General features: G+C 32.7%; 3 protein-coding genes across 3 annotated transcripts in view; 2 read left to right on the plus strand and 1 right to left on the minus strand.

The window, feature by feature from the left end:
- The window catches only part of LOC139526661 (high mobility group protein B3-like), an 11,419-nt gene extending 2,247 nt beyond the window's left edge, over nucleotides 1-9,172 (plus strand). The window contains exons 2-5 of the mRNA XM_071321826.1: nucleotides 4,378-4,502; nucleotides 4,860-5,109; nucleotides 6,153-6,259; nucleotides 8,247-9,172. Coding sequence (XP_071177927.1) covers nucleotides 4,378-4,502; nucleotides 4,860-5,109; nucleotides 6,153-6,259; nucleotides 8,247-8,381 — 617 coding nt within the window. The 3' untranslated portion in view covers nucleotides 8,382-9,172. The remainder of the gene's footprint in view (nucleotides 1-4,377; nucleotides 4,503-4,859; nucleotides 5,110-6,152; nucleotides 6,260-8,246) is intronic.
- Nucleotides 9,173-14,751: 5,579 nt separating this feature from the next.
- On the minus strand, nucleotides 14,752-17,832 carry LOC139522809 (uncharacterized). The gene is made up of 2 exons (XM_071316779.1): nucleotides 17,364-17,832; nucleotides 14,752-15,979 (listed from the first exon to the last, which is right to left on the minus strand). Exon 2 carries the CDS (start codon nucleotides 15,973-15,975, stop codon nucleotides 14,752-14,754), a length of 1,224 nt encoding a protein of 407 aa, XP_071172880.1. The 5' UTR covers nucleotides 15,976-15,979; nucleotides 17,364-17,832.
- A 14,380-nt stretch (nucleotides 17,833-32,212) lies between these two features.
- LOC139526669 (pleckstrin-2-like) lies at nucleotides 32,213-50,638 on the plus strand. Its single transcript, XM_071321834.1, has 10 exons — nucleotides 32,213-32,291; nucleotides 36,726-36,884; nucleotides 38,039-38,164; nucleotides 38,786-38,838; nucleotides 43,339-43,430; nucleotides 43,965-44,137; nucleotides 44,487-44,636; nucleotides 45,612-45,701; nucleotides 46,107-46,173; nucleotides 47,874-50,638. The coding sequence occupies exons 1-10, from the start codon at nucleotides 32,244-32,246 to the stop codon at nucleotides 48,044-48,046; spliced, it is 1,131 nt and encodes a 376-aa protein (XP_071177935.1). The 5' UTR covers nucleotides 32,213-32,243; the 3' UTR covers nucleotides 48,047-50,638.
- Nucleotides 50,639-69,027: the final 18,389 nt, after the last annotated feature.

Genomic DNA, 69,027 nt, shown 5'->3' on the forward strand with positions numbered 1-69,027 from the left:
TAATAGCCATGTGTGAATTAAAAAGGGCAGAATCAATTTGCAGTTTTGAAAAGGTATTAATTGCGCCACTCTTATTTTGATGGTATTAATTGCGCCACATTCATCTTTAAAAATTTGTTACCTTTAAATTGTTTTAAAAGTAATAGAATATTTTTTCACAAGTCAAAATGTCTGATATACCATTGATAGTGTTTCCTGCAGCTTTTAAAAAGGGCAGGGTAATTGTTAGCTCACAGGGCACATTAAGCGCGATGGACAACAATTTTAGGGCACTTACTTAACATAAACAGGCAATTTCTATAAAATGGATTCATTTAAAACATACTAGTTTAATACTATAAAAAGGACATATACATCTGTAATCAATCATTAAAACAAATTGTTAAACAAGAAAAAGTGTTTAAAACATACATATATGAAATATTTAAAACAATAAACACAATTAAAAACAAAATCAGTTCTTTAAAACTGTTTAAAAACAAGAAAGAACTATGTCATATACATGTATATAAAAATATTGCTTTGGTCATATCAATTGTCATTGACAAATCCTCCTTTTTTTTCCTAAAAACAGGTTGACACATTCCCTGATATCCAGGGTCATTTTTAGTAACCAAAATTTATTAAATTACAAAAAAAAATAACTTTACAAATTAACCCCTTCCCCTCTACACCCTTTTCCAAATTAAATTAATATAGATACACCAAGTTTTACTACTTTCATGGCACTACCATATCAGCTGTTTGTTTTAAATGTCTATAAATAGCCAGACATAGTTGTCTGTTACTTAGGTGTTTTCCCAAGTATTTTTCCCGCCTAAAATGATCATGTGACATGTTTGTAAACAAAAGAAAACATTTGATCAAGGAATTCATTTATTTTCTGGATTATTCTGCTTTTTATAATTTAGTTTGGATTTTTTTTCATTTCATTTAACCCTTTCGCCGATGAGTCGCGGTTTACCGGGATTCACGCTTCAGACAGCTGACGATGAGTCCCGTTTTACCGGGATCGGAATACCTCTTTTATGTTTCCCGCTTAAAACAGTGCAAACATGAGTTATCTTTCTTTGATGAATACCCGGATGAAAGTGTAAACACTGCGCTTCCGTTTGTTGAAAACCGTGTCAAAATCAGAGGAAATTTACGGAATTTACGAGAATTTGAAATGAGGGAACATTTTTTTTGAAAGAATATGGAAGAATTGAAGCCAAATCAGTATACTTTTTTGACATAAAATGTCGTTTTAAGTACAAAACACTTGGAATGGACATCGTTCAGTGTGAGGAATTTGTACAGCCTCTTAAAATTTTTCAAAATTTTGCCGTTTTGGGTTAAAAAATTACGATTTGGGGTCAAAGAGCAGAATTTTGAGAATTTCACCTAGAAAATGCCGAAAATTTTAAAATTTGAATATTTTAAGAAGAAAAAATTATTAAAACATGAATAAAACTGTGAACATGGTGTTAGTGAATGAAATAAATATACAAATAACTACAAACAAGATTTTATTGACATTTATTATGAAGATCTCCCACTTGAGTAATAGAAGCCAGGGAAGCCATCGTCTCAGAGTAGCTTCTGTCTGGGCAGCAATCGGTGAAAGGGTTAAGGTACAGTCAAGCATTTGTATTTAAAAAATAGTTTGCAAAGAATTTTTACTTTTCAATTTGACAAATGTCTGAGGGTTTGGATGGGGTTAAATGATTAAAGAATAATGCCCTTAAAAAATGAAGATTAGAGAATAATGGGCCAAAAAATAGAAGATTAGAGAAAAAAAGGGTTAATTTTTGGAAGATTAGAGAAAAAAGGGGTTAATTTTTTAAAGATTAGAGAAAAAAAGGGTGAAAATTAAATGTTTACAGAATAAGTTAACAGACCCCCTCATCCAGACCCTCATGTCTCATGATCGCCGTTCATTGGCTTGTTCAACCATGCAAACAATGTAAATAATGTAAATTAGAAATCTATCAGCTGTCAAAAAAATTTATCTAAGCATCACATCGATGTTTTATCATTAATCTTCTAGGCAAAACGATGTTTCTGGGACTTGGGGGATACAATCAGGACATGTGATTAGTATCTGTATTCACTATTCAATTGATTACGAAATCGATTACAAAATGGCGACCTAGTGAACTTTTGTTTACGTTTGAAGGGAAATAACTCGAGCGGTATTCATAAAATATGTCTTTCAGTACCGGGTTTTTATTACGACGATAAAGGCATGGCGCCGATGATGATGATCATGGCGTCAGGAATTTCGACAAAATTAGGGCAGGGCGCCAATTTTTTTCCCCAAAAAGATCAGGGCGTTGAGAAATCGCGGCAGGGCGCCATTACACGCCAAAACCACCTGTAGGAAACACTACATTGAAGAAAATAGTCTGATAGAGGGATACTGGTCATCATTGTTGAAGAACACAAATTCCGTCAATTGTTTTGAATGGAGAATTAGATCATATTCATGAAACAAATGTCCAGAAATTAGAACGACAAATTTTTGAAAACTGTGCAAAAGAAAAGCAACCGATATGTTAGAGCGACCTTCAAAAAAAATAAATTCAGAGCTCTTCAAAATTGAAGAACAAAATTTATGGTTTAACTGTATATATACAAGTAAACGTTTTAATTCAGCATACTTTTGTTATTAAAATGACTAACTCCGCCAATCGGTAAACTGCCGATCCCAAGACCAGATACAGGAGGAAGGAAGTCAATCATTTAGTTGTTATATATAAATAAAAATAAATAAAATTTGCGCAACTGATACCTTTAATTGTGAAAATTAGGTGGCTCAAAGAAGTAATCGAGCAGTTTAGTTGTGGCCCTAAAAGATATATCGCCCATTTAAAACATGGGTGATCATCAGCCAATAGCTCCCTGAGGCATTAATATATACTGAGCCAAAAAAGTTTAGCAACACTTTTATTTTTTTTTTTTTTTTGTTGTTTCTGGAAAAAAAATATTCAAACATCATTGATATAATCCTTAGTTTTACCTGTAATTTAAAACCGATGTACTTTTTTCCTGGTGATTGATTTCGCGCCATTTCAGCTTTGCACGTGTAATTGACGTTTTACCTTCTGTACCTGTACTTTTAAAACTTTATTTTTCACTGACGTTCAGAAACATGCCATTGATGGGAAAAACACATACACCTTTGAAAAAATTGCATTGTGGATCGATTTAATGTGCATACGGCAACAGTTTATAGACTAACAAACAGATATCGACAAATTGCAACTGCACAGGATAGGTCGATATTCCGTAGACCAAAAAAACTATCGCCAAAAGAGGAGCGCTACCTTCGCTTTTCATCAACACGTGACAAGTTTTTTCCGGCCACAAAAGTAGTGCATTGACTAAGGGCAGCTGCTGGTGTGCCTGCCAATCCTTCATTTGTGCACTAAGGGCATGGCTGAGCAATTGATTTTGAATAACAGTATATTCATTTCCGCATTTTGACCCTCCCACGCTCCATACAAAGAAAATCCTAATGAATGTGAGTGATAAACACCCATGTTTCTTCTGACATGTAATAATTCCAGTTTTTTATTATTAAAATTATATGTTGTTATGATTTTGTAATAAAATAAAATTTCATATTTTTGTTGCTAAACTTTTTTGGCTCAGTATAGTTATTAGGAGGGGGATTATAACACTTTACTGGAGTGGCAGTTTAATAACATAAAATCGATAACAAAAAAAAAATAACTTCAAAATGGCAATTTTGAAACTCGATCTCAACGAAATGACCGAAATTTTTTCTGTTAATAAATAAAATTTGACCTAAATCCCAATTACACGTTTTGGACATATAACTTTCAGTTTAGGACAAGACTGGCAAATATGACTGTTTCTTGACTCTTTCTTCTGCGTTATGACGTCGCAGTAAGCGTCAAAAGAAAATATTAAAATAGCGTTCAAGATATCATAATTATTTGGACTACATTTGACTGATGTTATTACATTCATATTGAATGGATGCAGATTTTTATAGTGGAAATGTCTTGTAAAATACAATTAAACTTCAATGAAAAGATATCCCTCCTATGCTTGCTATTTCTACCTCTATCATAATAAAATTTAAAAAAAAAAAGACTACAAAAAATGTAGCCTTTTATTTCCAGAAATAGGATTTATATAATTCAGATTCTGAACTAAAGTCTGTCAAATTTTACATATTTAGAAATCTGTATGCAAGAAAATTACAATACACACTTCTTGTCTTTGATCTGTGGTTCAAAAATATTTTTTCAATGTGCTGATGAAGGAAATGTACAAAATAAATAAACCTTTTCACTTGCTATTTGACTATTTGGAAAGGAGTATAAAGTTATTCTTGACTTGACATTTTACATGTATTGATTACAGGTCGAACAAAAGCAGGCAAAAGACCAAAGGATGAAAACAAACCTAAGAGATCAGTGTCTGCATACTTTTATTACCTTGCTCAATGTAGGGAAGATGCTAAAGCAAGTGGAAAAGCAATGACCAAGGTACTTATATATATACATACAGTTAAGATCGTCTTTCCTGCATTTTTTTTTAAAAAATCACCTGCCACTTTCAGGTTTATTCAGAAAAATCATTGATGGTGAATGTACTCATAATTTGGTTTCACTTTCTGAAAGGGGTAATTAAGGTTTTGTCTGACCAAACCAATTTTGGAGTCTGAGAAGAAAAAAATCAATTAAGCTTTTTCTATTGATGGTTTTTGTTTTTTAAATGTACTGTGCTGTTTTATGATGATATTCATTGTTTGTTCTTCTTGTGTTTGGGCGTTAAGTCTGTTAAATATTCATGGGTATACATATGTGTGGCCAAATTTTAAAAATGAACTTAATACATTACAGGTCGGTGAATTTACAAAAGAGGCATCAGTTAAATGGGGTGCTATGAATGATGTACAGAAAAAGAAGTTCAACGACTTAGCAGCTAAAGATAAAGCCAGATATAATGAAGAGATGCAAGCATTCACAGGCAAACCAATGAAAGATGAAAACAAACCAAAAAGACCACAGTCTGCATATTTCTTGTTTTTGGCTGACTACAGAATTAAAATGAAAGGTTCCGATATAAGCAATAAAGATCTGATATGTAGTGGTAAGTAAGATGAATTGTTAAATTGCTTCCCTTGGTAATCTGGGTTCTGCTCAACATTTAGTCCAGTTTTAATCTCCCATCAATGTTTGGTTACAAGAGGTTTTCTAATTTTTTCCCAATTTGGCAGACAAAATTTTCAAGAATTCCTCAATATACTGCAATTGTGATACACAAAAAATGGGGAAAATAGATTGGTTTTTTTTTTTCAATGATTTGAAATAACCAGAGTTCGCGAAAATGGTCGGTCCTATCGGTCAAAATGAGGCTCGGACCAGTATTTTGAAAGCTAGTGCCTGTCCTGATGACCGATGTAAAAACGGCCGTTGTAGTTCCTTTTTTTATCGGTAATTAGTTGTACCGCAACTAATTCCAATATGTGTTTACATCGGTCTTCAGATGTACCTGCTGCTAATTTCCTGTACTGGTTTCCTGTTATAAACAAACTGAAACCTATGGACACCAAAGTGCCGATCTACACGTGGCCTGCTAAATTTGTTCTTGGCAAACAATCTGCGATTGAAATCTTAGATGGAGATAGCAAATACTGAGAAAATGATTCAGTTGATGAAAAAGATAGAGAAATGACTTTAATTAAGAACAATCAGAAGATCAGAACTCGTACTTCATTATTAATTTGTCCGTGGCTGTGAAAAATAAAACTAATAATAATAAAAGATATTTTTGGATAAAATATGTTATTATTTTTATTTTAGGATCAAATTGACAGATTTTTTAGGAGTGGCTAAAATTATGTAGGACTGACTAATAATCTTGCCTTGTCGGTCCCATGACCGACTGGTCAAACGAAGTTTTCGCGAACTCTGAATAACAAATTAAACACAGCTTCATGCCATTTCATTAAGTGTTTAATAAGAAACATGGCCTGACTTTATTGTATTGATATTGTACATTAGTATCATACATGTATCTGTTTTTCAATTTAAAGATTTGAATGCATTTTTGTCATATCATAAAAAATTAGGAGCAGAAATCCCTTTACTTTTGATTTGTTTCACATATTGATTTTTTGTTTCAAATTGCAGCTGGAAAAGTTTGGGGTGACATGTCAAGTAAAGAAAAGAAACCTTATCAAGATAAAAATGCAGAAGAAGTAAAGAAATTTGAAAAATTGATGAAAGATTACAAGGAGGTAAGAACATCATGTCGGCTTGCTTTAACAATATTATATTACATAAATGAAAGTAAGGAGTACTTGTCTGTCTAACCAGGGTTCATCTGACCTTGACACTTTTTATGTGCCATTCATAAATGTATGTTTATGAAACTTGAAGAAACAAGACCTTAACATCAAAACCACAAAAAAATTTGAATTTTGGTTAGTCCCTTCAACCATTCTAGAGTTGTGCCCCTGTACAAATGGAAATATTACTGAATTTTTTTGTTTCTGCCCTTTGACTTTAGTTTGCTTAAACAAAATGTTGTGAAACTTGTACACAATATTTGTTACAACAAAAACAGATCAAGTTTTAATTATGGTACATGTAGAGTCGATTTTACTGTCTTTGAGTAATTAATGTCTCAACATATGGAAAAATTGCTGAATTTTTTGTTACCATTCTCTGACTTATTTTGCCTTAACAATATGTTATGAAACTTGTGCACAATGCTAATTTCACTTTTTATACGCCTGTCAAAATTTTTACGGGATGTATTATGGTATACAAATGTCCGGTGTCTGTCTGTCCGGCGTAAACATATCACACTGTAACTTGAGAACGACTTATCCAAATTTCATGAAACTTAACATAGTTGTTTCTTATGATGTTCAAATGATCTGTATACTTTTTGGTGAAAATAAGATTAAAACTTTTTGAGTTACGGCACTTTGTAACTAATACAGGGGTTTGTTTTTTTCACATGTCGCACCAAATTTCAAAAACGATTCTTGATTATGGCTTAAAACTTTAAACACTTCTTAGTTATATTAATCTTAATATCTGTATACTTTTTGGTGATGATTCAAAATTTCATTTTTGAGTTATTGAGTATTTTGTAAAAAAGGGGGAGGGTTTTTTTTACATGTTGTGCCGTATCTCAAAAACAATTTATGATTATTGCTTAAAACTTTACACACTTCGTTGTTATATTAATCTTAAGATCTGTATACTTTTTGTTGATGATTCAAGACTTTATTTTGGAGTTGTTGAGTATTTTGTTAAACAAGGGAGGTTTTTTTTTTACATGTCATGCCGTATCTCAAAAAGAATTTATTATTATTGCTTTAAACTTTACACACTTCTTTGTTATATTAATCTAAAGATCTGTATACTTTTTGGTTTTGATTCAAAATTTTATTTTAGTGATATTCAGTTTTTTGTATAAAAAAAAACAGGGTTGGGGGTTTCACATATCCCGCCATGTCTCAAAAACTTTATATGGTTATTGCTTAAAACTTTCTCAGAAACTATTTGATTATTGCATAAAACTTCCACACAAGACGTCGGGCGTATCATGCGCTCATGGCGCAGCTGTTTATTACCTTTCTTGAGTCATGCATGCCTCTTTTCAACAGTAAAAATAGCTGAAATTCGTTTCAGTTCTCTTAGCCTCTACTTTATTTGACTTGAGGGAGTTCGCTTCTCCTTTTCAAAGTAATTAACATTTCAAAACACTAGTTTATAGTTCAGGAATCCAAAGAGCAAAAAATATATATATATATAGGTCACCATGCTTGTTTTTGGCGGGGAAATATTCTCTCTTGACTTTTCATAACTTTATCATTGACAGGTTGAAGTTCTCAAAAACTGTTAAAAAGTAATTAAAATTTTATAAGACTTATACAGATGGCTTATTATTATTCATGTAAAAGATTTACAAAAAGAAAATGGGGGTCACTGGGCAATTTTTTTCAAGGCATTCAAATGGATAAAACCAGAAGATTCTGAAAATCTGAAAAAAAAAAATCCAAAACATGACAAAATGTCACATTTCTCAGTTCTTGGGTTATGTCCCTTTGAACCATTATATGCAAGCAGAAGCATCACATCTGTGGCCTTATCCCCCATTTATTTTATTATGTTTACATTTTTCCCTTGAAAAGAAACAACTCAGTAGTTGTGTAGATTTCAAGCCAAAAAAAATTTAAGGAGTTAATCATGTGAGCATTAAATTTTCAGAATGGAGGAGCAGCATCAGCAGCAAAAAAAGCCAAAGTAGTAGTAGAAGAGCCTAATGGTGCATCAGAGGAAGAAGATGAAGAAGAGGAGGATGAGGAAGAAGACGATGAGGAGGAGGAGGAGGATGACGAATGAAGAGATATATTTTATTATGGTGGCCAGTCCTAAACACCTGATGTTCAAAATGCCAGTCCAATAACATCTTTTATTAATTGAAAACAGTTATTTAAAAGCCAACATTGTTTATTTGTTGTAATTAAGTTATATTGTAACAGAAAGAGTTGTAATATCATATTTGTGGATATAAGGTTTTCTCTTTCAAAATTAGTATGTATGCTGACTAGAATGAAAAGAGCAGTTAAAGAAAACCAGTCCAAGTCTCTCATAAAATGGAAGGATAAAAATCAAGTAGATTATAAATTTCTTCTTTTGACAAATATTCTACAACCTTATGTAGTAATCTTTTCTTGCTATTTTCAGTTATAATATTACGAAATACATGACAATTTTTTCCATAGTTTTATGTAATACATATCATCTCAGGGGACACTTGCTTCTATGTTGATTTGGTGTCCACTTAATGTTTTCATTCATTTTACTCATCACAATCAGGAAAAGAAATTTATTAGGTTTCAACACTAACATTAGTTTACTTAATATAGTTCCTGGTTGAATTATTCATTGACATTTTCATGTAATAATGTATATAATCACTCATTCATGAAATTACATCTGATGGCATAGTAGTTTTATGATTTATGTTAGCATAAAATCAAAAGAATGGACACCCCAATCTGGTGCTCTATGGTTGTATTTATATATGTCTTTATTTTAACTAGATTTTTACAACATAACTCCATTTTATCATGTAGTTTTTACCATCATTGCTTGTACATGTCATATAGAATTAAAGAAAATAATGGTAATCATTCTTATTATTAACCAAATGTGGATTATGCAGACTTGCTTGATGGTCTCATGTTGGCTAACTTGACTGTGATTGCAGAAGGTTGTGGGTTCTATTTGTACCAAGGTCAAATCAGACTTGAAATGGTTGTTTGGTGCTTTTCAAATCACATGGGATTAAGTTGAAATTTTACTAACCTAAGAATGGATCTTTTGATTTGAGACTATGCATTCAAACAAGATAAATCAGTAAATTCACAAGTGAGGATAATTAATTGTAAATAATACATTGAACAATTGAAGCCCACTTTAAGGGCATATCCAACAGTTTCAGGGGAGGTAATAACAAACGTAACCGTCGTCTATTGTTCCCCGTAATTTCACGGTGTTTCAACGACGTCATAATGGCCGTCTGGAAAGGGCGGTTTCTTTCCTCAAAGGAAAGGGCACGGCGGGAATCGGCAAAAAACTCATACAGAATATTAACAGAACTAGAACTCAAAACTTAAAAGATATCTTTGTCCTTTTTGTCTATTATAAAAGAACTACAATTATCTTAATCATTACTAACTAGACCATACTCACTTAAGTTTCCGTTTTATGAAAATTATCTTCAATAAAGTAGAAAGGAAATGCATAATGATTTATTATTGCATTAGAATGCAACACAAATTGTAATTAGTTCTTTACCAAACTTTTCCGAGAGATTGTCATTCAGGATTAAAAAAAACTCAAAGTTTGGTTTTACTTGAGAAAGATGAAAAAAAATGGTTTCTTGAGAAAAATAAAATACGGCGTAAAACTAACATTTATCATGCATCTAGCTTTGCGTTGAAGTGCTAATATATTTACAGTAGCTCTTTAAATAAATACGACCTTTAACCGGAAAACAATGTAAAACAAAAGATGACACAGTAATAAAAAAAAACATTGAACTAGGAAAACATTGTAATATATACACTGACATACAAGTGGAAAATATCTGACGATGTTGGTGTTTACTTATGTATGAGGGAATAAATATAATTTAACAAACAAAAAACCAGTGTAGGTCTTGACTAATTAGACACGCCCTCTTAAGTAAGCGGGTCCATAACAGGATTGGAAAAAAAACCAGCCATCGAAATACCATAATTCGAAATTGGGGGGTGGGGGGCTAATAGTGTAAGTCAATATTTTGATCATTATTCAACTTTATCTAGTACGGCATACATTTTACCGCCAGTACACTCTTTATATCTTGATAATGTACATTTATCAATCATTTACTTCAGATCCATTCTCGCCTCGTCGTAAATATGCGTGAGATATTTGCCACTGGAGCACGGGAGCAATCAATTCATCAGTTTCATATAGTGATGCATAATCATTAGTTCTCAACTAATAAGTGTCTCAAACAGTACTCCAGTTTTGGTATTTTATTTTTATTTTATATCTTATTTCTAAACGAAAATTTTAGAATTTCTTTCCGCATCTTTCTCTTTGAATTCATTTGTTTGAATAATCAATGTCTACATCAGTGGTTACATTGTATGTAGCCAAACTATGTAGAGGGCAGTAGAACAGAAAACAATTTCCATTGTGTATATATGCAATAACTCATATATTGAAGCGTTATACCATGGCAGTCAGGCTCGTTTATGTGGAAAAATTACCGTGTCAATTTCATATACTTATATATTGTAAATTATGTCATAAAAGCAAAAACACACGAAAAAAATGGCCACAATTTATATTAATATTTAACATTTTTCGGCCGTTTCGTTTATTCTCCAAGTTAATGTCTTACTGAACTGTTTTGTTAATCAAAGTATTTTTTTCATCTACAACTGCAATAGGCGCAACAGATGCGACTTATTTGAAGATTCATATGACCTTTGTTGTTGTTTATAGATTTCATTCGAAGTTCGTATATCACTTCAACCATTTATTTAGATGGTATTTTAACGTATAGATAACTCTCCTTACTCTATGCGTCTGATATTACGACATTTTTTATTTCGACTAAACGAGGCTGCAAATTTATACATCTGAGATATGTATACACGTAACTGTTGGACGGGAGCAGTCCAGAGATGTAATCAGAATATTTCTATACCCAATCAATCCTTTTTTTATGAAAAAGATTTAAAGGTATACATTAATACGACAGCAACCCAACGACACATATAATTCAAAACACTAAGAGTCAACATATAGATTTTTTTTATAGCTAGAAGTCGGAGATATTTTAGACAAGTGTTTGGTTGCAAAATTTCACATGCTCTTTATTGATTTCGACATGTGAAATAATATAGACGGTGTAATATAAATCAGTGTAAGAAAAACACTTCATTGTAAAGTAACGGTAAAATAAATAATGATTATGGATGACGGACGTCAAGTGGCATATAAAATGAATAATCAGAACAAAAACATCATATGTAAATATAATATGAAAATTAACCCTGCTTTGTACTATAGACCGACACACAGAAACGGATTTCTAACGTGTAATTCGTTTGTTTTAAAAGGGGGGTGAAATACCGTATACCAGAGACGGGGACTATTTTAATAGGTTGTAATTCCTTGGTTTGCTAACCCGAATAATTCAGTCCCTCCCCGTAATCGATCTCTCCTACTTGTAATCTTAGATCAGCGGAATATAACGACTGAATTATTCGGATTAATTGTTTGCATGTTTCACAATTTTGACGAACACAATAGTAAAGCTAACTGAATTATTATCTCGTACAGATACTGGTCCATTATAAATAATAAGATGTGATATGAGTGCTATCGAGACAACTATCCAACAAAGTCACAGTCTGCAACAACGTCGCACTGCCTTTGAAAAATTAGCGGGGAAATATAACGTTTCGTCCCGAAACGTCTTAATTTTTGGCGCAATTTGTGAGGCTTACGGAAGGGATAGAGTAAACAATATTGTATTACTGGATTTTTCTCAAAAACGAGTATGGTGACAAATATTTTTCAAAACGTTATGACGTTCCATTTTTTTCAAGGAATAACATATCTTACTTTGGTCAAATCGACACCGTTAGAAATATTTAAAAAAATCTAAAATGTGCATTTCAAATGTACATTTCTTGCCGTTTTTGGGGATAACCATGACGTTTTTGGCTTTATTTGAGTAATAATTAATTCTTTAAATGGTAAAGTTAGATTTTTCTAACCATCTTGAACTATGTTGCTTCAATTTGAGCCCCATTATATAAGTATATGTTGATTAAAAAATCATATTTATTTTTTTTAAATAAAAAACGTTTGTTTCTTCAAAATTGCAAAAATGTCCAATTTTCAGCAGTATTTTTTGCAAAAACGAAATCGACAACAAATATTTTTTTGGCAAAATTTTATTCTCTGTCAATTGAAGAATGAAATATCTTTACGGGAAAAAATTCTCACCGTCAAAAATAAACTGTTGGATATGCCCTTAATGGATTGTAATGACGTCGCGCAAAATACTGGTGATAATAACGTAACGTCGGAAATATAGCAAAAAGCCGTCTTATTTTCTTGTTTTTTACGTAACGTTTTTCTAATGTGATTTCTAATGTGTAAGCATTGATTCATTCAGGTTTTTTTTCATGGGAATATTTTTTTTCAGTAAAGATATTCATGTATATTTTATTTAACGAAAAATGTATATATATATATATAAAAAATTATATACAACTCGTCTAAACATCAACCCAACAATGTTAGATCTGTAAATTTGCTTTCGCAAATTTTTGGTTCTTCCCTCGCCGGGATTCGAACCCATGCTACTGTGATATCGTGACACCAAATCGCCTGCACTGCAGCCGTCCCGCTAGACCACACGACCACCTGGGCTCTCAAAAAAAGAGCTTTCGGTGGGCATGTGTTACCTTTCCACGTCAGTTTTAATCTAGCGGCGTACTACAGTACATGATATATAAGGCATGAAGATGTTATATATATATATATATACAACTCGTCTAAACATTATGTTTAGACGAGTTGTATATACATTATGTACACAGCCATGTATCACCATCATTGATGGCGATCCGATGGATACATCTGTTTTAGGGTTGTCACTGACTCAGACGTACTTATATATATATATATATATTTTATATTTTTTAATTATAAGCAGAGCCACGTTGAATCATTTCATTTGAATCGGAAAGGTCTACTAAAATATTTTATGAGTGGCTAAACAACAGTGCATGATGTTTTATAATTTAATTCTTATTTCAATCCAAATTGTCCAATACAGAAAGAATGTCTAGATGGGTGTCCTCTGAAATAGTTATACGATAAGAGGCATCTACATCAGCAAGTATGTATAGCAGAGATTTCGTCGGTACCAAAGCAGTCTTTGTCTTTAAAAGTTTATATTTTAACGGATCATTGTCACTGATTTTGTCATAATAATGACCCCGGAAAACCTCGAATCCAGGGGGATATGTAGCACCCCAGCTGTCACTCTCTGCCGAATTCAATACGTGTGAACCTTTGGAAATTTTCATTAAATAATAGTCAAAGTTATCATCGTCGGTTTTGACAGCCACAACAGAGTTTATGGATACCAAATCTGATATGTCTTCTGAAAGAATGTCAGTGTCTTGTGCTACTTCTTCTTCGTTAGAAGTTTGTGTTATTTCGCGTGGCTTAATAGTTTTCTTTACCCCGGTATTTTCTACATTTAAACAGTTAAGATAATTCCCCAAAATGCATTGATCGCACGTGTAACAAGAGAGATCGGAAACAATAATTTCATTACATGTACTAGTAAAAACATGATGTATTTGTCTATTTTGCTGGATCGGCTTAAATATTTTGGAATTGTGTCTATCAATTGAGTCCACATATCGAAATACCCTTCTTTTAAATAATGCACTTCTTGGCTTTTTAAGGCTACTTTCGCAGAACGTAAATAAATCCTTCGCATTCTGAATCACTGTATTGCCACGTAGAACAGATATGTCCGCCTGTCTTTTTATAAATCCCCCCGCGGCATCTTGAGGCCCTTTTGCATGGCTTGTTTCAAAGAAATTTCTATGGAATGTTTTATATCCGAAATCAGGGATGGCAGTAGATAAACTTCCTAAACAGTGCCGCGATTTATATTGGCTAGAACAACCGTCTGTGAATTCATGCATATGATCAACTGTGTATGATATTGAATCTAAATATTCCTTAACTTTCTTTTGGACATATTTTGTAAAATCATTATCATGTTGCAGGTCCGGGGAAATTACGAAAAAATGTTCCGTAATTATTTCCGGAAATTCTTCTGTACTGTCTACACCATCGTATTCTAAAATGGCGTGTCGGTGCATGACGGTTACATGAATGCTGCATTCAGTTCTTTGGAAGTAATTGGATTGGATTTCTTCTTTCTCGACACAGCGATAATTTTCCGAATAATCGTGGATGCATATGCAATGATTGACTGGCAAGTTCTGAACAAGACTTTTAAGTTGATTGCTTTGCCAGTTTGATCGGTGCTGGTGAGCGGGGAAAGTTTCGAGAAGCTTTTTTAAATTGAGAAACATTTCGTTTACGCTAGTTTTCTTTTTTATCAGGGTCAGTCGGCGCCTTACATTTTTACCCTTCGATTTTTCAGTTATATATTCATATTTTTGCCATTCAACAGTTGAAGACGACTGTGATTCGTTGGGTGAAAGTTTGAAATTACCAACTCCGCAAAGGCTACATTTTCGGTCAAGACAATTTTTTTCTCAAATACGGGATAGTCACTTTCTTGCGAATCGGTTTCCCTGTCACACGATTTTCTGAACTTCATACATGCTTTGAAAACAAGGTTTGCTTCCACGTGATATCTACAACAGCATGTATTTCTATCTTTTTCAGATGCAGGTCTTACGAAAAACGATCGAAGTTTCTCAAATGCTCTTTGACCAATTTTAATTTCCGGATATTTGGCGACAAAATCTAAATACGCATCAGTTTGTGTTTTTTCCAGCACGTGTGTCATATGCGAAGTATATAAGTTTGGTCCCGATCGTTCTCTTTTGATATCGGATTTGTTGCCGGTCGGGTGTGATATGCCATCAGAGAGCCAAAAGTTATAAACTGTTTTCTTTGTTTCTTCTGAAATGGAATCTTTTCTTGTTTTCTGTTGCGTAAGAGCCCATGCAGACGATTCACTTTTAAGAATTCTAGACCTAATACGCTGGCCTCCAGCAACCCTTCTTGCTGGCAAACCTAAATTTTTACACAGTTTAATTTTACCTCTCGAGTTTGCTAAATTTTCCCCGCTGATTGATGCAGTAACAGAATTCATTACCGAACGTGCATTCTTAGATCGCTTTAATTTTGTAGATTTTATTATTTCTTGAATATCTGCAACGACGGCCATTTCAACTGGCGAAACTGAATGTTTCAGATTAGCTATTGTTGGCGATCGAGGGGATCTGCGGGCCAAATAAGTCGATATAACTGCGCATCGTTTAGATGGAGATTTTGGTAAACCTTCTTTAAATTTTCTTAGGGCTCTGGCCTTTTCCATTCTGTTTTTGAAAACATTTGAACCTTCTGGTACAACAAGTGACATTGATGAAAGTTCTACATTTTTTTTACCTCTGTGTTTACGGACATTCATTTTATTTTTCAGTTTTCTTTCATTTATTTTCTTAGATTTCTCCCTTTGTTCTCTCTTTTTTCTTGCATTAATCGTTTGACTATATGTTTTTGTCTCGCTCTCTTTATTCTTGTACAACTTTCCATAAGATTTTCTACTCGTTTCATTTTTCTGAAGCCTTTTTCGTTCTCTGTTCCTAATAAGTATTTCCTTAGCCGAAAGTTTACTTTTTTTTCTGTTATTCATATTTCTGAAAGCATATTTATATTTGAATGTACACAAAATTTTGGTCTGATTTTTTTAAGTCCGATTATTTTAATTGATTGTTGGTTTATAAATACATTCAATAATTAAATATGAGTCTTTTTTGTCTCGTGTTTTATTTTTTTGGAACTAATCATTCTCCTGAAACACCAGAGATCATTTCGGTTGTTTGAAGGGATTGGTGCCTCTTGTTTTGTCTATGAAAATTATCTAATATGGTAACTCTTCTTTTAGATTGTTCCAGAACTTCCTAAAGTCAAATCATTTTTTACGAATTTTAATATAGAATAATATTTTTATTTCATTAAGGGAGCAACCATTTGATTTTAATGGGGGGGGGGGGGGGGGGGGGGGGGGCGTGCTAGGATGAAAAATTTTGTCCGGCATTTTTTTTAGTTGTTATCTCGGTCCTGCCTTTTTATTTTCACTATATTTGGTCCTGCCTTTTTTTACAAGTTTATCCTGGGTTTGTTTGCCAACTGCTCATCCTGCCCTTTTAACCCCACCGCAGTTCGCGCCTGTCCTAAGTCAGGTACCTATAGCTTTTGTTAGTCTTTTATATTTTTTTACTTTTAGTTCATCTCTGTGTTTCGAAGTGAAGAGTGGCGTCCATTTTCTTGATCTAGTATACATTAGGATTTCGGGGCCTACTCAAGACCTCCTCTGGGTGCGGGATTTCTCGCATGTTGAAGACCCATTGGTGGCCTTGAGCTGTTTTCTACGTTTTGGTCGGGTTGTTATCTCTTTGACATATTCCCCGTTTCCATTCTTATTCATTATTTTTTTACTCGAAACTCCTGTCTGCCTTTTTTTTACACTCAAAACCCCTGTCCTCCCTCTTTTTCAAATTTCATTCTAGCCCCCCCCCCCCCCCCCTTAAAAATCAAATGGAAGCTCCCTAAGGCAAAAACATGCCCATATCGTTTCATGTTTGGAGATCGATTCTTTACAAGTTCTTCTTATAATTTCTTTTGCGTATTGACTCTGTGTGAAATATGACGTTTCATTATTTTTCGACGTTTTTTGTCTCATTGGACATTTTTTCTGATTTTTCTTTTCTTTATTTGCGAAAAGGATAAAATATAAAAACAGCCAGTATTTATATTATCATGTTCAGTATTTGTTGTAATTTTTGAAATCTGTATCAGTATTTTTCTTCTGATTTAATCGCGATACATCGTAGATCCCGAAATCGTCAAAATGGAATATTTGTTTGGATTTCAGATGATACGGGACATTTTTTCTGATTTTAAATTTTTTCAATAGTTTTTTTTTTAAAACAAGTAAACTCAAAAAGTTTGGTACCAATTTAAACAGAAATGTTTGTAATTTATAAATTATAAATATAAACGATATCCTTTTAAAATTACCTTCAGTATATGAATTTGATCTTCAAAGTTTGCAGTTGGAGTCTAGATTATTTGTCACCATTACAAGATCAAAAAGTTGCTATGACGTCATTTTTCTACATGTATGACGTCATATATGTAAGTAAAATTATGTAATTCAAAACTTTACATATGGTTCTTAATTCCTTCCAAATGAGAACTACCTTTGGCTACTCAATCCATATTTCATTCTCAAAAATGTTTGGAGATCTCAATGTTCAATGTTACGCATTACACGGCAAAATTGCCTATTTCATAAAATTAAGCGCTTCAAATCGAAACCTATTCGTGAAAAAAATATCATGAAAAACAGATATTTTGTTGCCATTAGATTGGGTAACGAAAATTATTTAGCGATTCTGCAAATTGTTGCGTCCTAAACGGACAGTTAGCCTTTTCGCCGATTTTTCTCGAATCACCTTCAAATTGTCACCAGTATCTTGCGCGACGTCATTATACACATGTTAATCATTGCCAAGATACTCTAAAGTCATCAAGCAAGATGTTGGGCATTTCTTTTTGTTTTTAATCTTTTCAGGAATCTTTTATTCTCTGAGCATGCTTAAAGTCCTCAAAAATGCCTTTCATAAATAAATTTTGCGTTATGATCATCAGTTTGTTTATAACACTTTCATTTTGAAGAAAAGTATCACATTTTCTAGGCAACAAAAAGTCCAAAAAAACTTGACTGATAATTTCCTATCATGACTCATTTTACAAGATTTTTAGTGTTAAAAACCAAATGACAATGTGTTAGACATATTTGAGAATTTCAGTTACATTTTCAACCTTTTTGAATAAGCATTTGCATACAACTTGTTACTTTAGAAGTTGTGTTCAAAGTTATTTGCTCTTGTCAAAAATACCCCTTTAATAACAGAAAGATGATTTAACAGCTTTAGTGCAATAAATCCATATTCAAGTGTTTAAAAAAGATAATTGAAAGAGATGAGGTATGATTGCCAATGATACAGCTATCCAGCAAAGTAAAATTGAAGTGGATGCAAGCAATTATAGGCAACCCTAGGGCCTTCAACAATAAGAAAAACCCATACTGTATAGTATGCTATACATGTCAACATGCAAAATATGAATCAATTCAATTGTCACAGGGTTAAACATTTTTGAAGGTGCTGACCTGGTACAGTGGTGTTAATGTACAACATAATACAAATAAAAATAAATAAAATAAAATAAAAAACTACAAATCGGTCTGGTCAATACAAACGAGGATATTATGGATGGGAACACGGAAAGGAATTCAAACATCCTTAGCAATCAGAAAGACAAGTACAGACCTGAGAGTACTAGCTAGTTCAAAGCAAATTACAACATGACTAAAAAACCAAAAGGCACATTTAATGTTAAAAAAAATAATTATAAAGGGACACTTTCTTGTGCAATCGAACATTCAGTTTCATGGTGAAATATAAAAATAGATAATAAATTAATACCAAATACCAAATCGAAATAAAATAATAAAAGGCTTTAATATTAAAAGAATGCAGAATTGAAGGACAGACCCTCACATATGCGAGTTGGAAGCTCAATATACGTTGGTAAGGAGTCAAATATAGGTCAGATTGATCTTCTTGTGTGTTCTATTACTCTATATAAACAAATCTAGCACACAAGCATAACCCAAACTGTTATTCTCTGTATAGTAAGGCCGTGTACAGTAAACATGTTTACATTTGGTTTAATGTAATGTACACTAGTTTCACATTAAATTTGTTCATATCTGTACGCCTTGTTTAGCTACCTGTACATCAGATTTGTTCACACTTGTAAACTATGTCATTTAAATTTTCATTACATAAAACCGAATTCAAATTTTCAAACAACTTTTCTAGCAGTTAGGGAACGACCATTTGACTTAAAAAAGGGGGGATGGATTTTTCCACAACTTGATTAAAAAAAAATTGGGTCATTCAGATGATTTGAAGGAACAAAAATTCTGAACAACTTTTCTAGCAGTTGGGGAACAACCATTTGAATTAAAAAAGGGGGGATGGATTTTTCCACAACTTGATTAAATAAAAAAAAAATTGGGTCATTCAGATGATTAGAAGGAACAAAAATTCTGAATCCAAAGTTTCCCCATCCATTATAAGGTTAAATATTGAATTGGTAGTATCCAAGCACTCTAAGGAGTATTTGGCAAAGGGAGCCTCAGGGGGTAATGTTTTTTTTAATTTCTTATTGTATTTTACGGATCTGAGATACTACACAAACAAACAATTAACCTCACCCTTTTTAGCTCACCTGACCTGAAAGGTCAAGTGAGCTTTTATCATCACTTGGCGTCCGTAAACTTTTACAAAAATCTTCTCTGAAACAGGTCGCGACCACTACCTTATATGGAAATGCATAAATTAGAATACTTATGTTCTCGCACATGTAATTGTTTATTTACATGTGACGCAATTTATTTTACCTAGGTTTATGACCAATCCACTAAATCACTGGGGTAAAGCTGATGACCGTAACTGCATTCACGGTCATCCAAAGATGTCGGATGAAAAATTAGGTCAGTTTCTGTATTGTCTGTTTAAGTGTTTCTATATCTTTTTCTTTACAAATCATACATTGAAACGATGTAAATTTATAAAAGAATCACTCGAAAATCACTAATTACTTCCGAGAAATGTGCATGAAACGGGAAATTCGATTTGAAAAAATCGTTAAGATGACCGTAAATCATAGTCAAAATATTTTCAAGATGACCGTAACATAAAACAAGGATGACCGTGATTGGTAAAAAGATGACCATAACTTCTAAAGGATGACCGTAATTAGTAAAGACTGACTGTAATTTATATAGGACGACCGTAACTTTTATAGGATGACCATCCTAAGAAATATCCGTATTGTATTCAAAGCTTTTTTGTTGAGTTTGTCGATCTCAATAGGGGCTCGGTTAGCGGATATAAATATGTTTCATAAATTTCTTTTTTTAAACTTTAATATAATTGGCCATATTTAGGATTTATAACAATGATAGTAAATTGCATATTTCTCGTAAACAATGAAATATTTATTGATATCGACGTTAAAATTTTAACACAAATTGACAGCGATACGACGAAAATTTGAAGAAACATGAATGTGTCCCTAGTACACGGATGCCTCATCTACACTATCATTTTCTATGTTTAGTGGACTATGAAAATGGGATAAAACTGTAATTTGGCATTAGAATTAAAAAGATCATACTATAGGGAAAATGTGTACTAAGCTTCAACTTTATTTAACTTGAAGCTGGACAAACAAACAGACGAACGGACGAACGTACGCACAGACCAGAAAAACATAATGCCAATAAATGGAGTATTAAAAACATTAATAATACATACGAATATTTGGTAATCGAGCCCATGTGTATGGTTCCAGAGGAAGCAGATTTAAATCTTAATTTGTCTTGATATATGCAGGCGGAAACACTTTTGAAATAGAACAAAAGAATCGAAGCTCTGTGTGTATCGAGAAAGCGATAAATGTTAACTGTAATGTTTGATATAGTAACAAAATTTTAAAAAGTTAATAGAAACAAATAAAACGACAATTTTCTTATTTTAAAAACATCATTTGCATAAGTTTTCAATGTATCTATTGCATAGTAATGCAAAACAATAAGATATCAAGTCGACGACATGGTTCTTATCGGGGCCTTTTATAGCTGACTATGCGGTATGGGCTTTGCTCATTGTTGAAGGCCTTACGGTAACCTATAATTGTTAATGTTTGTGTCATTTTGGTCTTTTCTGGATAGTTGTCTCATTGGCAATAATACCACATCTTCTTTTGTATATATAGTATCTATAAGTTGGATGTAGAAAATGCATAACCTCCGATTTTGTTTATCACGGACGGAGAACATATCAATCTTTTAGTTCAGAAATTTTCGTGTCTGCCCTTCAATTATGTGAATCAAGAAAAAATTCCCCAAAACAGGTAACGATTGTATCGAAAAGAGAAAAATCGAGTGCACCTTTTTATGTTAGGGCATGTTTGGGTGTATATTTTGTCTTTAAAACGTACAAAGCAAGAGTATTTTATATAGCATCTCGCTTCAGATTCTATCATTATTGTCGAGCCTTCGACTTTAGTCGAAAAAGCGAGACTAAGCGATCCTACATTCCGTCGTCGTCGGCGTCGTCGGCGGCGTCAACAAATATTCACTCTGTGGTTAAAGTTTTTGAAATTTTAATAACTTTCTTAAACTATACTGGATTTCTACCAAACTTTGACAGAAGCTTGTTTATGATCATAAGATAGTATCCAGAAGTAAATTTTGTAAAAATAAAATTCCATTTTTTCCGTATTTTACTATAAATGGACTTAGTTTTTTCTGCGGGGAAACAAAACATTCACTCTGTGGTTAAAGTTTTTAGAATTTTAATAACTTTCTCAAACTATCCTGGGTTTGTACCAAACTTGGACAGAAGCTTGTTTATGATCATAAGATAATATCCAGAAGTAAATTTTGTAAAAATAAAATTCCATTTTTTCCGTATTTTACTTATAAATGGACTTAGTTTTTTCTGCGGGGAAACATTACATTCACTCTGTGGTTAAAGTTTTTAGAATTTTAATAACTTTCTTTAACTATCCTGGGTTTGTACCAAACTTGGACAGAAGCTTGTTTATGATCATAAGATAGTATCCAGAAGAAAATTTTGTAAAAATAAAATTCAATTTTTTCCGTATTTTACTTATAAATGGACTTAGTTTTTTCTGCAGGGAACCATTACATTCACTCTGTGGTTAAAGTTTTTAAAATTTAAATAACTTTCTTAAACTATCCTGGGTTTGTACCAAACTTGGAAATAACCTTATTTATGATCATAAGATTGTATCCAGAAGTAAAGTTTGTAAAAAGATTACTCTGTTTTTTTCTGTAATTTACTTTCAAATGGACTTAAATTTTCTTACAATCATAAAATAGTAACAAGAGGAATATTTTTATTGATTTTTTTCCTCATTGTTGTTGAGCCTGTGATTTACAGCAAAAATAGGCGAGACACTGGGTTCCGCGGAACCCTTACAAATTTTTATATATCAAAGCTACAGGTTGACTTTATAACGTAAAAAAAATGACAGTACGAAAAGATGAAATATATGGGTCAAGTGAGATACCTATCTTATGAATCACAAAAACAGAGTAGGTGTGTTCGAATAGCTATTTTTTCTAAAAGTACTTGACGACAGTCTTTTAATTTGGATAATGAAAATGGATATCTTCGAAAAAATATGATTTTCTTGTGTGTGATAACTAGGGTTTATAATCTTCAACCACTAAAATTGTTTAGTCTGCCCTTCCACGAAATATTTAACTAGAATTTTTTTAAATGCTTAAGAATTTTCAAAAATTCCATCTGACATCCGAACAGACAATATTTTTAAGTTGAATCAATGCAGACAAGATCATTAATTAATGCTCATTAGCTAGTAGATACAGTTGTCTTTTAAAATATAACTGACATATAACGATCGATCGTAATGGTTGTATGTGGATAAATTTATCAGTTTTCAAGAGCAAAATTGGCAGAACGTCATCCCTACAATGGCTTCCATTTCTACGATTGTGAGCATGAACTGGCGTAATGGGGAGATAATTTTGAAGAAGTAGAATCCTGACTGTATGAATAACATTTCTGTATACATTGTATATACAAATTGACAACGTTCCGCCTTGTGATACGCTTTTCGTACAATACTATTTTAAGGATCTACTTTTCTAGAGCTCACCTTCACTAGTTTATTCGAATGATATTTTCAAAATATTTCTGTTATTTTATTTGCACGACAAAATGAAAGACGATATAATATCAATGGGTGTACATGCAATTTTTGGGCATTTTTAAACATGTGTATTTATTATATGTCATTAAAAGGAATCCCAGAAACAAACAAAAAATCTTTTGTCGAGCAGTTGAACTGTGCACCGCATTTTTTTCATTATGCTTGTAAGGTGTCATTTTATCGCGCTTTTGTAGCATGTTTTCCCTTCCTGTTCATTTGCATGTCTTTTGGCAAATTCATTTTAAAAATTAAACCCTCTACTGTAAAAAAGATACATATGGTAATCTTTGCATTTGAAGCACGTCTTATTTTCTTCTACCTATAGGATAAAACTCTCATATTAATATGTGTATACCAACACGATTAATCATTTGATACAAAAAGATAGTTATATAAATACGGATATTTCTTAGAATTGAGGGTCATCCTTTAAAAGTTACGGTCATCATTTACAAATTACGGTCATCTTAAAAGCAGTTACGGTCAGCCTTGTTATGAATCAATGTTTTTTCAAATCGAATTTCTCGTTTCATGCACATTTCTCAGAAGTAATTAGTGATTTCCGAGTGATTCTTTTATAAATTTACATCGTTTCAATGTATGATTTGTAAAGAAAATGATATAGAAACACTTTAACAGACAATACAGAAACTGACCTAATTTTTCATCCGACATCTTGGGATGACCGTGAATGCAGTTACGGTCATCAGCTTTACCCCAGTGTAAATGAGTCACAATGCATGATGGACTACTACGTGTTTACAATCAACCAAGAACACGTGTTATTTACTGAAATACAACACATTTTTTCGTGCAATGCGGGATTCACAATTTCACTTAGTTTTTCATTTTGTGTATCCTCATTTATAGTTCGTGATATAAAGTATTACTTCCATGCTCAGATTAACGAAGAGATGTTTCTATGTGAAGAAAAAAGAGTTTGAATTACCCGATATATAGCCATTGATATGTTTGATGATGGCACAGAGATTTCATGTATTTGTCCACCAGAAGCAACGAAACAACAGCGAAAAAACACAATTACCCATGAGACAAACTTACTGGTGTAAAGTAAGCCGTCGATAACAGCCGGTGCTGATATTCAAGAGTACAGCAATGTTCGTATAGATAATTAAAGGCAAATGTGGGATCCTTGAATTTTGTGTTCGTAAAAAAGGCGAAGAAATATTTACATACATGGCAGTGTTAACAAAATTTATAAGTATTTTTGTTGGTCACATTTCAGTATATATGGGACTTCCAAACTGTTCCCTTTTTTTGAAGGTAGTGAAGTCAGCAACTGTAGGTTCAGTTTGTTCGTTTATTAACGGGCTCGGACATTTGCCAAACTGAATAAAATCATTACAGCTGATTTCTTAAACCTGCAAAGTAAAACTTTGGTTGGCTTGCTTGCTTTGTTTGTATAGTTGTTTATACAAGCTTTGAAAATAAGATTGACATCTTTAAACAATATATATATATATAGGCATAGTTTAACTTGTATATTTTATATTTTGTACAATATACAAACAAGCAAGCAAGCTAACCAAAGTTTTGCTCCACATGCATAAGAAATAAGCTGTTATGATTTTATCAATATGTATGTGCGACAAGGTGGAAAATTTGATATGTTTTGTGAAAATTGCAGCGCTGGATCTATAATAAAAAAGAAGATGTGGTATGATTGCCAATGAGACAGCTGTCCACAAGAGACCAAAATGACACAGAATTTAACATTTATAGATCACCGTATGGCCTTCAACAATGAGCAAAGCCCATACCGCATAGTCAGCTATAAAAGTCCCCGGTATCATATGACAATGTAAAAAAATTCAAACGAGTAAACTAACGGCCTTAATTATATAAAAAAAATGAACGAAAAACAAATATGTAACACATAAACAAATGACAACCACTGAAATACAGGCTCCTATACAATATATTTTTTTTTATGGGATAGATTTCTTGTCCTTTTATATATTTAATTGGGCCGGTTTTTTTTTTTTTTTTTTTTTTGGTTTGGATTGTTTTACACAAGTAATTTTGGGTCATCAATAGCTTACTTTTCAGCATTGGACCTATGACTGCTTACTTTACTAAATTATGTCTTTGTTGGAAAGATGTCTCATTTGGCACTCATACCTCATCTTCTTATTTCTATATACAAAGCACGTTTTAGAAGAGAAAAAATAGGTAATATGGCACCCACTATGATCCAGAGAATTTTAATATTGGAGATATTTTACATATGTCAACAGGACAGCAGCCGAACGATAAAAAAACCTCTGAGGTATATTTTGTGATAAAATTAGCAACAAACGGATATTATCGATGGATGAATTTAAACTATAAAAAAATGTATTGAGCTATATACCGTACCCGCTCAGTGGCGGATCCAGGGGGGCGGGGGTTCCGGGGATGGACCCCCTTTTTTTTTTGGACGATCAGTGCATTTGGATGGGGACATGTAGTTGAAACCCCTCCTTTTAAAATGGCTGGACCCGCCCCTGCCGCTTTCATAACACTTCTTTTTAGCATACTGAATATTATGATGTTCTTACTATTAGTTCAGGTCCTGATAAAAAAAATATACACATTCAATACAGAAAGAAGTGTTTCAATGAAAGTTTCGTGTTTTTCTAGGCAGAAATGATTTTGCAATGACATTATACAGGTTTAAAAGAGCTCAAATGATTTTCTTACTGGACAGTGGTCACTTCATTGGATATTTCACTGTGTCATGTCGTGAAATTAATGCAGGTTCAATTTATAACAATGCACAAAACCGGTTCAACTACTTTTGCAAGGCGAAAAAGAAAGTCGAATCGTGAAGCCAATAATCAATATTTTTTTAATCTGAGCATGCAAATTGAAGATTACGTTATATATTTTACAGTAAATATATTTGCAGAATAAAAACTTTGGTAATGAGTGTCCCAGACCATATATTAATTGACTGTTTTCCCACTAATTCCACGTGTTTTAAGTAGTAGTTTACTCGTAGTAGCCCACAATGCATTGTAGTTCATTGAGTCGATTGGTCAGTTTTTCAAGGCCATATTGGCCTTGTGTTTTGGAAATTACTATGCAAATATATTCTGACGTCAGAAAATCTAGAGTTCTCGACCTGTGAAACTACTGGGCCAAATTTAACCAAACTTGGCCACAATCATCCTTGGGGTATCTAGTTTAAAATATGTGTCCGATGACCTTGCAATCGAACCAAGATGGCCGCCATGGCTAAAAATAGAACAGAGGGGTAAAATGCAGTTTTTGGCTTAAAACTCAAAAACCAAAGCATTTAGAGCAAATCTGACAGAGGTTAAATTGATTATCAGGTCAACATCTATCTGCCCTGAAATTTTCAGATGAATCGGACAACCCGTTGTTGGGTTGCTGCCCCTGAATTGGTAATTTTAAGGAAATTTTGCTGTTTTTGGTTATTATCTTGAATATTATTATAGATAGAGATAAACTGTAGACAGCAATAATGTTCAGCAAAGTAAGATTTACAAATAAGTCAACATGACTGAAATGGTCAGTTGACCCCTTTAGGAGTTATTGCCCTTTATAGTCAATTTTTAACCATTTTTCGTAAATCTTAGTAATCTTTTACAAAAATCTTCTCCTCTGAAACTATTGAGCCAAATTTAACCAAACTTAGCAACAATCATCTTTGGAGTATCTAGTTTAAAAAATGTGTCCGGTGACCCTGCCATCCAACCAAGATGGCCACCACGGCTAAAAATAGAACATATGGGTAAAATGCAGTTTTTGGTCTTTTTCAGATTTTCCGATGGATCGAATAACTGGGTGTTGGGTTGCTGCCCCTGAATTGGTAATTTTAAGGAAATTTTGAGGTTTTTGGTTAGTATCTTGAATACTAGTATAGATAGATATAAACTGTAAACAGCAATAATGTTCAGCATTGTAAGATCTACAAATATAATAATTCAATATGACCAAAATTGTCATAGAACTCCTTTTAGGAGTTATTGTCCTTTATAGTCAATATTGAACAACTTTTCGTCATTTTTGTAACTTGTACAAAAATCTTCTTTTCTAAAACTATGGGCCAAATTTAACCGAACTTGGCCACAATCATTACTAGGGTATCTATTTAAAAAAAGTGTCTAATGACCCTGCCTGCCAACCAAGATGGCCGACATCAGTAAATACAGTAACATGTGAGCGACACAGGCTCTTGAGAGCCTCTAGTTTAGTAACGCATTTATGAGAATCAATGTTTGAGTAAAGACCATTGGCAAATATTCCTGTCAGTGTGTACGTCCAGTCGATTCGGGAAGACCTTTTCAAATGAATTATGTGTTCGGCAATGATGATGGATCAGTCTTGATAAGGGGTTAATAAGGTTATGTTGAGTGTTTTTATAACAAATATTTCTGGAAAGCACTTTGTTAATAAGTGTTATAAGTATCAATTATATATAAAAATCGTTTCTTTTTAGCTCACCTGGCCCAAAGGGCCAAGTGAGCCTTTCCAATCACTTTGCGTCGGGCGTCTGTCGTCCGTCGTCGTCAACTTTTACAAAAAATCTTCTCCTCTAAAACTACTAGGCCAAATTAAACCAAACTTGGTCACAATCATCATTGGGATATCTAGTTTTAAAAATGTGTCCAGTGACCCGGCCAACCAACCAAGATGGCCGCCATGGCGAAAAATAGAACATAGGGGTAAAATGCAGTTTTTGGCTTATAACTCCAAAACCAAAGCATTTAGAGCAAATCTGACAGGGGGTCAAATTGTTTATCAGGTCAGCATCTATCTGCCCTGAAATTTTCAGATGAATCAGATAACCGGTTGTTGGGTTGCTGCCCCTGAATTGGTAATTTTAAGGAATTTTTACTTTTTTTTGGGTTATTATCTTGAATATTATTATAGATAGGGATAAACTGTGAACAGCAATAATGTTCAGCAAAGTAAGATTTACAAATAAGTCAACATGACCGAAATGGTCAGTTGACCCCTTTAGGAGTTATTCTCCTTTATAGTCAATTTTTAACCATTTCTCATAAATCTTAGTTATCTTTTACAAAAATCTTCTCCTCTGAAACAACTGGGCCAAATTAATCCAAACTTAGCCACAATCATCTTTGTGATATCTAGTTTAAAAAATGTGTCCAGTGACCCGGCCAACCAACCAAGATGGCCGCCATGGCTAAAAATAGAATATAGGAGTAAAATGCAGCAAAGTAAGATTTACAAATAAGTCAACATGACCGAAATGGTCAGTTGACCCCATTAGGAGTTATTGCCCTTTATAGTCAATTTTTAACCATTTCTCGTAAATCTTAGTTATCTTTTACAAAAATATTCTCCTCTGAAACAAATGGGTTAAATTAATCCAAACTTGGCCACGATCATCTTTGGGATATCTAGTTTAAAAAATGTGTCCAGTGACCCGGCCATTCAACCAAGATGGCGGCCATGGCTAAAAATAGAACAAAGGGGTAGAATGCAGTTTTCGGCTTATAACTCGAAAACCAAAGCATTTAGAGCAAATCTGACATTAGTAAAATTGTTTATCAGGTCAATATCTATTTGTCTGAAAATTTTCAGATGAATCGGACAACCCGTTGTTGGGTTCCTGCCCCTGAATTGGTAATTTTAAGGAAATTTTGCTGTTTTTGGTTATTATCTTGAATATTATTATAGATAGAGATAAACTGTAAACAGCAATAATGTTCAGCAAAGTAAGATTTACAAATAAGTCAACAGACCTAAGGAGTTATTGTCCTTTATAGTCAATATTTAACAATTTTCATAAAATTTGTAAATTTTTACTAACATTTTCCACTGAAACTACTGGGCCAAGTTCATTATAGATAGAGATAATTGTAAGCAGCAAGAATGTTCAGTAAAGTAAGATGTACAAACACATCACCATCACCAAAACACAATTTTGTCATGAATCCATCTGCTTCCTTTGTTTAATATTCACATAGACCAAGGTGAGTGACACAGGCTCTTTAGAGCCTCTAGTTTAAATATACATGGGAAAATCAAAGTTCTGAATGCCTAGTTTTGTGTACACTTAACCTACACAAGGCCTACATCGACTATCGACTGCATGTAGACAAAACATGATTTAAACTACATGTAAACATTGAGTTTATCAATGGGAACGTAATTATGTTTAGTTTAGGTGTGAGTTACACTTACACAACACCGAGTTTAAGTCAATGTGAACACGGCCTTAGTTCCTTGATGTTTGGCCAAAAAGTTTAATGATTCATTTTGTTTGACACATGACACTACTGAATCTATTGAAATGAGTTAAGATAGCAGCATATATGAGAAAGAGTCTACTGTAGTTGGTAGAAGACGGTATTGCGTTCTTGTGTATAGGAAAAATGAAAATCTGTACGAATCTTCGGATGTATAGATTTGTCTGAATGTGAAATGATATTTTCTGGTTCTTGAGTCTGATTGAATCTTAGTTTTCTATGAGTAAGGTAGTATGGGAAGTCGTTTATATAGGCCAATAATAGGACTAAGACAGTACCTTGTTGAACGGTTACCCCAGAGAGGTGACTAGGACTGTGATTGATGACCTTCCCTCCAGAACAACTGACTTGAGTACGGTTGGAGAGAAATGCAGAGATCCAGTTTAATGTGTTTCCATTGATACCAAACTGAATATTTAACTTGTAGAGTAAGTGTCGATGCGGACCTTTATCATAGGACTTTTGCAAAGTCTTTTATTAGATCTGTTAGTGTATTAGAATTGTTTGCAGATGATGTAGATTAAAGTTATTTGATGAAGGAGAAAGGTTGTGTTTCGCAAGTTCCGAAAGCCCTGTTGAGTTCGTACAAGATATTATTTTATTCAAGATGTTCCATATTGTGTGATGTTATTTTAAAAGTGCTCCATTAACTTGCAGCAAATGCAAGTTAGTAAGATTGGTCGATAGTTAGCCGGTTTATGTTTGTCAACTTTTTATATTTTTATATAATTACATTAGATGTATGTTTCATTGTAATACGTTATTCTGATTGGCTAACTGCCCATCACGTGTTATTCCTTAAGCAGTTGTATCACACAATAAAACTTATCATTCATGATGACACGAGGTCCCATAATAAAGTGCACAGATAAATTAAATAAAAACTTGATGTAAATCGTGTTTTCATGATCCTAGCTAAAAAATGTAATTATACGTATTAAAGGCTTCTTTTTGTAACTTCATTGGGTTGTAAAAGCGTTGACCGTGCGTACATTTTTAGAGTGAAGCGCTTCCGCGCTTCATACAAAATGTACTTCGGTCAACGCTTTTACACCCTAATAAAGTTACAAAAAGAACCATTCAATTCTTAAAATAAACATTTTCTTGTTTATTTGACGTCTTTTAAAATTTATCAAGAGATCCACGGTTTCCATTGTTTGTTTGGTAGGATCTATGATGGAATGTTTCTTACGACAGAACTGATGATTTTAGTTTTAAAGACTTCCCATGTAGCTCGTCAGTGCCTAGAGAATCATAGGCGTCAACGATTTTTTTATGGATGATACCTATATCAGTTGTTATGTCCTGCTAGTTTGCTTGGCTTTGTTGTACTTGTAGACTATTTGTGGGGTTTCACTTTTTCTATTTATCCGGATGTCTGCTTCAGAGCAGACAATATCGTGGTCGCTTGAACCTAGGCTATTGGTGGTAGAGTGGTGACATTGTGGATGTATATTGGGTTGTTAATCATAATTATATCTAGTATATGGTCATTTTTTGTTGGTATATGACAATTTGATGTATTTTTAAAGTTTGTTTCATTAGATTTTGGTGAAGTTGTATATCAGGTTCGCCTGGCATTGTACACGAGTTTGAGCTAGGAATCAATTTGTCCCAAGTTAAATCACCCCAACGATGATGGTTGCATTTGATTGGCTATTGATACGATTGAGAGTACACCCCAAAGCTCTGGAAGTTGTTGGAACTTAGTGCCCTGTCATTGCTATACACAGTATATAGGTCTGACGGAAAGTGCTACTCATAAGAAGAAGTGCTTGGGATTAATTTGTTAATATAGAGACAAAAATACACGAAAAAATAAACTTTGGAGATAAAGGACTTCATTGACCAATGAAAAATCCTCCTCTATAAAACAAGGTTACTAAGAACCAGCGGCTGGAGATGCACACATGGCTATTCAAATATATAGAGTCTCTTTCAATTTCGTCAAAGCCTTCTCTGTCGAATAGTACATTCTGATTTGCACATGAGAGCAATACATTGACAAATACTTGACAAATTTTTTTTAGCTTTCCCCTTTTTTCCCAATTCCCATTTTTTTGGTTTTCTTTTCATTTTAATTATTTTCGCGTTTTTTACTATATTGTACGAACAAGCATATACTATAAATAACTTGTATTTGATATCCATTATCAATTTCAAGTTGACTATCCACAGCAGACCGGTCACTGATATGATATATTTTTTCACTCTATAGTAAAATTAATAGAAAACAAAGAAACAACGCGTTTTGGAGAGGACTGAAAAACAGTCCTGTCCCAAGTACGTATGACCGGTAGTATTGACCATTATTGGGTCATGATGGTGACCAAGGATTTGTATAGTAAGACTTACTAAACAAATCCTTTTGAATACACAGTATTCTATTGTTGATTTTTTCTACTATAGGTTGTTAATAGTTTTGAGTTAACCCTTAAATTAATTTCGATATCATTTCTGCTTGCAAGTACCGACTTTATCTGGGACATGTCACCATAATATTATACTAATAGGGCCTAGTCCCAGACTGTAGACAGTGGCGGATCCAGAAATTTTCATAAGAGGGGGCCCACTGACTGACCTAAAAGGGGGGCGCGCTCCAGTCACGCTTCAGTGATTCCCTATATAAGCAACCAAATTTTCCCCTAAAAAGGTGGGCCCGGGCCCCCTGCCCCCCCCCTAAATCAGCCTCTAATAGACACAAAATTATGTTTTGCGGTAGATATTTTTGGCGACGGAAAATTATCACGTTTCGACCGAATTTGGTGCTAAAATTATAATCGCTTTATTCCGGAAGTAGCAGACAAGAATGGAAAAAGAAGTTCAATGTTTGAAAAATGGATTTTTATTGCGATTGGTAATTTCTAACGACTCAAAACTTTTATCTCAAGTATTAACATGCAACTCACATTACTTGAGAAGCTGTTATCAAATTACTTTGCTCTTTCTTGTCAAAAATATATCCCAAAAATTGTAATGACCTCATCCATCTGCTATTTTAGCTGTCAGTTACTTGTTTACAAAGCATTACAAGAACGCTTATCTTAGTGAGTCCATTTCATAAATTAGAAACAATGGATTTGAGATGATATTTTGGCCGGACAATTTTCCATTATCACTTTCTTACACTTATAAAAGTGACATATAAAGTTGTTAACTTGGCTGTTGCTTTAAAAACAAGCACCTTGCACTAAAACAGTATTTTAATGTAAATGTATGTAATGATTTATCTTTACAGTTAACAAGTATCACCAATTGATCTGTCTTTTTGATGCTTTTATGTTTGACTCCAATTAATTTTAACGATAAATGAATGATGTACATCATATGTTAGAAAGTTAACCTCAGGCATAGATTACCTTAGCTGAATTTGGCAAAACTTTTAGGAATTTTGGGCCTCAATGCTCTACAACTTCGTTAATTATTTGGCCTTTTTAACTTTTTTGGATTCAAGCGTCACTGATGAGCCTCAGTCGACGAAACGCGCGTCTGGCGTATAAACAAAATATAGTCCTGGTATCTATGATGAGTTTATTTACAACCACTGTGTCGATGCCACTGCTGGTGGAGATTTATTTCCCCGAGGGTATCACCAGCCCAGTAGTCAGCACTTTTTGTGCTGACATAAATTATCATTGATATGGTTACATTTATAAATTAACTGTTTACAAAATATTGAATTTTTGAAATACTAAGGCTTTTCTACCTCAGGCATAGATTACCTTAGCTGAATTTGGCAAAAATTTTAGGAATTTTGGTCCTCAATGCTCTTCAACTTCGTAAATTATTTGGCCTTTTTAACTATTTTGGATTCGAGCCTCACTGATGAGTCTTAGTAGACGAAACGCGCGACTGGCGTATAAACAAAATTTAGTCCTGGTATCTATGATGAGTTTATTTACATGATGTATTTATAAGTAAAAATGTCAAAATAAATTAAATGATTAATTATTTCAAAAGCATTTAAAGCAAAAAAATTGCTGTTCTTCATTGTTTTCATGCATACATTTTGCTCATTTACTCATGTGTGTGTGACCAGGTATGCAAAAGTTTAGTCAAAATTGTACAATGTACTACATGTTATGATGATGATGTATATTTAGATAATTTATTTTTAGGTCAGTCGTAAAACAAGATTAACAAAACAAGAGTTTAACAAAGACAGATTCAAATTAATAAAGATGGGAATAAACTCCCACTAGGAATTTCAAACCATAACTCATTTGACATATAGAAGGATGCGCTGAGACACATGTTAAACTTGTGCTTCTTAAATCATTTTTACTTTTGTATAAAATATGCTTATGATGTTTAAAGTCTTTTGTTTTTAATAAGCTTGATATGATTATAAGATTAAGACAAAAAAAATGTAAAAACAGAAATTATACAATTGGAGCAACTTCACACTGACATTCACTAGAATTTAGTTTCAAATTTACATAGTTTGGCTGATAACAAATGAAAAAAGAGAATATGGAGCAATTTTTTTTGTCCCATTTAATGGGTTTGGACCATCAACAAGCAGGTTATGATATATGTAATAAGCCATTCATACATGCCATCTTAACAGGTTTAGACGTGTACTAAATGATTTAAAACACAAAGTTCTTGAATTCTATATTGTGACTGCAAATTTTATAACCTGAAGACATGACTATATTTTTATACAAAAGATTATATAAGTTAATTATCTGCCACAAGAACACATTCTCTGTGTAACATCTTCTCTACATGTAGTTCTTTTTACGTGTTAATAACAGTTATGCATTTACTTTTCTACATTGGCTAGAGGTACAAAATGTATAGGGAGGGTTGAGATCTCATAATCATGTTTAACCCTGCCGCAATTTTGCGCCTGTCCCAAGTCAGGAGCCTTTGTTAGTCTTGTATGATTTTTAATTTTAGTTTTTGTGTATAATTCGGAGTTTAGTATGACGTCCATTATCACTGAACTAGTATACATATTTTTCAAGGGGCCAGCTGAAGGAGGCCTCCGGGTGCGAGAGTTTCTCGCTACATTGAAGACCCATTGGTGGCCTTCGGCTGTTGTCTGCTCTATGGTCGGGTTGTTGTAGCTTTGACACATTCCCCATTTCCTTTCTCAATTTTATTCATAGGGAGCACTGGACTCCAATCTTAATTGACTAGGCTTGTCAGTTTTCCAATCGAAGGTCAGTGGTTTTCTCCGGGATCACCCCTGCCAGATCACCCTAGTTTGAGTTTTTTTGTTATGCATGCTTTCCTTTGTTCTGTAACATTTTGGCGGGAATGTCAAATCCACTATAAAACTTATAATTAATTTTACGGAAAAGACTATCTATCAAAATTCACGTAGAAAAAATCCAGTAGATATGCTGGGATTCGAACTCAAGACCTTTAGCATATCAAGCCACGACACCTACCACTACACCAGGACGACTTGATACGAAATAATAGTAATTTGACATACTTAAAGGAAGCAAGATATTTTTATTAGTGGGGCGAGTTGTCAAACCTTTATTCAGTGGGGTTTTAACCTTTTACGTTTATTTGTGAGTTTTCAGACTGATTGTTTAATTTGATTTTACACTTTTTCAAAGTGGGGCAAGTCGGTAACCAAGATTGGGACGATATTTTTATAAAGTGGCGATATAGCGTGGGCCGATTGGCAAGTGGGGCGAGTTGACATTGTTTGATATCTACTCGTCGTGTTTGGGGGTCAAAAAGGGTATACATCATATAGTAATATATAAAGTATATTGTTATGGTTGTGTGGCGTTCTAAACTAGATTTTATGAATTGTAAATGGTTTTTCGTCTAATCTAAAACAGCTGGGATGTAAAATAGTTATCCCAGTCGGACTTGGTGTGTCAGTGTTAGATCACCCTCTGGCCTCCAGCCATCGGGGTGATCTTACACTGACACACCGCGTCCTTATGGGATAACTATTAAGTATTCTCCTGTCTGGTTTGTTGATCTACCTGTACAAGCTCAGGTACAAGTAATTAGCGATCTTAATCCGGATATCCCTCAGGCGTTAGAACTGTATTGGATTATAACATAAAAAGCCTAAGGGTTATGCAATTACATGCATTTGATTATAATTGATAAAAAAATGGCGTCGGGCTACAAAAAACGATGAAGTTTTGAACGATGGCGGAAGACAATTTAACGATGGCGCAAGACAATTTAACGATGGCGCGAGTCATTTGACGATGGCGCAAGACATTTGAACGATGGCGGGGCTCCATCGTTAAACAGGCCATGGAGATCCCTGATGGAGCAATTTTTTTTGTCCCATTTAATGGGTTTGGACCATCAACAAGCAGGTTATGATATATGTAATAAGCCATTCATACATGCCATCTTAACAGGTTTAGACGTGTACTAAATGATTTAAAACACAAAGTTCTTGAATTCTATATTGTGACTGCAAATTTTATAACCTGAAGACATGACTATATTTTTATACAAAAGATTATATAAGTTAATTATCTGCCACAAGAACACATTCTCTGTGTAACATCTTCTCTACATGTAGTTCTTTTTACGTGTTAATAACAGTTATGCATTTACTTTTCTACATTGGCTAGAGGTACAAAATGTATAGGGAGGGTTGAGATCTCATAATCATGTTTAACCCTGCCGCAATTTTGCGCCTGTCCCAAGTCAGGAGCCTTTGTTAGTCTTGTATGATTTTTAATTTTAGTTTTTGTGTATAATTCGGAGTTTAGTATGACGTCCATTATCACTGAACTAGTATACATATTTTTCAAGGGGCCAGCTGAAGGAGGCCTCCGGGTGCGAGAGTTTCTCGCTACATTGAAGACCCATTGGTGGCCTTCGGCTGTTGTCTGCTCTATGGTCGGGTTGTTGTAGCTTTGACACATTCCCCATTTCCTTTCTCAATTTTATTCATAGGGAGCACTTGACTCCAATCTTAATTGACTAGGCTTGTCAGTTTTCCAATCGAAGGTCAGTGGTTTTCTCCGGGCACTCTGGCTTCCTCAACCAATAAAAAGTTACTGCCATGAAATAGCCTACATACTGTGCTTAAAAGTGGCGTTAAAACACCAAAAATCAAATCAAATCAGTTATTCATAATTACTCACTTCATGCCAATTTTAATATAAAAGAAAACAACAACAAAAATTTGCACAGGTAAAGATAATACAATCCAAGTATTCATTTTATTAGAAAGTAATTTTGGTCAATAATGTTCTGACTGTACACAATGGAAATTAGTAGCTGTATAATTATGGTTATTTAGAAAAACTGTTTAGTCTATAATAAGTTGTTTTTGTTTTTTCAGGAACAAAGCAAAAAATGGAAGATAAGATGGTTTACATTGGAAGAAGATCAGCTGGTGTGTCATCCAAAGAGAGATAGATACGTGGTTATAGATACAATAAATTTACATGGGGCATCAGTTGTCTGCCCCTCTCTGACAAGCTTCAAAGCTGAGAATTTGGTTTGTATACTCTTACTATGGAAGGCCTCATCAGTACACTTATTTAAAAATGATTCTATAATAATAATATTGATACATATGTACTTAAAATTGAAAAGGAAAACATGCAATGTGGAATGTGTCAAAGAGAAAACAACCTGACCAAAGAGGAGATAACAACTCAAGGCCACCAATAGACCATTTTCAAGTTTGTCTGTCACCTGAAAAAACTAATCAATTATGCGTGCCTTTATAACGTAATTTACCAGATAGAGGGGATCCCCTGTATCCCTGCACTATAAACGTTCATCAATTGTCTTAGTGATCGTCGTTGTGCAGGATAAACTAGAAATAATATTTGTTCTGTAGGAACTTAATCACAACTCCCTAATGACAGCAGTGCTGAAAGACAATTATGAGAATTCTATTTGTGAATGATTCGTGCAATATAGCTTAATAGTTTTCCAACCACTCGCTCAACATTGGAACAGAAGTGACGACGCCCCTAAACACACGAAGGTTTTGACAGAAATGCATCAAACTCCAAAATTGTCTATTTGTCTTTATTTCAGCAAGAAAATCCCTTTCCTTGAGGCTGGCTTCACCTTCAATCTAAACAATAATGTATACTTGTTCAGTAATATGGAAGCCACACTTAACTCCAAAAATTATAAATGAGCTAAAATTTGAAAAACAAACGAGACTAGCAAAGGCTATAGGTTCCTCACTTTAGACTGGAGCAAAAATGTTGCCGTGTTCAATATGTTTTGTGAGATCAATACCCTTTTCTATACCTTTATCCAAGGTGGAATAAACAAACATAGTATAGATGGACAAAAAGACAATAGACGTATTTACACTTGTATGCAAATTTGTCTGCCATTACTTAAAATCACACAAGTTCCTGTCGAATTTGACATTACAATATAAAATATTTGACGTCAAAATTACAAAGTGATTGTCTCTTGAATTCAAAGGGCTATTCGGAGATCGATATAAGGTCATTCGGAGACAAAATTCAGCCAAATACCAAAAGTGAAAATACTTTTGTAACATGAAGAACAACATCTATATGATCTGCTGTCTTTGCAAACAGTATATCATATAACCATGACATCTATGCAACACAATGATTTTCCTGATTCAAGACCAATTATATATTATTTTCATTACAGGGTGAGTTTCATATCCATACACCAAAAGGAGAGGAACTATGTTTTAGAGCTTCAGGAAAGGAGGATTGTGATGGCTGGGCTCATGCTATTGGTGCTGTCCTGAGGTCACTGACCGTGTCCAACCAGGTAAATACATACTCTAACTCTTAAGTTGATACAAGATTTCATCAAAAAGCAGACTTTTACTGTTGACTTTGAAATCGTAAAAATTTTAAAAGGTCTGAAATCTGTTGTTTTTTTGGAAAATTTAAATCTGTTTGTACATATGATGTTAAAAAGATTGTTAAATGATTTTTCCTTAAAGTTTGACACAAAGACAATTTTTATATGCACTATAGAAATATGCAAAGATATGTTTAATTCAGTTGTGAGTATTATGTAAAGTGTTGGCTGTTTTATAGGCATTTCAGGTTGAATAAGATGAAATAAGATTGTTGTGAAATCATTTAACTATCAGTGACAGAAAGCCATAAACAGATTTCTTTCAATCCAAAATGCATGCAGAAAAAATCTTTCATTGAATATTTCATGTAATTATGTACATAGCATTCATGAAGCAGTGCTCAATGATTGCAAAAAAAAAATAAGTGAAAAGCAGGACATAGGGATCACTTTTGGTTAAAATGGTGGATATTCTAAGCAAAATAAAATTAATTGGATCCCAGTTATACTAATATATTTGATTTGGGGTATCTGCTTTCAAAAAGAGAGAAATAATTTAATATTAAATACTACATTATATTATAGGATTCTGAGAAAAATGTTCCATTCCAACCATTTAGAGTAAATACAAATGTCAGGTAAGTAAGATGTGATGATTTCAGTCATACACTATGTGAGAATACATTGCTGACAAGAGAATATTTCTGAAAATCAATGCTTTTGTCTACCCTAACCTCAACTAATTACTCACCAAATAATATATAAAATTCACTAAGAGTAACAGATGTTATGGTAATAATTGTTTTGTGACAGCATTTGAAATTGTTGAACTGACAACAATTGGATTCTCAAAAGATATTTCAGATATAGAAAACTTCCCAAAAACTAAATGTCTGTTAGCTGTATTATTATTGAGCCATACACATTTTCCCGAAATTTACAAATCTGTTACTAGACCTTTAAGATGACTTCAAGCATTTGTGTTAAACTTTTTGTTTATGTATAGTTTAATGTCTTAAGATCTCGACATAATTAATGTGTTAAAACAATATGTATGTCTCGATGAAATTTTTTGAAACTTTTGCACAATGTTATCAATTACTATCAGTTACTAAATACAGACTAACTATTGTTTCAGATAAGGGTTAACTTTTATAAATAGTGACTTGGACAGAGAGTTGTCTCATTGGCACTCATACCACATCTTCTTATATCTAAGACTAATAAAGTTAAAATTTTATGATTCAATTTTTCAGCTCACCTGACCTTAAAGGTCAAGTGAACTTTTCTCATCACCTGGCGTTCGTCGTCGTCTGTTTACTTTTACAAAATCTTCTCCTCTGAAACTACAGGGCCAAATTTATCCAAACTTGGCCACAATCATCACTAGGGTATTTAGTTTAAAAGATGTGTCTGATGACCCCGCCTACAAAACAAAATGGCCGACATGGCTAAAAATAGAACATAGGGGTAAAAAGCAGTTTTGGGTTTATATCTCTAAAACTAACGCATTTAGAGCAAATCTTACATGGAGTAAACATGTTCATCAGATTTCAGACGAACTTGACAACCCTGCCCCTAAGTTAGTAATTTTACGGAAAAATTGCAGTTTTTGTCAAGCCTGCAACTTTTGTTGCTGAAAGCTCGACATAGGGATAGTGATCCAGCGGCAGAGACATTAGCTAACTTCTTAAAAGCTTTATATTTAAGAAGGTGAAAGACCTGCATGCTTCATACTTTGTATATAGATGCCTCATGTTACAAATTTTTTGTCGGTCACATGTCCAATGTCCTTGACCTCCTTTTCATGGTTCAGTGACTACTTCAAAAAAAATGTTAAGATTTTTTGTAATATTGAATTCTCTCTTATTTTAAGTAATAGGATAGCTATATTTGGTATGTTCATACTTTGCAAGGTCTTCATGCCCGTCAGACAGTTTTCACTTGACCTCGACCTCATTTCATGGATCAGTGAACAAGGTTAAGTTTTGGTGGTCAAGTCCATATCTCAGATACTATAAGTAATAGGGCTAGTATATTTGGTGTATGGAAGGACTGGAAGGTGTACATGTCCAACTGGCAGGTGTCATCTGACCTTGACCTCATTTTCATGGTTCAGTGGTTATAGTTAAGTTTTTGTGTTTTGGTCTGTTTTTCTCATACTTTATGCAATAGGTCTACTATTTTTGTTGTATGGAATGGTTGTAAGGTGTACATGTCTAGCGGGCAGATGTCATCTGACCTTGACCTCATTTTCATGGTTCAGTGGTCAAATTTAAGTTTTTAACCGGATTTTTGTGTCAAAAATGTTGGTTATTGATTAGGGGATGTACAGCGGGCGGGCAGGCGGCAACCAAATGTTGTCCGTGCATTTACTCATGAAGGGTTCAACCAAACCTTTTAAAATTTTAACATGTTGTTACTGACAACAAAATGGAGGTCAAGTTCAATAATGACGATTTTGACTTTTACGTTCAGGAGTTACGGTTCTTGAAAGTTTAAAAAATGTTGTGTCCGTGCATTTACTCTATGAACCGTTCAACCAAACCTTTTAAAATTTTAATATGTTGTTACTGACAACATAACGGAGGTCAAGTTCAATAATGACTATTTTTACTTTTACCGTTCAGGAGTTACGGTTCTTGAAAGTTTAAAAAATGTCGTGTCCGTGCATTTACTCATGAACCAGTCAACCGAACCTTTTAAAATTTTAATATGTTGTTACTGACAACAAAATGGAGGTCAAGTTCAATAATGACGATTTTGACTTTTACCGTTCAGGAGTTATGGTTCTTGAAAGTTTAAAAATTGTTGTGTCCGTGCATTTACTCATGAACCGTTCAACCAAACCTTTTAAAATTTCCTATTAGGAGTTTTGGTCCTTGTAATATTGATAAATGCCAGAACACAAATAAATGTTAAAGAATCTGGTTTACTGTCATTTTGACAGCTCTTGTTAAGTTTTGGTCTTTTTATCTAATATTATATACCAAAGGTCAACTATATTTGGTGTATGGAAATATATTATGATCTATATGTCAGTCCCGCAAGTTTTATTTGACCATGACTTCAATTGCACGGTTCATTGCACAGTGTTAAGTTTTTGTGTTTTGGTCTATTTTTCTTAAACTATAAGTAATAGGTCAACTATATTTGTTGTATGGAAGCTTTGTTAGCTGTACATGTCTGCCTGGCATGGTTCATCTGACCTTGACCTCATTTTCATGGTTCATTGGTCTTAGATTAGCTATCTTGGTTAATGTTAAGTTGATGTGACAGTTGTAATCAAGCTTTATACTTGGGACTATCAAAATAATATCAATGATTAGTAAAGAAGGCGAGACATTTCAGTGTGTGCACTCTTGTTTTGTTTTGGTCTGTTTTTCTTAAACTATATGCAATAGGTCAACTACCGTATATTTGTTGTATGGAAGAATTGTTAGCTGTACATGCCTGCCTGGCATGGTTCATCTGACCTTGACCTCATTTTCTGGTTCATTGGTCAATGTTTAGTTTTTTTTGCTTAAGTTTATGTGACAGTTGTAATAAAGCTTTATATTTAGGACTATCAACATAATATCAATGATTGGTAAAGAAGGCGAAACATTTCTGTGTGTGCACTCTTGTTTGTTATTATCTTAGATATCGTTATTGTACCTAATAATATTCAATATTTAATACTTTTAATTATATTGTTAACCTTATTATACACAATTTCCAAAGCATCAGTTAATACAGGTGAGCGACACAGGCTCTTGAGAGTCTCTAGTTCTCTTTGAACAACACACTTTGATATTATAGAATATGAAAAGAAATAGGATCAATGAATATGATTCAACAAAATCATTTTCTATTTTTGCATTCATGATTTATAATACTAGTAAAATTTTCACATATATATCTGTATTTTGGCCTGTTTTGGTATTTCTAAGAATTTTAACTTGTATTTATTATACCCCACGCAACGAAGTTGCGGAGGGTATAATGTTTTTGACCCGTCCGTCCGTCCGTCGTACCGTCCGTCCGTCCGTCTGTCAGTCCGTCCGTCAGTCCTGTTTCTTGTCATCGCAACTCCTCTCAAACCACACAACAGAATTTCACAAAACCTTTTCAGATAATAAGGACATACTATGTAGTTGTGCATATCGACGGGAAATTGCGATTCAATTTTTTTTCTAGGAGTTGCGGCCCTTTGAACTTATTTAATTTAATGTACTACTGCAACAGTTTGTCATCGCAACTCCTCTCAAACCACACAACAGAATTTCACAAAACCTTTTCAGATAATAAGGACATACTATGTAGTTGTGCATATCGACTGGAAATTGCGATTCAATTTTTTTTCTAGGAGTTACGCCCCTTTGAACTTATTAACTTTAATGTACTACTGCAACAGTTTGTCATCGCAACTCCTCTCAAACCACACAACAGAATTTCACGAAACCTTTTCAGATAATAAGGACATACTATGTAGTTGTGCATATCGACGGGAAATTGCGATTCAATTTTTTTTCTAGGAGTTACGCCCCTTTGAACTTATTAACTTTAATGTACTACTGCAACAGTTTGTCATCGCAACTCCTCGCAAACCACACAACAGAATTTCACGAAACCTTTTCAGATAATAAGGACATACTATGTTGTTGTGCATATCGACGGGAAATTGCGATTCAATTTTTTTTCTAGGAGTTATGCCCCTTTGAACTTATTTGCTTCAATGTACTTCTGCAACAGTTTGTCATCGCAACTCCTCTGAAAACACACAACAGAATTTCATGAAATTTTGTAGATAATAAGGACATACTATGTTGTTGTGCATATCGACGGGAAATTGCGATTCAATTTTTTTTCTAGGAGTTATGCCCCTTTGAACTTATTTGCTTCAATGTACTTCTGCAACAGTTTGTCATCGCAACTCCTCTGAAAACACACAACAGAATTTCATGAAATTTTGTAGATAATAAGGACATACTATGTAGATGTGTATATTGACAGGAACTTATTATTCAGTATTTTTTCTTATACAATTTTTTTTCCTTATACTTATTTAATTTCTCCAATGACAATGTGGGGACGTGGGGTATGTGAGCGTGCTCACTAAGGTTCTTTAATTTCTGTAGTTTAATATTTGTTTGTAGTGAGATCCTTGGTGCTCTACAGGAACCAGAAGCTGGAGTAGAACTTGGTAGTCATGTCAGAAATGGAGACGTTCATAAAAACTGCTTCGAAGGTTAATTTACATTTCATTAATACTGATTTTAAAATGATCTTTATGATCTGTCAAAGACCACTGGAAAGTTTTACATGTGTGAAAACGAATTATAATTCAATGAGACAGCAACTTTTTAGAAAAACCTCAAGGACATCTAAAGGTCAACAATGTAGTCTTTAACAACATACAAGCTTCTATACCATATATCAAGCTCTTTATCTTCCCTTGTCTGGACATTTTATGTATGAAAAGAACAGACTACCTGCTACATAAAAGCCTTATCTTTTTTTTTTGAATAATTTGAATTAGTGACAATAGTGTTTCTGCACATTTTGAAGTCACATTCTCTATTTCTATCTGGTTTTTTTTAAGATGAAATATAGAAAGATGGTTTATGATAGAAATGTTTTATTAAATGGTCTATTGTTTAAAATTTGAAGTTGTATTTTGTTAACTAGGCTTCAATTGGAGATGGTCTAATATTTGAAAACTTGAATTTGTATTTAGTATGCTTGACTTCAATTGGAGATGGTTAAAAAAAATCTTTTATAGGCCACAGTATTGTGGACTGGCTAGAAAGATGGTCCATCATAAGGAGAAGGGATGATGGCGTTGCTATGGCACAGACGTTATTGAAACTAGGTCATCTCCAGGAAGTAGATATTTTAGATGGTGCTGCTGGTGCTGCAAGAAAATTTGTGGATGGAGACAAGCTATATAGATTTGTATGACTTCATTATTATTTCTATCAAGTTAATGAATAGATTTATTTATTTCAACTTTGATATGACTTTCTGCTTTTACTTAGTGTATGGAATAATTATAATGTTTAAATAAATTGATTTTAGGTGGATCCTTACAGATGCCATTAATTTAGTTAGGATTTATAAAGGAGTATGTCTAACTCAAGGATTTTTAAAAGAGTTTATCTTACTTAAACTTAGTGAGGAAAATGATATAAAAAATTCAACCATACAATCATAACTGTAATTTAGGAAAGAAATCATTCATCAAAAAGAAGCATTTTTGTAACATTGTATATTTTCTTGTTTATTGATATGAATAATTTTGTAGACTTCATTAAATCTTGGTATGAAGAGGAACAGTTTTTATGATAGTACAGACAGTGAATCAAGCTCCTCAGAAGATGAAGATGACACTACTGAAGATTTAACCAAACTTAGGAAAGGCAAAATAATCAAAGCAGGTTACCTCTGGAAAAGGGTAAGGCTAAAAACATTCAACCAAACTTAGGAAAGGTAAAATATTTAAAGCAGGATACCTGTGGAAAAGGGTAAGGCTAAAAACATTCAACCAAACTTAGGAAAGGCAAAATATTTAAAGCAGGATACCTGTGGAAAAGGGTAAGGCTAAAAACATTCAACCAAACTTAGGAAAGGCAAAATATTTAAAGCAGGTTACCTCTGGAAAAGGGTAATAACTTTAACTTATAGACAAACAAAGGATATGGGGTATTTATTCATGGCACAAAATCAGTACATGCACAACAACAAAAACACACAAAAAGCAAAGGAACAGTGCTTTTATTGCTGTTCTTCATCTCAAAGTCACAGCGAGACCTTCAACATGGATAAAAAAAAAACTCACCTCACTGCAAGTTTAAGACTGCCCCTAGCACTGGCTTAAGCAGAATTCTTTGCCAAAATAATTTGGATAGACTTTGTTAGATGTAACACCACCTAATCGGGCAGGTAAAAAAAAAAATTACTGGAAAGTAGAACATACTTAAAACAAAATAGTACCTATGCACAGGTGTTAACCTTTAGCTATGTACCATAAACATTTTAGTAAATTAAAAGGTATCAGATGAAACGTGAAGGACTGGTGAAATGCCTTTTAAAAAAGGAAGTCATGCATCATATTATATACCTTGCCATTAATGACAATGGAACTAGGAATTTTTTAATACAATGTACAAACAATCATGAGATCATTTGGGCCTTGAGCACTTTACACTATTCTTAGTTTGTAAGAGAATGATAATCCCTTTCTTCAAGATTAAATACGAGCGTAAGCATTCTCTAACATTCTCTGTTATATTTTATATGTTCTTTGGTCTTATATCTAATCTTATCAAACTTATATTTAGAGGAGATATATTTAAAGGATTTTAAAAGTTCATTACTCGCATCTTAACATTTTTCTATTTGTTACTTTTAAGTTTTATTTATTTTTTAGAAAAATATAAGGAAAGAATGGCGTGTCAGAAGAGTAACAGTACATCAAAATCCTTCTGTAATGGCTTACAGCCGACCTGTTTCACCAGAGGTTTGTTTGGTTATCTGAGTATGTTAAAACATGTATGAATAAGAGCTCAACATGAATATTCTGAAATTAAGTACTTATTGTACCCCTTCCTACTAAAGGGAGGTTATCCAGTAATTATTGTGTTTATTCATTCCTTCATGGTATCTCATTGATGAATGTCTATCTATATAGATTTAGATCATATTTTATTGGCAACTACTGTAAATTCAGAAATTATTGAGTGTATTTATTATTGCGATTCTGTCATTTAAAAGATGTAAGTTTCAATTATTGTGATTATAGCTCTGTTTTATATTTCTCAATAATATAATCAACACAATAATTTCTGAATTTACAGTAGTAGATTTTTCCTTTGATGAAGTTAGTATAAAAAATATATGCTATTATTCTATATTTATTTTTCAGGGTATAGAGCCAAAATATAAAGTGATTGAACTGAATCGTGGCAGCTTACAAGAATCAAAGAAAGCAGGTTAGATCATACAATGATAAATATATGTTCATAAATACAGGTTATGTATTGACATTTACATGTTCTTTCATAGATTCCTCAGTTGCTTAGCTTTTTGTCGAGCCTTCAAAATGCAAATTTCAATAATTTAGATAAGTCAGACTCACTATCCTAGCATAAACACAACAAATGCAAAACTAATAGATATTTATCAAGGGCAAATTACTACACATGATTTGTGTATCTACATGAAACTTATTGCATTGTTAGATTTTTTGTATTCAAAGAAGGGTGAGATGTTCCTTTTCCCTAGAGTTTTGCCCTTTGTAAATTTCAAATTATGGCTTTGTCATGCATCTAATTCATCATGTCATTTAATTCCTCAGACATTATTATTCATATGTTTACAACTTCTTGTTACGTCATAATTAATAGTATAATGCGTTAGGCATTGAGTTTTCTGAGGAGTTAATTCCCTTTGTACTTTGAAATGAGAAAGCTTGATAACCCCCTTTTTGTTGTTTGGGTAACAACTATAAATATCAAATAACAACCTCCAGGTGGTCAAAAGTCATTCATTAGTTAGTTTAAATATTTTGAATAGTGTCTTTAAGTATTTGCTTTAGGGTCTCAAACTCCTTGCATTTCCCTTAAAACTACAAATCCAGGGAAAATATACTTCAGAAATTAAAGAAATGTCAAAGTACAAGTGATAAATCAAGCTTTAATATTGTCAAAACCAACTATTTTATGTTTACAAAAAAATAAAGTAATCGCTCGCCTTTACTTTTCAAGCTTCGCCTCAAAAATTTGCAAATTAAATATTTTTTTATTAAATTTTCAAATCGCTCACTCGCCCCAAATTTTGGAGTCCAAAAATCCGTAGAACAAGAAATTAAATTGGTCTGGCCTGAGGGTTATTGTTGTTGCATAATTTTAAATCATATGCCACATTTAAATTAAAATAAATGTAGTCCCCAACCTAAAGGTGTAACTAGAACACCCCTTCAGCCAAAATGGAGTCTTCCATATTATCACTTCGAGTTGTCTCCCTTCCGTAAGTAACTTTTGTCAAACGTGTGTACGTAAAGGAGTCATGCCCACTGACCCAAAGGAAATTAAATATTTTAAAGAGTTAGGAATGGAGTTCCACCTAGAATTCACGTAGGAAAATAGTTGTTAAGGTACGAAGTGAAATACCTTCTTTCACTCTCAGTGACTGCTGTGGAAAGTAAACTTGGAATTGATAGTACAAAAATAAAAGACAATAAGTTTATTGTTCATACACTTGTATCGAGGATTGGGTATTTTTAAAGTTTAATATAAACTATTCAGATTACGTAAATTACATGTTACAAGCATTTTACACGTGCAGTTGAAATACATGTATCAATGAAAACAAATGCAATCGTATCCCTCAGAGCAATCTGCTCTTTGATTGATGAATTGAAGTCCAATCAGTTTGAAACTTAGTACACATGTTCCCTGAAATATGATCATTTTAATGCCAAATTAGAGTTTCAACCCCAATTTTATGGTCCAATGAACATAGGAAATGATAGTGTGAGTGGGGCATCTGTGTCCTATGGACACATACTTGTTTCACAAATGCTTGATAGTGATATGATTAAAGGTCATCTAGTATATTTTCATCAGATTTTAACCTTCTTGTATTATTGAATTATTAACATCTTCATACCTGATATTGTTGTTTATTTCAGGAGGTAACAAAAGTAAGATGACTGTCAAAGATCAGACAGGAAGACTGCATGTGTTCAAGTTCAAAGACGAAGCAGAAAAATCTCAGTGGATGACAGTTGTACAACCACTTTGTCAGAGCATCAAACCTAAAGAACCAGTTTGTCAGAGCACCAAACCTAAAGAAAAGGCTTGAAAAAACATAAAAACAGTAGGGTATTGTGGATATAGTCAAATAAAAATGTTGGCATTTGTATTTAAAGAGTATTTGTTAATACTTTTGGCGAACAGTGCAGTTCACAATTTTGAAACAAAAGTTGAAGAAGGATTTTTTACTCTTATTTTTTTTATTAAAGGTATAATACTTTTACATAATTTGAATATACTTTTTCATCTTTATATTTTCTACAATATATGTACTTATTATCCAGTTTCACATTCCAACTTCACTTTATTCTAATAATGAAAGGGGCTTGATTGAATTTTTTATCAGCCAATATTTATATAGAATTATCTATAACAAGATGATTTGGTATGATTTCAAAAAGTGAACGGTTAAGAAGTTTAACTTAATATCTACAGGTCTATTATGAGCAGAGCAGCTACCTTAATGTAATGGTTAAAAAATTATAAGAAGTCACTTCAAGTGCTTTGGAAACCAAACTGTCAAATGGTTCCAATAATTATAAATTATGAGACCTTAGTACTTGTCAAATTAATGTTTGGTTCTTAGATTTGTACATATCTATTTTTATGAGTTTATCTTCATTGATATCCCTTATTTCCAGTAGATAAAATATCAAAAAGGTAGAATCTATTACATATGAGTTGAAAAGAAAAAAATGTAAGACACCCACCTCTCCTTTGATAAGCTCAAAATAGATTTATTCATGTCAGCTGTGTATACTGTAAACTTAGAGAAAGTTTTTCTTTCTATTTTAAGATGGCTAGACACTATTAATTGTTTTCCTTCTCATCCAAGTAGTCTTTGTTGATTTGAAGTGTTACTTTTAAACGGGTCATTTTACTATGTAAAAATGTAAAACCATAAAAAGTATTTAGTTTTACTGTTTATATATGAAGAAAGGTATCTTTGGGGAAAAAAATATATACATAACAAGAATATACATACTTTGTATTTAACTAATGAATATTTAATTGGCCAGTTTGTGAGGGTGATACAAGTTCTTTGAGTATTATTAAGTGGAATGTATTCAGAAGTTTAAAGTCCACATTTGTTATTAGGAAGAAATATAGTAGGATACACCTTATTTATTGACCACTGTGTGGTTCACATTCATGTTTTATTGTGTATTTTGAGGGACATTTATTTACCTGACGTATCACAGTATTCGGATGTATAGGGCACTAACAAACCTGTGCATGTCCTTTATTCAGTGCAATATTATATTTTTACTTTTTTAATGTATTGATTTAACAATATTCACTAACACTAATATATATTCCCTGATACACTGTTTAATTATATTACAAGGTTTTTGTTATTATGTTAATCCTTTTGTCTTTCTTTTGAATAACTTTTCAATTTTTTCCATTCTAATAGATAAACAATCATAATGCATTTAATTTTATACCTTTCATGTATACTGTAAAAGAACAAAGAATGCATATCAGAACCAATATGAAATCATTTATACAAGAATGTAAAAGCATATAGAGCAATGATATCAAGATTTTTAGCCATCCTTTATATACTAAATATAAAAATAAGGAGATATGGTATGATTTAAGCTGGTTTATCTATTTGCATAAGAATATAATATGAATTATAATATAATTTCAGGATTTTGTCCAATTACTACCATTTGACCAGATATAATGATTCATGCAGATTTTATTTATACATTTAACATATCATAAGGTTTTAAAAGAAAATGACTTAAAGGAAAACAACTATCTTTATTTATACATAATTATACATTCACAGTTTTGTTCATGTAAATTTAAAGCATTTATAGTACACCTAGCCTGATTGGCCAGTATGAGTGTTTGTAATCACTTTGTATCCATTATCCATCTCTAGATCGTACATCTTCATTGTCATCCCTCATGCAGATTTAAAGGCAATATTAAGTAAAACCTTTGAGTACTTAAGTGAGATTAAGAGTACATTTTGTTCAGTTTACTCACACTCGATAGTTTTTGCAGCCATTGGACATTCAAATGACAGTGTAATGTTGAGGTTGAATTTCGTTTAGAATTGTAAAATAGTTGGCTACAGATCTCTTTCTTTCGATCTTAATACAACTTCCTAATCTAAGGGAAATGATTTTTTCCACTTTTAAGAAAATAAACTTGAAACTTGTGTTAATACTATGCATAGATTCCAGAATGACTATACAAGCTCCTTAGAGCTCCAACTCCTGTTTGTTATGTTGTTTGTTTTTTTAGTATGAATTCTCAATAGTTTTTGATTACCTATGCAATCTTGATTTTTATGCAGTTAATTTGTGCCATGCTACTTAACTTTTTCCAGAAACAAGAATGCTGCTGAAAAATATAGTCAGATATGCAAATTAGCAGCTAATAAAATACATACTGTAGATTCAGACATTTTTGTGAATTTTTTCATTCTTGCAAATAGTTGCAACAAGATAGGTATTGTGAGAATAAAAAGTTGCATTTTTAAATCTGATAAAATTAATAAATTAATTGTATGCATTATTACTTGAAATAGCATTTATTAAAGTCAATTTGTTTTCTTTGTTTAACAATCATATTTTTTAAATGCATGCAATAAATTCTTTATTTGCAGTAAACAGAAAAATATAAGATATATCTATTAGTATGCTATTCCTCCAACATCCCATCATTCCTCTTTATACTTTCATAATTAACTTTTGTCGTTTGTATTATGAATTATGATCTCAAATAGGGTAATTTTTAGGTGTTATCTTAACACATTTACCAAACTTCTAGTTTGTTACTGCTGTGAAACCATTTGATTACAAGTGTATGTCAAGAAGAACTAATAACCATTAACGTTTGATTTGTTGTTATATTTTCATCCTGGCATTTCTCTTTTCTATATTATATTTGACAAAGGTGCTGTCTCATAGTCCTACTTTAGTAACTAGGGAATTGACTATCGTTTTCTGAATAAGTGTATTTGTAAACAAGTACTATTATTAGACCATTGATATTTCATTTGCTGTTGCAATAGCATACATTTGTTTTGGTGTTGATCAGAATTTTTGGAAAGGAGTATGTTCGGTAAGGTCCTAAAATGACCCCCTTTTTTAGCGTAAATTTCAATTTTAGATTTATTGACCAATATCACAATAAATTATAGCTAATACAGTGACTAGATAGGAAATAAGCCATTTTGTTGAAAAATTTTACGTTTCTGCGTTTCATTATGACATCACAAGTTGTACTCATATTGATTTTTCACGAAAAAATCAATTAAAATGGGTAAATTTCCATAGATTATTGGACAGGAAATATAGAGCGCATACGTCGATAACAAAGATCTTTTAAAATAATGTTTGTGAAGACCTTTCACATGTCTTATTTGAATATTAAGTTTGTCGACACCTGCGCTCTATGTTTCCTGGTCCTTAATCTGGTTAAAATCCTGCTGATTTTGTCAAATTTCACCAAAATCCCTTATCTTGACCTTTTTGGGATGTAAAATTCAATGTGTTAGAATTAAACTTTAACACAAATAGTTCTGTTTAACTTTCTCACATGTCTTTAAGGTAACTTAAAACATTTATTGTCTTGTAACTATGAACTTTATAATTGGGGCTAAATATGGTCCTTATCCAACTTACCCCTTTACTATTTATTCATTCTTTTTTTTCATACTTTTTTAATTGTAAGAATTTTGTTTACTTTGTTTTGTTATTTAATAGGTTATGAATTAGCATTATCTCTATATGCTCCACTGTTATTTAATCATATTGATCTATTTAAAGTATTATTGTACTGTACTGTGTTGTCTTATAATATTGGTGGGTACCTATTTTTGTGGTTACTTGATTTCATAGTGTTTAATGGAATCTGTATTGCATTATTTTAGGAAATATGGTATTCATTGAATATTAACCACAGTTCACAATACCAATGAAATTCTTAAAAAAAATAGTACTCCATGAATAAAACTGAGTTCACAGTACTTGGGTTTAAATTGATTTATTTACGTCTTTGAATATGTGGAATTTATGTATTATTATGGTTTGAATTTGACTTGTCAAAGATGTTGTAACTTTTTTAGCATGAAAATCTTGTTTGTTTTTTTATTGATATGATGAGTGCTTATATTGTATGATATAGGAAAATGGATTTTAATTATTTAAAATCAGTACAGAAAGTTAGGCCTTGGTGCTGAGAAATTTGGCAAAGCTATAGATGTGGATTATGTATGCTTATTGTTGACTTTGTTTTAGTACATATTGTTTTTGAATTAAAAGTTTTTCATAATTTCAACACAATTATTGATACTTTGTTTATACACACAACATTTTAAAAAGTAATCTTTAGTCAAATAAAGAGTGTTACAGCAACTCAGATCATATCACATGATTGAGGTTATTGATATGTTACGTGTCAGATATCACATGAAAAAAATTATCCAAACTTCTGTACAACTGTGCAAACATAGTTATCTTTAGTTAAAAAAATCCTTTCATATATCATATTGTAATGGTAGATAATCCAAGAGTACTATAGAATTATTCGAGGATGTATTTATGTAGCTTATTATTTTAAAAGAGCATATAAAAATTCTAGAAAATTGACCAATGATACGAAGGATAATTTATCTGTTTTTTCTACACTTTTGCCAATTTCTGAGTTGTCCTCTTTTTTTTGTCTTCAAACTTAAAAAAAACCCATCCCAAATCATTAAAAAACAAGTTTAGCCTTTACAATTTCATAATTATAACATTCAAATTATTCCTAGCTAATCAATAAAGGTTCAAATAGTGATCTGAGTAGCTTCAGTACTTTTTATGACAACATTGATTTTTTTGTCCACCACCTTGCCACCAAGTTTTTATTATTTTGTGTGATCTCAGTAAGTCAATATTACATATTATTTAAATTTATTTATTTTGTGATTTTAAATGTGTTATTTTATAAAGTGCTTGTTTGGATTTTTATGCTTACTGTTCAGTCTACTTTATTATTAATGAAATGTAAAAGTGACAAATATATATGAAGTCTATTTGTTTCTATTTAAATGGTTTGATTACCATACAACATGTGCTTAGTTTAACATGCTTTCTTGATTTAAAATTATTTTCATTTGACAGGTTCATAAAATGTATGCCTCCTTGACGAGGAATATGTTGTATATGTTTTATCCAGATCTTTATTCTAAAATTCAACAGTTTCCTTTTTTTTTTGCCCTTCTAGCAGATATTGAGCTGATTTTCAAAATAAAGTTGAATAATGATTAGTAGCAAAAAGAGTTATAGGTTGACAGACATTTGACAGAATTGTTTCCCTTGGACTGGTTATGTCATACAAATAGTACTTGATGAAGCATTTTTAAGTGTACAGAAATTGAGTTGATTTGTATTCCAAAGAAACATATTGACGAACTACAGATAGAGATTCAATTTCATATATGACAAAATTATTGCCATTAATACTTGCTTCTGTGCTGCAAATAATTCCAAACTGACAGTATAATCTAAATGTCATTTGAAGAGTAATTTAGGTTAATTAATAAACTTAGCATATAATACTTTCAAATGAATGATGATATAGACTCTCATCTTTTAGGATGGTAGATGAACTTCAATAAATGTTTGTTATTGGCATTGGACAGAATATTGTGATTTGTAGTTATATGCATATTAGGATTTATTTTTGTTAAATCTCTTGAAGGCTGAACATGTACAATTGATGACAGGAAACAATAACTATTTTTTATTTAATTATTAAACACTGCTAAACCTTCTAGAGCATTTGAGAGCATCCCTGCTTTTCTGTGTATTGTTTTGTTGGCTTGTCTTTTCATCTTTTCCTTCTCAATTTATGTGTTTTGAGTGTCTGCTTATTATTTTAGAATGTTACTTTTTTCAGAATGAACTCCTTCTGAATTTAAATGTAAGTGCCTTCAAACTACTTACATTCATACATGTGAAGTGTTTCAGTATATACCAGTTCAGATTATAAACTGTTATGATTATGACTTTATTTAGATCTAAGTATATGTTCAACAGTTACCATACAAATAAACAGTTGTATACCACTTTTCAAAAGTCGTACAGCACAGAAAAAAATGAAAGGACACCTAGATGTCAACATACAATCTTCAACGATAAAGAGATGTTTTATTTTCACCTCCATGGGGCAATATATATATCAAGATATAAACCACCCCAGTCTGGTAAATTACACCATAGCTAGCCATGGGTAATAATCTGGTCCCTTCCTCTTTTTTGGTGTTTTAAAGATGGAAAAAACTGCTGATTAAATTTTCCAGAGGCTTTTAAAGATCCTCAAAATTTACTAAGAGAACTATTAATATATTATTAAAAGACAACCATTAAACACTTTCCTGACATTTTGCAAATATACTTTTATACTTCATTTGTGAACGATAATGTTTTAAAAAACGTATTGTATTAATAAATAGCCATAGAGTGATGAATTAAGATGATTATGTTGAAGTACACAGTAGTTTTACTAGACAAGCTGAGATGCCTACGATGATATCTGTTAAGAACTACTTTCAAACTTAATAACTCGTCTAATTCATTCTGACATTAGTTACTAATGAAGATGTCTGAAACATGTATCAGTATGTTGAGACAAAGAATACCAACAATGATAAAGTGATATTAGGGATTTAATAGAAAAGCAAAGTGTAACAAGAGAAATAGTTTTTATGCCATCTCTGAAAATTTATTTAGAAGCAGTTTGATGACACATTTATTTTGAATTGTAAAATGATATTGTAATACTAATCTGTAATTGTTATAGATACTTTAAAGCTTGTAGGACTGACTACAAGTTACACTTTTTGAGATAGAAAACCAGATGCATGTATTTTGCTCATGAAATGGATTTCTATATTGTATATAGAATGTGTATTATTGGTTAGTCAAGATTATAAAGTGTGACAATGTTAATGTAGTGAGTGAAAAAGAAGTTATTTAACATTATTGTTACCTCAAGTTCACATATTTTTGTCACTTTTACAAAATAAATGTATATGTATCAAATCTTATTATGTCTTCATTTTAACTTTCTCAACTTAAGTGATTAAAGTAAAAAAGAATAGATGTTTTGCAAACAGATTTCGAAAAGAGATTAACATAATTTCTTAAATCCATTTTCAAATTTATCTGAAGTAAAAATACTATTTTTGCTAAGTGTTTCTTGATAAATTTTTCAATTTGAATTATCTAAAGGAGATTTTTTCCACAATTATTCTTATGAGAGTTTATATCATCACTAGAGATCTATAATATTGGTGAAATCTTTGTACTGCTGATTGTGCAGAAAGTATGCATACACAGGTATGTTTAACCAATTTCAGAATTGTAATTTAAAAGTACCTTGTTGGAACAGGCCATGTTCTGTTTCTGGGATAGTCATCACCATATAAAGGCAACAGTAGTATCCTGCTGTTCAAAAGTCATAAAGCGAATGAGAGAAAACAAATCCGGGTTACTTTAGTTTATCATTTAGATACATTGATGATGTACTTCAACTCATTTCGTTATCATCTAAATGTCAGGAAGTGTCTGCATCTCATAGTAATTACAAAACTGAAAGCCGGTGGTATCAACACACGGAGAGAAAAAGTTTCATGTCAAGTTCTTTAGTATCTCATTCAGATATATTGATGATGTTCTTTCACTCATTTCGTTACTACCCAAATTTCAAGGAATGGCTACATTAACTTGTAATATAATCGAGTGAACCGACATTGACGATACATAGGAAATTATTTTGAATTTGACACAGTTAGACGATTTCAAACTAGCCATAAAAGTTATTTTTCAAGCTAGTATGTAAATTGCCAGCCGACATTGCCTGATCAGTGCCAGTTTCATCATGACATCATCATCAAGAAGACACAGTGACAAAAAAAGTCCGATAGAGCTGAGAGAGAAGGTACGTTTTAGTTACGTATACCCAAATAAGAACATCCAACTTAACAATAGTTATAATGAAGCTGTCAGTACCATAACAACCAGCATCGACCAATGAAATCTGCTGAAGAGAAGAAGTTGCTGAAGACCGGTATGTTTGAAACCAATAGCGGAAGGTTTTCATTGTTTGTGACTGGTACATGTGAAAGATGTTCATGGTTTCTGAGTGATATTTAAAGTCGTGTAGAAAACAAAATGGAATTTAGAACACCTTTGACATTTATTGCATATCTACCCCACAAATGACGACCAGTATGTTTGGATTGTTGTAACCACAACCTCGTGCTCTTTTCCTCGAATATGACATCACCAAATTAGATATATCATCGGGTTTGTACTTAAATGACCAACACCATGGTTGCCCCAAAGGCTGCATACCTTCCAGAGCACAGATAGTTTTGCTGTTGTATTTTGTATACTGTTGTTAGAACCATACATAAACTCCGGTATTCTGAAAGGTTATTGAGTTCACTCGGTGTTTTGAAACAAAATGTGGGTATAAAGTGAAATAAAAAAAATATCGAACTCCGAGGAATACCGTATTTAAAACGGAAAGTCCCTAATCAAATGGCAAAATCAAAAGCTCAAACATCAAATGAATGGATAACAACTGTCATATTCCTGATATGTCTTTAGTTTTGTATTTGGTAGTTTAGAACATTTTTGAATAGTGCCTTGTCGAAGAAGACATTCTTGATTAGTACTTGGTAGTCAAAAACAGCCTTGTGTTCTTATTCGTGAATGAATACATCCTTGGATTGTATCTAGTCGTAGATTGTATCTAATAGTTGAAACCATCCTTAGTGTGTACCTTGTCGTAGAAGACATTGTTGTTTGTATCTGGTAGTTGAAGACATCCTTGTTTTGTCCAAGATAGTTAAATAAAATTGAGAAAGGAAATGGTGAATATGTCAAAGCGACAACCACCCGACCATAGAGCAAACAACAGCCGAAGGCAACCAATGGGTCTTCAATGTAGCGAGAATTCCCGCACCCGTAGGTGTCCTTCAGCTGGCCCCTAAAATATGCATAATAGTACAGTGATAATGGACGTCATACTAAACTCCGAATTATACACAAGAAACTAAAATTTAAAATCATACAAGACTAACAAAGGCCAGAGGCTCCTGACTTGGGACAGGCGCAAAATTGCGGCGGGGTTAAACATGTTTATGAGATCTCAACCCTCCCCCTATACCTCTAGCCAATGTAGAAAAGTAAAAGAATAACAATACGCACATTAAAATTCAGTTCAAAAGAAGTCCGAGTCTGATGTCAAAAGATGTAACAAAAGAAAATAAATAAAATGACAATAATACATAAATAACAACAGACTACTAGCAGTTAACTGACATGCCAGCTCCAGACCTCAATTAAACTGATTGAAAGATTATGTCTTCATCATATGAATATCAGGTACAATCCCTCCCGTTAGGGGTTTAGTATCATACTATCATAAAATATATGAGAAGAACATAACCCGTGTCATGCCAACAACTGTTTTTTTAGAAGTAAATGTGTTTAGTTCCGATGCAAAGACCCTATCAGTGAATCAATGTTAAAGCCAAAATATGCAATCTTTAATGACCTGACAACAGTATCGTAACTATATCCCCTTTTAATAAGTCTATTTAAAGGTTTTGTTAGTTTCTGAGGAGAATACTGACATTTTTGTGCTTTATAAAGAATATTTCCATAAAATTTTGGATGTGAAATACCTGAACGTATAAGATGTCTGCATGTTGAGTTATATTTACGAATTATTTCCTTATACCGGTGATAAAATTTAGTAAATGTTTTGACCAGTTTGTGATATCGAAAACCCTGGTGTAATAATTTTTCAGTAATACATAAATTTCTCTCGCTAAAATCTAATACATTGTTACATACACGAGCGAATCGTACAAGTTGAGATATATAAACACCATAAGATGGTGACAAGGGAACGTCACCATCTAAAAATGGATAATTAACAATAGGAAATGAAAAATCATCTCTTTTATCATAAATTTTTGTATTAAGCTTCCCGTTTATGATATAGATATCAAGATCGAGGAAAGGGCAGTGGTCATTGTTATCATTAGCTTTATTTAAAGTAAGTTCTACAGGATAAATTTCTTTAGTATACATACTGAAGTCGTCATTATTTAGAGCCAATATATCATCCAAATATCTAAAAGTATTGTTAAATTTTTGTATCAAATGTTGTTTTGATGGGTCTTTGCTAATTTTAGTCATAAATTGTAACTCATAACAATACAAAAACAGGTCCGCAATAAGTGGTGCACAGTTAGTCCCCATTGGAATTCCAATAACTTGACGATATACGGAATCTCCAAAGCGAACAAAAATGTTATCAAGTAAAAATTCAAGTGCATAAATAGTATCAAAGCATGTCCAATTGACATAGTTCTTTTGTTTATTGCTACTAAAAAATGATCTAAAAGAGTTTGAACATATGTACTCGCATTCCGACTTTTTAAATGCCCAGTTAATTAGGGATGTGAATTTTTTCTTAATAAGAATATGAGGCAAAGTGGTATATAGGGTAGAAAAATCAAAACTTTGAACAGATTCAAAATCACCAATATATGCATGCAATTTATCAAGTACTTCCAACGAGTTTTTGACACTCCAAAAGTAATTAATTCCACTATTTTCAAAGGCCTTATTTGAACAATTTATTATCAGGTTTTTTATTGTACCAAGTGTACTAGTAAGTAAAACAGACAATTTAGTAGTTGAACAATGGCTGGAAGATGAAATAAATCTATATTTGTAAGGTTTTTTGTGCAGCTTCGGAAGCCAGTACATAGTTGGGACTTTCATTGTGTTTGGTTCTGCTTGTAAAGAAGTAGCTAAAAGTTTATGTTTGTTACAGATGTCGTTTTCTGAAAATGAAGTCAGTTGGAATGTTGGTGAATTCGTGATTTCCTTTTGCAGAACCTCTATATAAAATTTACGTCAAACAATAATGATATTATTAGCAGCTTTATCAGCCGGGACAAAAACAAATTCCTTGGCTAGTTCTGTTAGTTTATTTTTGATACGCGAAATAGGGTTTTTATAGTTTTTGTTGAGGGTAAAATGTTCTTTAAAATGTTGTATTCGAATATCAACTATCTTCATTACTGAATTAATAAAAGAGTCCAAAGATTTTTTGTCAGCTTTTCCCCGTTTTACCCATTTCAAACAGTAGGCGCGGAGTGAGTCGTTGATGATATTACGACACTCATTCCAGTTAATAGTTGACGGGGGACGATATTTAGGTCCTTTACTGAGGAATGATTTTAACTCTCGGTCGCGAACGATGTTAAGGTCTCCTGTTATAACATGGGAAATTGGTCCATAGGTGTATTCTGAATTACTGCAATTACACGACATAGGTGTATTTTCAGTGATATTTACATCTTTACACAATTGGCTATAATTAAACACATATTTTCGGGTAGATTTCTTGTAAATATAACAAATGAGAGGGAGTTCAGTATTATCAAAATATCCAGGAATTTGGTCTTTAACAGAATGGTCGTTAAAAATACCGGCAATATTTACAAAATCAAAACCTTTATTGACATACTTTATTTTAACACTATTGGTCTTTACTTGGTAGTTGATGGATTGCATCTGATTGTAGATTATATTCTTGTGTGCCTGCCATAATTTAAACAGCCTTGGTTTGTACCTGGTCGTAGATGACTTTGTTGGTCTGCACTTGGAAGTTGAAAACATTCTTGATTTGAAGATGACAGTTGAAGATAATGAAAGAAGATACCAAGGGAGCATTTAAAGCTCATAATTCGAATAAAAACTGACAACGGCATGGCAAAACAGTTTATATACGACAGATGGAAAATAAAGTCGACAAAGCATGCATGAAAACTGAGCAGCATGAACTTAAATATAATCGTGTTGATATCAGTTAAACTATCAATAGTGAACATTTTTGTTGGGTAAAGATGACTGGTAGCCGAAAATGGGCTTGTTCTTAAAAAATTGCTGACATTTGTTTTACCCATAATATACAATATGTTTGGTTTGTGACTGTTACTGAAAGACTTTTTCCTTTTACTATTGATACTGATGGTTTAAGTTATACTAGTTGTAAACAGCAAGTAAAAAGGTAAGTAGTTACTGGTTGTTATCTCTGGATTTATAAGGAATAAGACGACATCCTAGTTTTTGACTGGTACAAGCAGGCATGTCTTGTTTCTTATTCAAAGACCAGACTTGTTATTGTTAGGGAGAAGTTCTCTGATCTGTGATATAATTGTTTTGGCACCAGAATGAGACATTCTTTTCGGGACTTTCCGGTTGTTATTAATCCTTTTCAATTACCAATTGTGAAAGCTATAAAATAGTTTTTGACGTATTCTGGTAATTCGTAATTGTGTGTCACTAAATGAAAAAGATAACTGGATTGCAGTCTTGAAGAAGACATTGCTGGTTTGTGAATAGAAGTTGAAGATATCACTAGTTTGAAACTGAGTGTAGACAACTTGCCCTTATTGTATCCTGCCACAGAAGACATCACTGGTGTGTAACTGGTTGAAGACAACTTTACTAATTGTATCCTGCCACAGAAGACCACTGGTGTGTAACTGGTTGTAGACAACTTCCCTAATTGTATCCTGCCACAAAAGACATCACTGGTGTGTAACTGCTTGAAGACACCTTTACTGATTGTATCCTGCCACAGAAGACATCACTTGTGTGTAACGGTTGTAGACAACTTCACTAATTGTATCCTGCCACAGAAGACATCAATTGTGTGTAACTGGTTGTAGACCACTTCACTAATTGTATCATGCTGCAGAAGATATCACTTGCGTGTAACTGGTTGTAGACAACTTCACTAATTGTATCATGCTACAGAAGATATCACTTGCGTGTAACTGGTTGTAGCAACTTCACCAATTGTATCATGCTGCAGAAGATATCACTGGTGTGTAACTGAGTGTAGACAACTTCACTAATTGTATCATGCTGCAGTAGATATTACTGGTGTGTAACTTACTAGTTGTAGAAGATATTTTTGATGTGTAATATAACTGGTTTCAGAAGACATCATTTGTTTGTAAAAAGTTAAATCGCTAAAATACTAAACTCTTAGGAATATTCAAAACGGGAAGCCCCTTATCAAATGGCAAAATCAAAAGCTCAAACATATCGAACGAACGGACAACAACTGTCCTATTCCTGACTTGGTACAGGCCTTTTCTTGTGTACAAGACATCACTGGTAGTTGAAGATACTACTGGTTAGTAATTAGTGGTTGAGATATCACTAGTTGTAATTGTAACTGGTTATCAGAAGAAATAATCACTGAATTTAAAAAGACATCATCGGTTTGTCACTGGGTTTAGAAGATATCATTAATTTGTAAGTGGTGAAACAAAAAACATTTCCCCGCTTTAAGTTGCAGTAGAAGATAAAGATGGTCTGTTATTTGAGGCGACTGTTGATTGTGACTTATCATTGGAAATTTCGATGAAATATGACTTATAGCTATAGATGTCCGTTGTGGAAAAAATAAGGATCTTACTTCAAAATAAATTCTGGTAAAATCACGTGACAAAGTGGCATCACTATTGCTTGAAAATACTGTTGGTAGACGGAACGGTTTGTGACTGGTAATGAAAGAGATTTCGAACTTGTGACTGGTACCGGAAATTGTATCGGTAAATAATTGGTACTGGAAGACATTTCATATTTGGTCATGATGTGAAAACGTTTCACTTTATGACTGCTAGCGGATGCTTGGGATAATTCTTATTTAAATTGACCAATTTCTAAAGATTTCCGCTACTAAAGCTCTTTAATTTGTGAAAAACGAAAGGAGACAAATAGGTCAGAGGGAAAAGTTAACCATGGTAATAGCACTATATTTTTGAGAAAAAAAATTCAGCAATTCGAATTGTTCTCAATGATTAAGTCACTTGCCGTAGCATTCTTGTCATGTTTGCAGTCAGCTATCATTGGTCAATTCATTGCAATAAATTATATGACAAGTGTCATGGTTCAGTGATTCATGTTACAGACAGTTTGTTTTTTCCAACAGCTAAGTTAATATTAAATCATATTTGACTAATTAATTCATTTTTGTGTGACTTTCTAGTCTGACCGGAGTCAGACTGACCTGGCCATGTTTGTGATGCAGTTTTTCAGGTCTGTTGTCTACGCAGTAACTATCTGCAAAATATGGATCTGGGCTTCTTACTTGAATATTGATTGCAATTAACCTTAGTAGTTTTTCAGTACGAAAGGAGATATAGGGTTAACATAAAAAAGAGGCCAATATGTCCTCAAAGATAGACGTATGCCTATTACATATATAATATAAAAGATTCTTGATCATATCTCGGTTGTAGGTTAACACAAAACTTTCTTTATTTTTGGACAATTTAGAATGTTATAACTATCATCATGATCACATTCAAAGCTAGTATGTCTATGACAACTGAACTTTCAATGATTTTTCATGCGTTGAATAATAAAGTTGTAACTTTAAGAAGAAATATTTGACTAGGTGTGAAATCCTTGTGTGTAATGGTGTTTTAGTGTGATCGTTACATTTCACATCAATATGCTAAAAGTTTTGAAGTTGTAAAAAAAGCAAATTGATACTTTTTACAACGTGTCATCCATTATGCACAACCACGAATGTCAGAATATAATATCATGATCATTTATCTCCGTTACAGTAGATATATTCGGTCTGTTCCACGGTCCATGGATAGTTAGTTTTTGTTTACATTTGAAACAATTGTTCTCTAACTACCAAAAAAAAGTATAAACCAGTGGCAGATACAGGATTTGTTATCAAGGGGACCCACTGATTTCCTAAGAACAGCAATTGTCATGCCTAATCAACCAAATTTCTCCCGCACACCTGTCCCTCTAAATCCGCCTCTGTAACAAGTGCTGCACTTTTTAACTCTCACAACGAAGTAAATAAATATTGAACACTATTGCAAAAAATATTTCTCCAGTAATATTCAGATGCTATTATTAATAATAACAAGGTTCCTGATACGTCTCCCTCTTTGCAGAATAACTATATTGTTTTAAAAATGTTTAAAAGGATCAAATTGGAAATACGGTTATGAAATGTTATTGTTCATTTCATAACAATCCGTTGGTTTTACCCCACGGTAATTGTTGGTGCCAGGCAAGCTATTCGTTCGAGCCTCTACTAATTTTAAAATATCCTTCATACTTCAAGTAAAATTGCGTAGTTAGTTTGTCGTTTATACAATTCGTAGTGTGTGGTGAATTTGATGTACAATTTTTAATTTATTACTCCTGCATAATAAGTATCATACTGGAGATTTTGTTTATAAAAATCTATGACTCCTGTTGAAACAATGGGCTAACTGAGTTTTGTTTCTATATCCGATTGAAAATAATCTAAATATCAGCAGAGCATAAATAAGAGCCTTTAAAGATGGCACACAGAACATAAGTTTTTTTCAGACTTTCAAATCATTAAGATTTTAATTGATTCAATTAAGATTTAAGCATAAGACCTAAACATTTATTTGATCATAAATACACATTTTATCCATAAAGTCAGAGCTATTTTGAAACTCTTTTATTTAGCTATAATACATAGGTAAATGCGATCATAATTTATGTTCTTTCAAACAGGTGAACAGATTTATTCCAGCATTTTCTGATATTAAAAATGTTTGATATTAAATTCTGGTAATAAACGTTATGGTTCGGGTTTAATATCTTATGGTTATTCATCTGCAGATGTCAAAGAAACAAAACGGCAAATTAAAATAAGTTTATTACGTTATGAAAAATAAATTATCAGTTTATTCAAAATCTCCCTGCTTTGTGTCAGGTTTAATGTTCTTTAGTAAGAGAACTCTATGGTGGTTAGGAGTAACACTTGTTTTTGGAAACTTGGTTTATTTATGTAACAATAAATCATCGTTTGATCAGTATGCACGCACTGTTTTTTTGTATCAGTGTTTTTCACGAATTTGTATATATAAAGCACGTGCTGCGGTATTTATTTTCTACTGAGGCGTGGATGTAGTCCAAGAGCTTAGAGCAGTTATCTATCGATCTCATTTCTAAGACTTTTCGCAATTGAGAAACTCTGAACATTAAAAGGTAACGATTCACTTTTTTTTTCTTTTTTTTTTTTAAATCTCACAAACACTGTTTGTGGTGTTCTTCTAAACTGGTTCCGAACTAGTTCAAAACCTGGCCGTTGTATTTTAAGTAAAATAGAAGAAATATGCGTCATTTCTGCAGAAAACTTGTATAGCTCTAAAGATAAATTTGGCAATCATGAATTGAACTGAGATATATCCATAATAAGAGTACTTCTATTTGACCGCATCAAGCGTGTATTTTCATTCGAAAAAATGGACCGAGTCAAGCGAAAACACGTACGATACCAGCCAGACACTTAACTATCCGTGTTTTATTTATGATCATTTGTTTCTTAAAAGACCGATTATTTTTTATCAAAAATAAGGGCAATATCACTGTAGTAATCGGGAACAAAAGTCCATCGATGTCAAAAGCTTGATGTCAAACAGAATTGAATTAAACTGATAAACCACAGAAATAAGAGTTAATCTATTTGGTTGTATGTTATTTCAATTGAGAGAAAAAACACAGTTCCATCCTGGCACTATACCTACCGTGTAAAGTAAATGTAAAAATAGCTTATATAAAATAATTCATATTTAGGTAGAAAGGTTATAGTATACATGTATGAGCAAAAGTTGAATTTTAACCCACTGTTTAATTAACCGTTCTCAGATCTTTTTCATGTTCTCATCCAAGGAAGTACTTTCCTTTAGATGAAGAATTATTGCCAACGCAAAGAATGGTGAAAGACATCATTAATTAGTTTTACTGACTTAAACCTTTGTAAAATGAATATTTAATTCATATGTTTGTATATCAGACCAGACCTTTTGGCTCGATGCTCTTTCATTAACATAATGATTCACCCAGACGAAATTTGTCAGAAAAATATTATTTTCGGGTGAGCGAAATTTTCACATATATAATCTTTTAATGTTAAATTAGTCGCATCGAAATATTGTCCTTTGATGATATTAATTTGAAATATCGGTTATTAATTTATGTGTGAAACAGATAAAATCTGCAATGGACTTGAAATTGATTGGTTTTGAGAATGTTAACTTTGATGTTGGTATTTTATGTATTGTTCAGTTTTGCAGCAACATCACTGAAGTGAAGAAAGTATCCTTAAACTTCCAAATAATCATTTACCTGCACATTTTATTGCAGATTGTATTAACGAGTCGGTGATTTTTACTGAGTCTTTACTTGACAAGATTATGATCAAATTCGCTACCCGCTTCACTTAAATCAATAAAAAGACACTTTCGTTTAAGTAATTACATTTAGGCGAAATGGTCATAAATATTTTCACATCATAATTCACGGCAGTTAATCTTGATAATTGTTAAGATTACGAAAATAACAAAATGGTCTTGTAATTTGTAACTGCCCATATATTATGACAATAAAAAGGAAACAGAGTCGTACCGACATCACCAAGCTTCAGGGTACATTGTCCCTGAAAGCGAAAACATTAATGTAACAAAAAGTAGGCTAATAAAAGTTAGATTTATTGCGTTTGATTAAAACATAAACTATACAATCCTTAAATTGAAAATTTCTAAGAGAAAATCATGCATATACACATTACGTATATAGGCTACCACGGTCAACAGGATGTCTTTTAAACGAGAAGTAGGAGGCACAATTTGAATAATGTCTGAACCATACAAGCTAGGTATTTGTAAAAAGCATTTCACGTGCAAATATCAAAAGAAAACTTTAATGACACGAAAATTGGCGTCAATGGGAAGATATCTAAAGCAATATGCAAAATTAAAGATGAAATGTAAAAAATTACAAACAATAATTAAAATCTAGGTAATATGATTAGCACGCGAAAGAAAAAAAACTGGCCTAACTGTCCTCAACATGAACATCAGTGATACAGCTTTAAGTCAACAAAATAGATGTTTACCAGAGTTTTCATCGTCGCACAATGACAAGCGGCGATATCGCATTGTCCCTAGTCTATAGGAAAGATGTGAATGAAAATATGCAAGTCCTGAACTAACATTTCATCCTAAATAAAGTACGAAGGGCCGGAAACAATAGTTGGTACTTACACCTTAAATATAACTAGCGTATGTTATCCTCTTGTTTTGTCTTGAAAGAGATAACAAATAACGAAGCTTGTAGCATACAGTAAAAGTCTGTTGGTCTATCAAACTTACATGACATCAAGATATTTGTGACCGTAAAAACCGAATTAACTACGATAAAGATTTCATTATATCACTAACTTCCAGTCTAACCGCAATTCTCGTATAATGTTACTAAAACCGAAAAATACTAGTGACCAAACTGAGTCTTAATTGCATTTAATTGATAAATTCAACACACTGATCGTTATCTTGATGATATTTTCACGTTAAATAATCAAGAATTTTCTAAATATACTGCATAAATTTATCCAAAAAAACTTTCTTTAAATAAATCGAATGTAAACGTTAATAACTATCCTTTCCTATAGATTTAGATATTTCAGTATTCCATACTCAAATTTACCTCAAATTCTGGATTCTCACCTGTATTCATACTTTTAGATATTGAGAATTCCATACAATTACGATTTATTGGTTTTGTCATAGTTAGTATACTATTGACTGTGTGGTTCTTGTATTGGTTTTGTCATAGTTAGTATACTATTGACTGTGTGGTTCTTGTATTGGTTTTGTCATAGTTAGTATACTATTGACTGTGTGGTTCTTGTATTGGTTTTGTCATAGTTAGTATACTATTGACTGTGTGGTTCTTGTATTGGTTTTGTCATAGTTAGTATACTATTGACTGTGTGGTTCTTGTATTGGTTTTGTCATAGTTAGTATACTATTGACTGTGTGGTTCTTGTATTGGTTTTGTCATAGTTAGTATACTATTGACTGTGTGTGTATTCATTTCAGTTGTCTTTTGACTTGTTAAACTTGTCACGCTAAAGGTACGCCATGTATCGGTCATGAATGTAGAAACTTGAGGATTCTAATTTTTGTCATAATTGAGGATTGTTTTATTGTTATCATTTTAAGTATACGAGGATGTTCAAATTTGCTTTGATTGTAAGACATGGAGGAGTGGATACTTAAGATGGTTACATTGCTATGTAATAATTGCAATTATTGAAGATATTGTTAGATTTCTTGTGTTGTCATAATTACAACTGAAGTATTATTACAGATGATTTATGCTGAAGGAATCTAGTATTTTCACATTTTTATTTTTTTGTTTTACTTCAAAGTAATTGCAGATTTCGTGCGATTCAAGACTTTATTTTCATAATGCCGATTACTGCAAACGTATTATGGTTTTCCGATGCTCTAACATTTCATGAAATTATTTGAAATGGTGGCCAATAGACCTGTATACGATTTGACAATTTTCACTTTTAATGATTCAGATTCATGCGATTTTGATCATTTTTTTTTTCACATTAAACGCCATGACTCAAATATGTATTGGGTGATGTACTTCAAACTTCACTTTTATAAGAAAGGATGTCGGAGGAAGAGTATACCTATTACAAGTTTCAATTTTGATGTCGAGGGTATCTGGATTTAAATTCAGGAATTTGTTCATGTAGTGCTCTAACTGGAATTTGAATAGAACGATTAGCAGCTTACTCAGAATTTATCGCGAATGATGGTAAATGGAGGATCGGTATAATTTATGGCTTTTCATGTTTGTCGTTGCAGGTATGCGCGACTTTAATCGTCAAAAAAAGGGAAACCCGTATCGCTCAATAACTCTAGTAGGGCTTGGACGTTAATCAGTATTTTTTCAAAAACGTTTAGTTACTTTTATTGCTGTTGTTTTCACGACATATTGATAGATATTTGATAATATGTTTTGTAATGAACACAATTGCAGACATCAGAAGAGATTTTGTATTTACAAAGTTTCAAAATACTTCTTTGCCAATTTCTAATTCAAGGTAATATTATTATAACTGCTGAAGATATTGAAGAAAAGTGTTGTAGTAGGATAAATGTTTATATGTTGGACTATCCATTTTTTGTCATGATACTGCAGATTTGGAATTATTTTGATAATATGTTAAAGTAAGAACTCATAAAAAATTCTAGGCTTGTTTTGTGTTGTTTTTTTTTATATAATCTTGAACGCCAGACGAGCTTTTCGTCTACATTAGACTCATAAGTGTTGCTCAATTCACAACTGCTGGATGGCCAAATCAAATACGGAGTTAAAGAGCATTAAAACTTAAAATTCCGGAAAGTAGTGCTAAATACGACTATAAGGTAATCCATGACAGGGGATGAAAACCTGTGTTTGCAGTAATTCAACATTTATAAGTAGTAAATTTACAGAAAATGAAGAAACATGGAGCTAAAGAAACAACAATGTCAGCACAAAGGTGCTGTTACTGCATGAGAGAGACCCTTGGGGACGAAACATCAATCGACAGTGGCACCGTTTCTAGGGTTGTCAAACCAACCAAAAAGAAACAGTTGGATGCCAAAATCAAAAACTAAGTTGCGGAGCATTAAAAATCGAAAATTCCAAAATTAGACAAACCTCCGTGTTTCTAATAATTCAACATTGTAAAAACATTCAGAATGTTGTTTGGATATATAACCAAAACCATGAAGAATTACTGTGATTTCTGTTATTGAAATGAATATGATTCTGATAATTCCAGTACCGGTAATTGTAAGAAAATATAAGATATTCATAATCTCATTTCTGTGACTTCAAAAACAATTTGGATAGTGATTCCAAAATTGCCTACATAGAAAAATGTGCTGCTTATTTTAACAGTCCAGTAAAAACAGTTCACGTAGTTAGCACAGCATTTTTATAAGCATGACGAAATTCTGCTAAAGCTATTATTGGAGGTTACAATGGTATATTTTTGCGTTTTCTTTTCTTCTAAATGTCATCGCTAATCTTGGTTCATTGATAGACA

This window comes from Mytilus edulis, chromosome 1 (genome assembly GCF_963676685.1).
Source record: "Mytilus edulis chromosome 1, xbMytEdul2.2, whole genome shotgun sequence".
NCBI lineage: Eukaryota > Metazoa > Mollusca > Bivalvia > Mytilida > Mytilidae > Mytilus > Mytilus edulis.

What these genes read in the sequence shown, in the direction of transcription:
- LOC139522809 (XM_071316779.1), bottom strand. Translation starts at nt 15,975, where the DNA reads ATGAATAACAGAAAAAAAAGTAAACTTTCGGCTAAGGAAATACTTATT.
- LOC139526669 (XM_071321834.1), top strand. Translation starts at nt 32,244, where the DNA reads ATGGAAAAAGAAGTTCAATGTTTGAAAAATGGATTTTTATTGCGATTG. An exon ending in GCTTCAAAGCTGAGAATTTG is followed by an intron (nt 36,885 to 38,038) that starts GTTTGTATACTC and finishes TTTTCATTACAG; the next exon opens with GGTGAGTTTCATATCCATAC. An exon ending in GCCGACCTGTTTCACCAGAG is followed by an intron (nt 45,702 to 46,106) that starts GTTTGTTTGGTT and finishes TTTATTTTTCAG; the next exon opens with GGTATAGAGCCAAAATATAA.